We start from the raw sequence: 72,089 nt of genomic DNA, 5'->3' as shown, positions 1-72,089 counted from the left end.
GTGGGAGATGGAAAGTATTCCAGGGGAGGAGGAGGATGGGGGAGGACAGAAGAGGAGAGAGAGGGAGATTGGTTGAGGACATGGAGAGGGCGGAGGATGTAGTTTATCTTGTCTGTCATCTTATGCACCTGTTCGCTGTTTGCAGCATCTATAGAGGAATACTGATCTCCCACTGCCCCCTATGGTGGTACCGTGAGGGGGAGGGCATGGACAGATTGGGTGTCAGAGGGGTGCGTGTGTGTGTGTCTGTTGGAGGTGGGAATGAGGGTCTTCAAGGAAACAGAAGATAAAGGTAATTAGTAGCATCCTAGCAGAATGCTAATGTTCACTGACCCCTGACCCCTCTCTAGCCTGGTATGACCATCCTGTTCTTGCGAGCTCACATTCTGTTTCGCTAACGCAGAACGGTCTGGCCTTCACCTCCTCCAGAGCGATTATGCCAAAATCCAGACCATACCGGGCCAATCAGGAACTGCGTTTTAATTGTTGTCCCGCCCCACAGTGGAAAGAAGCCCCTGATTGGTTTGTGTCCCTGCAGCTCGCTAAATAAACATGGCGGCTCCCGAAGCAACGAGTGGTAACGTTAACGTTAGAAGAATAAACGCAGCTATAAATGAAGTCTCCGACGTAACTTCAGACGAAACTTAATCGGCAGAGGCTAATCAGTCACACCCTGTATGACTCAACCCACCAGCTGACTGTCAGCTGTCATAGCATTGGTTTAGCTCGCTAGAGCGCATGTATTTAAGCTGTCAAAACATGTCTTTGTTCGCTCTTGCCATTACTGCTGATCGCTGTATCTGCATGCTCGCCCCACCTCCTCCCCTGCTCCACCTGTGTTCAGTCGATGTCGTCTCTGTTGTCATCGTTGCTCTGTACCGGGGGTATTGCTGCTTTCTTCTGGTATTCCACTATGCGTCGGCTAGTGGAAGCCGGGGAATTTCACTAGCTTAGTCTCTGTGGCTCTCCATGGTGATCGTGGGCCGAAACATCTCCGAAGGGCCATCCCGCGGTCCCTCCGGTCACCATGGAGGCAGAGACACTAGGCTGTATCTCCTTCAGAACTCCACGAAGCGTCGGCCCGTGGAGGCCAGGGACTATAATGTACAGCAGTCCCCCTGTGGCTCTCTTTGACGGTCTTAGTGGGCTGAGTTACCTCCGAGCGTCTTCCCGATCGCGGCCCACTCTGATCGTCATAGAGGCAGGGGGCTAGATGCCGTTCCCTCTTCCGGCATTCTGGGCCAAGCGGCCCAGAAGGGGGGGGGACATCTAGATTGCCTCCCCCTACTAACGCGCTTTCCACATGCGTGAAAGGCAGGGGGCCCCCCGAACAGAGCACACCGCCATAAATTCATATGCTGTATATATTGTTGCATGCTAATAAATGGGTCAATTTTGTTTGTTTTATTGATCATTTATTGATCCCCTCCCAGAGTTAATACTTGGTAGAAGCACCTTTGGCAGAAATTACAGGAGTCTGGTTGCAGCAATTGTCACCCATTCTTCAATTCTGCAAAATGTTTTGGATGCAGAAAAAGTATTGCCACAGATTCTCATTTGGATTGAGGTCTGGGCTTTGATTGAGTCATTCCCGGATATTTACTCTTTGTTGGTTTACTCTGTATAAGCCACCTCAGCATTTATAAAATCCACCAATTACCATCACAACACTAGAAATGTCTCTTCTTCCGAGGATTCAGAGAAGAGGAAGAGGGAGAAGATGGTGGGTTCATCCCTTGAACCAGAGGAGCAGAGAGCAGGGAGCTTTCTATAATCTGGTGAACAGAGGAACCCGGAGTACTTTGGGATGACCCCTACCCAGATGTTCCCCATAGTTGGCCCTACACTTCTAAGAATGAACCATGTACAGATAAGTATGAAAAACACTGTTGATCAACAGGTATAAGAATCAGAGGTGGATTTGCCAGGCAATCTGTGCAGGCGTCTGCATGCAGCGTGTTGGGAATGTGCAGGGACCAACCAAGGGCTCCTGTCCATCTTTGTCAGAGACGGACAGCGTCAGCGATCTGTTCTGCATGTTTTTCATATTGGGAGGAAACCCTTGTGAACATGGAGAAACTCCCCACAGAAAGGCCTGGGACCTTCTTTTTTTAAAGATATTTTTAGGGCATTTCTGCTTTATTGGGAGTGCAAGTACAGACAGGAAAGGTGGGAGAGCGAGAGGGGAAGACATGCAGCAAAGGGCATGGGCAGGATTCGAACCCACACTGCTGCAGCAAGGACTAGCCTTTATAAGGTACGCGCCCCAACCCATTGAGCCACGCACGGCTTGGGACCATCTTTCTGTTAGGCGACAGTACTAGGTACTGTGCCACCTTGCTGCACATGAGCAATGAGCATGAGCAATTTTAGGGTTCAGTGTCTTGCTCAAGGACACTTTGGCACACTCCGGGAGCTGGGATCAAATCTTGCGATCCCCAGCTGGCCAGTCTACCTCCTGAGCTACGTGCGGCCAATGTCTCCTGTCCTTGTCCGTGATTCCGGGTCAGAGGGGAGGCTAAAACAGGTGTGAAGGCCAGTCTGCCAGTTGAACTGGGCAGGAGTTGTTCTCTAGTTTCTGGTCCTTCATTCCTTGCCGAAAAAATCATTACCACAGGAAGGAGATAAGCAATGCTGCCATGTTTCTGTCTTCCTTGTACTGGTTCACTGCCATGTTCACTGGAATTAAAGTTGCTCGTTGAACAAATGGGGGGGGGGGGTGGTCATGTATTGTGTTATACATTAGCCAGCATTGAAGTTGAATGTATCAAACACATATTTGTATCAATAAGATTTAATTTTGACTAATATCTCATGTGCGAGTTTGTTGATGAGGCGTTATCTTTCATAGTTCCACTCCGTCTGTGTAGTTACAGCCGAGCCAATGGAGAGACTGTTTGTGCTTGGCTAAGTTTGGTCCCTCAGTGATCACCATTTTTCCATGCATTCAACACCTGTTTGAAATAAACACTTGAAATATAATATAGGTTAGATGCTCATTAATTTGAGATAAAGAATGTACTAATATCCTGTCTTTGCACTGAGCAACTGGTGAGAGCGCCTGGGAAGGAAGACAGTGGCAGAGCGTTTCGTCGTGTCGTGGGACACCATTTTCACTTTCATCTGATGATGGAGACACAGATGCCCACTCCAACAGAGGATGGCACCTTTTTTTTTTGGAGCAAATGGAATTTTCCAGAATTGCACAGGGGCCATCGGTGGAAAGCATGTGCTTATACAGGCACTTCCAAACACAGGATGCCTTTTCTTTAACTGCAACAAAACTTCAGGAGGGACACACACACAGGAGGGACACACACAAGGGCAGGAAGTGCAGCCTCAAGGAGCAGGGCGGGATCTGTCAATGCCCCCTGTGCCAATATGCTCACCGTGGCATTCTGCCAAGTCATCACATACGTTGGACCCTGTGGGGCTTTGAGCAAAACTCCTTATCGTGTCCTTGCTTCCTTCGTCCTGTCGCTTTCAAGACTTAGGTGCAGGGGGGAAGGGTGGGGGTACATGCTTTCCTCCTGTCTGGAACAAATGTATTCATGTTTTATAGGAGTAATTCAGAGGTTAGAGACACGCCTTGTCTCAGGGACTCTAAAATGTAACCTCACCTCATGCTAAACATTTATTCTAATGTTTTAAATCGCTAGACCACTAGAATCGATACTGCTTATGTAACTGTCAGAAATCCAAATATAAATTTAAGAATAGCATGCTTTGTCTCGGGATAATGCTATTGTATGGGTTTGAGCATGGCTGGTTTATTAGCGGCTAACTTAATGTTCCTGACCCCATCTCCTCTGCTGTCTCTCTCACTCCATAAATAAAACTGTAATTCAATAAAGGGGTGAAGGTATCCCATGTCGTACACGACCCTCCTCCCCTGTCTGCCTTGCTCTCCTCAACTACAACCTTCATTCACATTTCTCATCTATGAAATAAAATATAATGCCTGAACCGGTGTGAAATTAAATGGTTTATAGGATTGGAGTTTTCTGAGCCCTGTGTTCAGGTTGTTTTGCATCATTCATCATTCCCATGCAATTTATTGAGCTTCTGATTAGAATGTTAAATATGTGTTAAATGAATGTGTTAATTCATTCAAAGCCAATCTAACAAAAAGCATATGTTCACCTTTAACTAAACTGCTGGTGCTTGTCGTTACAACTTTCCCTTTCCAAACGTCTCCCTTTACCACCAGGAGGGTAGTACATGTCTATGGCACGAGTTAGATTATTATTATTATTATTATTATTATTATTAGCTTATGCTTCTGGGCATGAGTTTTCGTTCACGTGTTCTCCATGTTCCCGTCCTTCTGGAGGTGTTAGGGGGGACCTTCGCTCATCTCTTACAGTATTGGGACAGCAGGTGCTATGAACATGTTTCCCTAATGCATATTCATATTGAATGAGTCAGTAGTGATGGAGTGGAGGTGGTACTGTTGGACTCTTGAATAGGATGCACCCAGTCTTACTCTCTCTCTCTCAATTCAAAGCGCTTTATTGGCATGAGAAACCTATGTTTCCATTTCCAAAACAAAAATAAGGGTTAGGGTTAATGGTAAATGGACTGCACTTATATAGCGTTTTTATCCAAAGCGCTTTACAATGAAGGTCTCTCATTCACCCACCAGTGGTGGCAGCTGGCAGGCAAGATGCTAGCCTGCTCATTGGGAACAATTTGGGGCTCAGTGTCTTGCCCAAGGACACTTCGACATGTGGACAGGAGGAGCCGTGATTTGAAATGCCGACCCTGCGGTCATTGGACGACCCGTTCTACCTGCTGAGCCACAGCCGTTGATAAGGGTTAGGCTCTCTCTCTCTGTCACACGTACGCACACACACACACACACACACACACACACACACACACACACACACACACACACACACACACACACACACACACACAATGATAATAGTCATTACATAATGAGAGCAACTCTGGTATTTTCTTGTTATTCAGTTCTTTCTTCAGTAGGCATTCTGCCTGCCTGTGGGGTTTCACTAATGACCAGTACTTCATCTCCCCTGCCCTCCCTCTCTTTGCGTCTGGAAGAACCAGTCTGGGTTGGAAAACCCAGTGGAGCAGAGATATTTTTCTGTAATGTGTGTGTACGTGTGTGAGTGCGTGTGTGTCCTTTTGGGTCCCTCCAGCTTTCTTCTGCAAAAAGAGGGTGAGATTGTGGAGGGGAAAATAGGGTAGTAGAAAGATGGATGAATGGTGTGCCCATCACAGTTCTGTTTATTAAGACAGAAAGATAGATACAGAGAGAGAGAGAGAGAAAATGTGTCTGGGTGTGTGTATGCATGCTTACATGTGTGTGTCTGCGCATGCTTACGTGTGTGTGTGTGTGTGTGTGTGTGTGTGTGTGTGTGTGTGTGTGTGTGTGTGTGTAAGCTCCTGTGGACGAGCTGTAAGTGGCCTCTTTCTCTGTTCCGTCAGCTGATTGGATGTGTGTTGAAAGTCTTCGTGGAGAGGCAGATGAAAGACCGACTGTGTTTCTGCTGATTCCAGGGAATCTGTCTGGCCTCAAACAGGGTGGTAAAGAGGGCATTAGGGATGGAGAGGGGAGCTGGGGAGTCATATCTTGGACAGGCTGTGTGGTTGGCTAATGCTACTGAGAAATAGTCTATTTTACAGATGTAGAAATAGCAGTCTGCCAGCATGTTCAAAATGGGAATCAAAGTTTACATTAACCGGGCCATTGAATCAGAAGTTATTATGCAAATATATTTGAAAATATTCATTAAGACTTCTGATAAAAGTCCAGCTGAGTACAGAGTACAGCTGCTAATCCTGTCTTCCTTTCTCCTCCCTAGTGTCTCCCCCTCTTGTACTTTTCCCAGTCAAGGTCATCGTAATGACTCCCCATGGCTCCTGGTGACGCCCCCTGCCATCCACGTGTCCAGCTCCATCCCACTATGTGTCACCAGCTCTCCCTATCAAGTCACCTAATAGTATGGGAAATGTTTTGCTCGATAGATTTATCATGGGAGTAGAGGGAAATTAGGTGATTCATGTACCCTCACCCTGTGGCACATTCTCATACTCTTTCTCTCACACACATACGCACTCAAATAACCATGCATTTACAACTATCAGTGCAACTTAACAAAAGGAACAGCACTAAGACAGACAAACTGGTATTTGAGTATTTCATTGACCATGGCACCTGTCAATAAACATCCTTGAATATTAAACATAGATAGACAGACAGACAGACAGACAGACAGACAGACAGACTGCATTGGGGTAATTTCACTACACCTTAAGTCAGTGGTTCTTAACCTTGTTGGAGGTACTGAACCCCACCAGTTCCATATGCGCATTCACCGAACCCTTCTTAATTGGAAAAATAAAATATGATTTTTTCAAATTCAAAACATAGGCTACTGTAGGTATATATTTTACTGGTGCACAAAATGAACCGTGCATCAACATCACTGTGTTCAAAGAACAAAACCATCAAAACATGATTTTCACACAAAAACAAAAGCATAATAATGAATATTTACTGCAAATCAGTGTGACTTCTGCTGTTGCCTTTCAGAGACCAGTTCAGACCTTGGCAAGTGCCACTCTCATGTCATTTTCGCAACAAAGTCTGTTCCTTTCACAATCACACGACGTACCATCACGACAGTCACAAGTCGACTACTGAGCGAACCAAATTCCCTGCAGCACAGATAGGCCAAGCGATGTAGCGTGATCACCTGCAGCCAATGATGGCCAAGCGGGGCGTGTCATCACGAATCATATGAGTCGGGTGTGTGTCTTGACCTCCGCCGAACCCCTGAGACTGACTCACCGAACCCCTGGGGTTCGATCGAACCCAGGTTAAGAACCACTGCCTTAAGTGAATGAAAGAGCGTTAGATACTGGTGTGTAAATACTCATTACTGGTGTGTAATGATTCATTAGTGGTGTGTAATTACTATGTGTGATCAAAAATGAGCATGGACAAATACTCAGGGTCAAACACACAATGCAACAGGTTTTCTCTGGTGATGATTGTTTAATACTGAAATCCCAACGCACCATTACTGTTATTCAATGGCCAAAGGTTTTTTCACACTTGATTAGAGTTTGCTAATGAACTAAAGGACATTTGCTCAAGGTTAAACTGTCCTTCCCCTAAAAGGCTTCCCTGTTTTGTAGTCCATGCACACACACAATTTTCTCCTGCCTCTATCTTCTCCCTCTCTCTTCTCCCTCTCTCTTCTCTACTGCCTCTCTCTCTATTCTCTTCTCCCTCTTGTAGTGGAATTAAATCTGATCGAAAGTAAAAAGATTTGCCAAGCTTCGCTCAAAGAGGTTAAGTCTGATTTATAAAGTAAGTAACTAAGTAAGTAAAATTGTATTTATAAAGCACCCTTCATAGCACGAGTGCAGAGTGCTTTACAGTGGGAACATGACGACAAAAATGACATAATCCAATCAGATACATACAAGTGCACTGAATACATTCAAGAGAGAGTGCACGTAAACATAGTGACATAAAAGAGGTCAGTGTCTACTGATTTAACACTGTTCTCACATACCGACGAACAAACACATATCACAAACAGAACGAGTAACCAGCTCTAACCCAGCATAGGCGCGGCCATCTTGCTCTGACGTCCCGTAATTGAGAAAACATACGAGCGCAAGAACTTCAGGATAACGCACGTGAGTGGTATCCAACAGAAGTGCCCTAGTCCAGATGTTCCAGAGATGTGATTGGCTAACCCATCTGTACACGTCATAATAAATGGCAGACATCATCAACAACGGTCAAGAGTTGAGACACGTGATATGAGAAAGGGCGGTAAATCTTGCAGGGACAATGGAACAAAGAATGGTTATTCTAAGGCAGACAAAATCTGAGGTGTGTCGACCTCCTGGAGAGGTCATCCTGTTATAAATGAGGTTAGCACAGCTATGTGAAAGGTTGAGGGAGGTAGAGTGAAATTACAATTTCTATGACACTCTTCTCTTCTCCCTCTCTCCTGCCTCTCATCTCTTCTCCCTCTATTCTCTTCTGCCACTCTATCTCTCCTCTCTCTACTGCCTCTCTTCTCTTTCTCTCTGCCTCTCTCTTCTTCCTCTCTGTCTCCGTCCCTCTTGCCTAATTGAAACGTCCATTGTTTTTCCTTTGAAATGTGGTCTTGAGTGTTAGTCAGGGCTAACCCTACCCCTAACCCTTCCTCTCCACTTCATAAGCTCTCTGTCTCTCTCTCCTCCCATCTCCTCCACCCACTTTATCTCTCCTCCTCCCCCATAACAGCCCCATTGCCGTCTCTAAATCCCCACTCCCTGTTAGAGGTATCTGGCTACTGATCAATAGGGTATGCTAACTGCCAACAGGCAATGATTAATAGAGCGCTAGGCTAATCACTGGGCTCAGCTTGTGTACACACAGGGATCACTCACAATGCTAATTCAGGCATGGACAGAAAGCAGAGCAGACCTACTCAGAAACCAATGAAGCCTTTCTCCTCTCTCTCTCTCCCACCCTCCTCTATCTCTCTCTCTCCTCCTGCTCTCCCAACCAGAGCTCACCTCAGTGACGCTTCTAATTGACCAGCCTGGCAGAGAAGCCATGCTCACCGGTAGCTTAACAGACACATCTGTCAGGAAACCCGGCCCGTCTGTGTCTGTCCTTCTATTCTCCTCCCTCTCTCTCCTCCTTCCTCTTGCTTTCCTTTCCTCTCTTCCTCTCCTCCTCCCCCGTTTCTTTCTTCCGTCTCTCTCTGCAGCTCATTATCGTGAAGTCACTGGGTCACCGTTGCTGATCTCCGTCTCTCTCTCTCTCTCCTTCCTGTCAACTGACTCAGACATGGGCTGCACAACCTCCACTCAAGTCACAGAGAATGATTGAAAGTCCTACTTTCTCCTTTTCCATAAATAAAGAAGCTGAAATATATTATTGGAGAAAGAGAGTATGTATGTGTGTGTGTGTGTGCATGTGTGTTTGTGTGTGTGAGAGAGAGAGAGAGAGAGAGGATTGAGCAGATTGCTCATTCAGTGTGTCAGTCCTGAATTTCACTCCAGCGAAATTGGTCTTGTCTCTCAGGACAAGGGCAGAGTAAGTGGTTGCCCCCCATTCCTCTCAAACACAACACACACGCACACACGCACACACACACACACACACACACACACACACACACACACACACACACAAAGAAAACATGTATCTCTGACCCCTACTCACTGGTGTCAGCAGGCCTATGATATACTGTTGATCCAACCAGATCACATAGGGAAAAACAACCATACTATGAATGTTTTGAGGCTGCAATGAGGTAGGCAATACTTTCTGTCTGGACTTGCCCCCTCTTAAACTCCCATGGTTTGAATTCTGGATGAAGGGTTAGTTGACAGGTGGCCCCATCACCTGTGGCCCGCCGTTTCTGCCTCAGATTGCACTGGACAAAAGCCTCTGGATCTGAAGGGAGGAGAGTCATTAGTATTTTATTGATACCGGTATTGATGCCAATACTGCTTATAGATACCAATACTTGGCCAGCACTCTCAATTCAAAAGGTTTAAGCTAAATGACCGTAATGTAATGTAATTCCTCTGTTCATGGTCATAGCAGCTTGATTGCTAAAAGCATAGCAAATGTTAGCCGACGTCATTACATATGACTTCCTTAAAACTATCCAGTCAGAGGCAGAGTAGGGCGGGTCATCCTATGGTGACGTGTTTTCCGCCGAATTCGCAGGACTCATGAACGCGCGCCCAGCGTCCCCGAGGCTCGTTCACAGCATGTTTCTCAAATGGGCTCGATACAGGTATTGGTGGCCTCAAAAACAAAAAAAACGAATTGAAATAAAAGTTTATATTGATTAGATTGGTCTCTGATGCTGAATGATAGCCAGAAAAATGTTGTTTTCATTTTCTAGCCAATATCTATCATAATCCACAAACCATGGGAAATAAGGGTCTTGGGCCGCATGCCGTCACGTGACTTGCAATACCGAGCTTGGCCTGAAAGCCCATGGTGGCTTCAGTGCGCCAAGCAGATCCTGGGGGCTTGGTTTCGGCAGGTCAGTCAGGTGGGCTGGTCACGGGTGCAACCATTTTTTTCTTTATTTAGGAGGGGGGGGGGGGGGTTAATTCTAAACTGGTGAGTAAAACGTTTACACGAACTACGGAGAAATATCACCAACATTTATAATCAACATAAAAAAATATTATTAATAGATTCATGGCAACTGGGGTGGCAAGGCATTTTTCTGAGGTGGCGGATGCCACCCCGTAGAACCGCCACTGCGTGAATTATGCCATATAACATCTATGGATCACACTGTATCGCTGCCATTGTTTTGCAGACTGCTCCTGACGAATGCTCACTGTATGTACAATTATCCCAATCACAACATGCAATACAAAGTTGGAAATGCATTGTAATGTTCTGCCCCAAATTAAATAATTGGTATTCAAATATCTGACATGTTGATCCGGATAGCTAGTGACAAAATTAGCCTACAAGAGGACCTCGGAGTTCGCTGGAAAAAAGTAATTTCAGCCGGAATTAGGCTATCACGTCCCCGGTGTAAATCACTGACATAGGTACATGGGAAATACATATTTTTTAGGCTCGCCATATAGCCTACTGTCAGGTCTCTGGGACATAGGCGACTCAGTTTTCGGAATAGTGGACCCTTTCCAATAAAGAGAAAGGGCCGCCATTCTGATGAATTGAGGTCTTATTTTCGGAGTAGCGGACCCTTTCCAAAAAAGAGAAGAGGCCGCCATTCCGATGAATGGAGGTCAATCTTCGGAATGGGGAACCTTCGGAAAGGCAGTCGGTCCCCACAGGTGGGTCTCGCAGGGCCCTAAACTACACCCAACATCGGTTCCTCGACTGCCTGGATGAATCACAATAATCAAACATTTCACAGCACTCCTAAGGACAGCACACGTGGGCAGACACTGGAAACAATATACACGGCACTCTGAACTCGGCACACTTAGGTTGCATTAAGTTGGACTCTCAGAATGAGGCAGCGAAATAAAATAAAAAACACGCTAGGGTAGTTTGGCCACCCACAATGACCCTCCCCGTTTTCCCCCTTAGACCGTCGGGACTAAAACCTATCAAGGACAGACAGGAGCAGAAAAGGGACACAACGGTAAACACAAATGAAATAATAAAGGTTAAAACTTAACTCGCTCGGCTGGCGAGACCCTCCCCCGGGGTCTGAGCGTTTGGCACTGTCCGACTCCTCGGGGAATAGCTTTGGTCGGCAGCACACGTTAACAGGTCAAGCGCTGGAACAAGGCTGGAGAACGGGGGCGAGCACACACTCTCTAAAGTCCCCGGCCTATTCTACATAAAGGAGGCAACTAGGCTCCCCTCCTAACTCAGGAAGCAGCTACCCTACCTCTCTGTCTTCGTCGCCGGCAACATTATAAGTTGCGAACGACACCCTCCCTCTCCCAGAGCCTCTCGAAGTTGCACTCACTGGCACACCCTCCCATTGCTCTCTGTAAAGTGAGTAGCATTTAGTTAACACACACACGTACACACAGACATACACCAGCCCACTTCCAGTTTTAGACCTGGACCTGGGCCCAGTCCCCCTTCCCCTCACCCTAACCTGGGTCCGTATCCTTTTCCAACCCCGACCCGACCCCTGCCTCTACCTGGACCCAGGAACACTCACGCACACACAGACATACACCAGTCCTGGGCTCAGATCCCCTCACCATAACCCGGGTCCGTATCTTTTTCCTACCCCCACCCTACCCCAACCCCTGCCTCTATCTGGACCCAGGCACACTCATGCACACACAGACATACACCAGTGTTTTCCATGTCTCTCCTAAGATGTTTTTAGCCCATTTTGCTCTGAGAATGTAATTTAATGTAATTTATTGATCTATAAATGTTCTTAGCCGTTGGACAAACATACTCCAGGAGCTTGCTCAATCGTCTCGTTAAGAGGGATCAGGGAAGAATTTTCACAGCTCACTTTTCTGGCCCCTGGGTGATACTGTTTTTTTTACTTCCCTCTGGAATATGTAGGGGTGGGACGTCTGCCCACCTCCCTTGTTCTCTGTAAAGCGCATTGTGTTGCCTCTGTGTATGAAATGTGCTATACATATAAAGCTTTGATTGATTGACTTACAGTATGAAAAAATACTAGGATAGGTGAGCAGAGGCACTGGTCAGTAATTACGCAAAGGTCATTATGCATACAGTATATGTAAAGATATGTTATAGCTAATCTGTGATTGGACAATGAAGGGACGTTTTTGGTTTGGAAAATGTATAGAACCTTGAGAAATCTGTGAGATGGTCAGAGCTGTCCAATACTGTACTGAAATGTTGTGCATCTTTAAATCTTTAAGAATCACTTGAACTTTTGTGTGAGAGTAATTTTCTTCAAACTAGTATTGTTACTTTTCTATCTGAGAATCAAGACATCAACCAGTTGGGGCAAAAATCACACAATACGCGCTTACCTGAGAGACAGCTGGCAAGATACTGTAGATCAAAGAGGGTTTGAGCACGACTCAAAAACTTCAAAAAATAAAACACAGTCTCTCACCGAGTGCAGGGTCTAGAAAGGTTCTGAACAGTGGCAAAGATACCAGCACTCACAGGAATGTCAAATTCAGGATAATTTAATATATGTCAGACAAGACAATGGACGTTTCAGCCACAAGGTTTTCTTCAGCATTGTGAAGGTATAGTGTTCCATATCAGCTGTCAGAAGCAGCTGGGCTGTGTGGAGGAGATAGTGTGTTCTGTACCCATGATAGTGTCCTAATATTGGTTAAATCACTGATATACTTGAATCCCATTAAATGTGAATATAATTATATTGTGGATTTAAATAAAGCATTTTAAATGTGTGTGTTAGTCTCCCATAAAGAGCCCAATACGAAAAGCATGCAGAAGAACAGATTGCTAACGCTGTCCATCCCTGGTGAAGTTGGACAGGAGCACTTGGTTGGTCCCCGGGCGCGTCCCCTGCACTTTGCCTACTGTCTGCTCCTGGCTGCCCTTGGAGTAAGGACAACGGGATGGTTAAGAGCAGATTTAATCAGTGGACTCGCCTGTCACTCTGTGTGTGTGTGTTTCGGCGTTGACGCCCCACCACCGTGTGCTGTGCAACCACTGTATGACAATAAAAGTTGTTTGTTTCTTTGTTTCAGACACACACACATTCAGGATATCGCCAGTGTTTCCCCCCCAGATGTAACGAAGGGTCGGTATCTCTACTATGCTACTGATAACACTATCTTTCTCTCTATTTTTCTCCTCCCTCAGGTGATGGAAGAGAGGGATGAACCTCATTTCAGCAGAAGCGAGAAGAGTCTTAGAGGGCGTAGAGATCTTCCTAGTATTAAGGCTGAATTGATTGGATACTTGGTTGGGGAGCCAGGCAGGGGGTGAGACTGGTTAATTAGAGGGCTATGGGTCTGGCTCTATAACCCTACTGGCTGGCAGCCTTGATGGTGTGTGTGTGCATCCATGCGTGTGTGTATGTGTGTGTAGCCCGGCTCCATGGGGAGCCCTGTGGTGGGGTGTGGTGGCGTTTGTTAATTTGCTGAGATAACCGGAGCCAGAGCACCTCAGGTGCTGTCACCTTGGAAGGACAAAGAGACAGGTGACAGTGTGTGTATTACATCCTCTTTAACACAACGTCAACAATCAGACACTGTAAACTCACCAGTCATCACACTTCTTACTATGCAATCGATAGATACTTTAAGATCGTACATTTTCGGGCAATAATATTTCAATTTATTTACGAATCATTGACTAAGCAGAGAGGAGAGCAGGGGCTGGTTGTTCCTCTGTGTTGTGTTTCAGCACTGGTGTGCCCGCCCCCCCCCTCCCCCCCCCACACTACAGATGATGTATAGCCAGGTACACGCCACGGTATGGAACCACACAGAGCAATGCTGGAATTGTTCCCCAAAACCCATCCAGAAACCGGTCCGCCACAGAATTGGGTCCCTTGGTCTAATAGGTCATTGTTGACAGTCTGGAAGAAATGAAATATCATAGGCTGCTGCTGGTTATGTGCCTAAAAAGCATCAGATTACAGCTAACATGCAGCATTATAATCAGACTGCCTCATCTACATTGTGCAAATGGGAATGGCTTATATTTGTACCATTCTGTTTTAGTAATAAAGATAAAATAAAATCTGTTGGCAAATAAAAATCTGCCTCTTTTTCCAACGCCAAGCAATGCGGATTCAGATCATCTGTTTTATTATGAAAAATACTTTTTGGGTTTGCTCTAGACTACACCAAACTTTGTTTGAGTAGGGGGTTTTCAATCGTTTCTTGGTTCACAGAGTCTGAGCAGGTTTCTACATCAGCAAGGCTTAAGAAAATGTTTCATGTGAGAAGGCTGCTATGTAGATCCAAGCTATCGTTGAACCTGTTCGATTTCCCTGTCCTCTTTTTAGGCAGAAATACATTTGGATCATAGGCTCTGAATCTTCACGTGGGAACGCTGAACTCATTCCTGTTCCTGTGAATTGTGGGAAGAAAGCCTGGAGTTTGCCAGGATAATTAGCATCCCCACTGACTGACACATCTAGATAGAAGAGACAGATTGTATTTGACTGTACTTGATTGTTTTCTACAATGTATTCTCAAATTCAAATTACAGTAGGTTTGTCGTGGAGTACGGTGGAATACTTTTATGCCTGCACAAACACCTGTCATGCTGTACTTGTTTGCAGTCACTATAGTCTTGGATAACCAAGTTAACAATCTCTTATTTGTATGATCTTTGGATTGCTGTTATTTTCACTCAAAATACAGTAGATTCAGTTAAGTATTTTTACACAGTATTTGACATGATAGAAGTAAGGTTTATCAGTTGTATGTGTATATGACACAGATCTTCCTCCTCATCTATCCTCCTGTCCTCACTCAGTCCCACAGAGCCTGATCCTCTTTCTCCTCATCCCCCTTCATATCTCCATATCCTCTCCATCTCTCCTCCTCCTTCATATCCTCTCCATCTCTCCTCCTCCTTCATATCTCCATATCCTCTCTATCTCTCCTCCTCCTTCATATCTCCATATCCTCTCCATCTCTCCTCCTCCTTCATATCTCCATATCCTCTCTATCTCTCCTCCTCCCCCTCATATCTCCATATCCTCTCTATCTCTTCTCCTCCCCATTCATACTTCCATATCTTCTCCATCTCTCCTCCTCCCCCCTCATATCCTCTCCATCTCTCCTCCTCCCTCCATCTCCATAACTTATCAATCTCTCCTCCTCCCCTCTATCTCCATATCCTCTCTATCTCCCCTCCTCCCCCCTCATATCTCCATATCCTCTCCATCTCTCCTCCTCCCTCATACCTCATAACCTCCCCATCTTTCCTCCTTCTTCATATCCTCTCCATCTCTCCTCCTCCCCCCTCATATCTCCATATCCTCTCCATCTCTCCTCCTCCCCCCTCATATCTCCATATCCTCTCCATCTCTCCTCCTCCCCCCTCATATCTCCATATCCTCTCCATCTCTCCTCCTCCCCCCTCATATCTCCATACCCTCTCACAGTCATGTATTTCTTCCCCCACCTCCGACATGCCCCCCTCTCAAACCTCTCTACCCCAATCCCTTCCCCCTCTCCTCTCCATCTCCTCCAATCCCTTCCCCCTCTCCTCTCCATCTCCTCCAATCCCTTCCCCATCTCCTCTTCCCACCCTTCACCCTCACCTGTCTCTAAAGGCCATTCTTAGCATCTTGAGCAGTTTGCTACATGTGCAGCAATTCCTTCACAGACAGGAATATAAGGGGATGAGACTCTACCACTGAAGTGACAAATGTGTATGTGTGTTTGTGTCCAGTGAAGGTCAGTGTCCCCGTTTCTACTGGGTTTGGATAATTTGTGTGTGTGCAGGGGGCTGCCCATAATTCCGACATCCCATTATTCCGACCATTCAATGTTCCGAAAATTACCCATTAGTCTCATTGTTTTGACGTCCCGTTGTTCCGACCATATTAAATCCCATTACTCCGACCAACCTGGTCTTACTTGGCAGACTTCATAATTCGACGTTTGTCCATCGCCTCCAAACGTCATTTCTAGACGGCATCATACAGTAGGCTATGATGAAAATAACGTATATGCATGGAGGTGCTCGGGCAGCGAGCATTGAGCAATTCCCTTGCGCGCCCGCACGCCTGTAGGCATAGCTCCACTCGAGTAGCTCCACTCCTGGGTCCAGTTTCGTTAATTAGCCTGATCCCTGTGTCCACATCTATCCCCTTCTGCCAAGTGGTAGATTGATATTGGTCGGAATAATGGGACGTCAGACGAATGGGTTTAATATGGTCGGAACAACGGGACGTCGAAACAATGAGACGTCGGAATAATGGGTAATTTTCGGAACATTGAGTGGTCGGAATAATGGGATGTCGGAATTAGGGCATGGCACCTGTGTGCATGCTTGTGTGCATGGAGGTTTTTTTTATTTAATTTTTTTATTTTACTCAACAATCGTAAAGACATTTTACAAGGAATTTTGTGCAATTTTTGTTTCTAATGGCTGCCGTGTCTGTTCTGTGACCCTGCCAGCTAAACGTTTCAAACTTATGCCAAGCCACCTGCCTTTTATAGGCTAGTTTCTTCAGATTTCATGTGAAGGATACATTTTTTTGATTCCACTTCAGGTCAGAGGACCTGAGTTACTGTTGCCAGGGTTAGCGACAGAGACTAGCGCAGTGACTGTGACATACTGTACTTGTGAGTGTCCCTAGTGGATGTGGGACCTGAATGCCGTCTCCCGACAGGATCCCCTCTGGGAAGAGAGCCTTTCAAGGGGGGGGGGGGGGGGGGTACATGGTCCACTAGCTCTTCTTTCTTTCTGTCTCTAGCCTGCTATCCATGTTCGCATCCCTTCTTCTTTCCCTCCTCCTTCTCTCCTCTCTCCTTCCTTTCTTCTCTCCCCCTCCCCTCCCTTCTCTCACTCTATCCATCACTCCTCCTTCTTCATGACCAGCTGTCATGACAAAGTGCGCAAAGACAATTTAAAAATTAAAAAGCCCAATTAAGATAGACTAGTGCAGTGCCGGTCGAGTGCGTGTCCGTTTGCCGAGCGTGCCTGTTCAGAACACTATAGGCCTTAGCAATGGGGTGAGGTGCAAGTATAAAAATTAATTATTAATAAGGTAACCGTTGACACACAAGACACACACGGCTGTTGCTTGTAACTAGAGTACTTTTATGAAAAAAGACAAAATGTAAACACGACACATTACACTGCATTACACATCATTTCAATTTCCCATTCATATTACATAATCACTTTAATCTAACTGGCAATTCAACAAAGGCATGACTATTATAAACAACTCTTTCATGAAAAACACATTGCCATTCACAGAGCTCAGCATGTTGGCTACCCAGGTCTCCAAATAGCCATAGCTGCCCTTTTCAGTGTGAATTAACTACTCCTGGCATTGCCATGGCAACTCCTCATTCTCAACTTATTAATGAAAATAAATATTCATACCAAGTTAATATCTCTTAATTATATGTGTGTTATAATTTTGCATGTTTACTAGTGGACTCTGAGTGACAATACAGTTGATTGATTGATATAATATCTATATGTCAGTTACCCCCACAATATATCATATACACATACTGTATAAACATGTCTTTGTAACCGGCGCTGGCGCCTAGCTGTGGCAACCACTCCAAAGCAGCTTTGTCGAGAACAGCTCTGGGTCCTAGTGCCGTGTTCAGAACGGGCTGAAAAGGGCAGATTTTTTGCAACCGCTGATCGAAACAACTTCACAGGTGACAGTGCACCGCCTTGGGTCCTGAGCAATACACCTGCTGGATATCAACTTCATACAGTGCAGGGTTCTCAAGATAATCATGATGCAGACATACAGAGATGTCTTCCATTTTAGTTAAAGATCACTACTGCAAGGGGACATACTTAGAGAGAGCTGGGGACAGGGGCACACACATCCCTACACTCATTCCTATTCAAGTCCCTGCACTCATCCCTATTCAAATCCCTACACTCATCCCACACATCCCTACACTCATCCCTGCACTCATCCCTATTCAAGATGGCTCCTGTATGCATGTTGGCTGCTATGTTGTGAGCTCCTGACCTCTTGATTTGACACACACACACTCGCACGCAAACAAACACACATGCAAACAAACACACACACACACCCCGACACGTGCGCGTTCATTCCATCCTGAAGGCTCTTTAATTAGCCTAAGTGATTAATTACAGAGTGGAGGAACCAGGTAATACAGGTACTAGAATAGCTTCCAATTACATCCTTTAAAATCCAATCATTAAACACACGAGGGGGGCAGAGGGTAGGAGAGATGGAAGATAACAGTAAAAGAGACAGATAGAAGGGGAAGGAAGGAAGAGAGAGGAAAGAGTAGTAGTAGTAGTAGTAGTATTGGCAGTGGTAGTAGCAGTAGTAGTAGTAGTAGGTACTTTATTGACCCCTAGTACGAATGACAGAAGCATCCTTTCAGAGCAGATGCCTCCTTACATCTGTCAGTCAGGCTGTTGAAGGGTGTGCCTGAAGAGAATAGTGATTATAATTACAGAACATGAATATAAGTACATGGATATGAGATTAAAATCAACTTCAAATAACACACAGTTTATATTTTATCTCTAAATAGTATTTATAGAATACACAGAAATCTGTGAAGCCCTATTTGACACTGTGCTGCTGTTGATAAATTGTTACCTCCTAGCCAGCCACCCAGTAAGAAATGAGAGTCCATTTGTCAAGTTCTAGGTAACCTACCTCTAACCTCTTGGCATCCTTTTGTCTTCACAAAGACTGTTTTTATGTAGCCTGCATTCATGTCCACTGTGTTCATATAGACTGTTCATGTCCACTGTGTTCATGTTGACTGCGTTCATGTAGATTACTGAGTTTACTGTGTTTCATAGAAGTACAGTATCAGATGTCCACGCTGTGAAGACACACTGTACTGTACCTGCCCACAGACACAGTTGTACTCCCACAACAATGACTATGTTTACATGGACAGCACTATTCCGATATGAATCCACAGAGGGTAAGTTTAAAATGACCAAACTGCTGAAGAGCTGAACTAGCACTTGTGACCTCTAGAGGAGTAGAACACTGCTACAGTGCCCCTAGGCTTCTCTGACAAGCTGACTGGTTGATGTCGCTCGTAACGTTTCTTAGTTTGGAATAAGGACTGAATTGTAGCCTACTTTTATAGACTACAGCAGAGACAGTAGCCTACAGTACATAGAACTGGGGGTGATTTATTAGACTGATCGAACCTTCATTCATTCATTCATTAATTCATTCATTCATTCAAACCTTTATTTAAAACTTGGAAATCCATTGAGGGGGACTCATTTTCAATGATGACAAGCATACAAAGACATTAATATAATCAATAAATAAACCGGTCAGAATAGAATACAAGAGGTAGGACTAGTTCATTTTCTAATACCATTTCCTAAGTACCTTACCCTGAAGTAAGCGATAATCAAATGAAGACATGTGGACATTAGTTGCACTATTGAAGTGCATTATAGATAATACCTTAATCACACCATACATATTGGAGTTTTCAGCATTTTGCACACATACTGTACGGCGGTCAAACTGATTGATGACATGCCCTAGTTTCCACCGAATGTTCTCTTATTAACAGCTAAACGTTTTTGCAAAATTAGAAAACAAACACACAAAAGGGTATACAGTAGCAACATTTTGTTTCAGGCATAGAACCTTCAGGTAATGTAATGTAGGCGTGCGTCTCATCAGTCATTAATCAGACTATATGCTCTGTAACACGTAAACGGGAATATGAAAGGAATATTCTTCAAAGAACTCATGTACATATTGTCTTACTGTATATAGAATAAGGTCAATAGTCAGATTATTGCGGTCCATGTAAACGTAGTTGATGTTGTCTGCAGTTCATTCTGCAGGAAAAGACTAATGTTCACTCTCCTGGTGTCCACGGCTTCAGAGTGGAGAGGAAATCTGCTCAGCACCCCAGAGCCTAAAGCCTAGACTGAACAGACTGGCTCTAACTCTCACACACACTGAAATACAGTCTGCATGGCTCTACGACCATCTGACGTATTTCAATGACTCATCCCCATATGGTAATATCATTAAAGGTATAATATGTAATATGTGGATTAAAATAAAATAAAATTCTAAAATAATACATCCAAAGGGCTTTGCGAAGGCTGCAGAGTAAAAGTATTGCTTTTCCATAAAAAATTTTTTATTTTGTCTGAAATTATTACATTATGAAATGTTGACGGCCCGACAATGACACTGTTGATATCATACTAGCCAATAGTATTACAGTGTTGGTACTGTAATACTGTAATATGTGGGTTGCCAGGTACTATTCTAGCTTCACCACTGTGAGATTAGCAGTAGCCAGCAAATGTTATACTTCCATGAATTAGCAGCATTATAGATGTTGGTTAGCATCAAGTGTGTGTGTGACTATAAAACGGCAGCTTTTCCATCCACTTCCGCACACTCTTTTCATCTAAACGTTTGGTAAAATGGTCGAGTTTTGTCGTCCTGTTTCTCCGCCTGAGCCCCGGCAAACCTAGCGATACGAATCTCAAAAGCTCAGTGACCGAAGAAGGAGCAAAAGTCGGATAAATATCGGGTCAGTCTTTGCTCGTTGGACGGAGTTTATGGAGTTTCGTGGGATAAAGTCTCATGGTGACATGGCTACTTTTCTACTAGACCGGTAAGCTAGCTAACTAGCTATCGTTATCTTTCTTGGAATCTGCATAGCCACACCTAACATTATCTCCACACTACAGCATCTAACATAACTTATTACATGGCACTCTGAAATACTTGATTGTGATTACTGATTAGTGTAACGTTATGTTCCTCTCGGAGTGAAGATCGTATCACAGTATGACTGAAACAGTGCATTCTCTGGCATTTTGGCAACCAATACGTTGTGTTGTTGCAGTTCTTATCTTTAGACACTAGATGGGGGAAATAATCCACATACTACATATTATACCTTTAACTTTGTAAATCGTGCACCTTCGTGGACACAAATCACATCCTCCCACCCTCTTCTCCAGACCACCAATATGCAACAATACAATCTACTCTACAATCTCTTCACAAGTGGTATCAGTAGGGAGTTTAATGTATACCAACCTTACCTGGTTTAAATACTACTGTAGTAGGTCCCATCAGAATTAATCAGTTCTTAAGCAATGCCCGTGCTCTGTGACAGATATATCACGTGTCTGTTCTGGGTCAGTATAGTGAGGTCCAACTACACGCTACCAGCCTTTGCCCTAAATATTTGTAAAAAATGTCCCAGTGTCAGCCCACAGTCCCAACGCCCTCCCTGTCAGACCTTCTGCATACATTAGCCCGTGAGGAGGTCACAAGATCACAAGGTCCTGTCAGACGTCAGACTCCAGGCTGGAGACCCGGTCCCAAGGTCTGGCCATGCAGGGGCTGCTGTTTTCCGACCTCCCGACAGACCCCTGCCCCGGCTGGGCCTCCGATCCCGGCCGGAAGCCCCTGTATGCCCCGTAGGCTCCGTACAGGTCGTCCTTGTACGGAAACTCCCTTTGGCTGGCGCAGCCCCCGTCTCCGCAGGCCAGGAGCTGGCACACCAGACCGGGGTGGGGGCTAGTCGCCTGGGCATGGTGCTGGAGGTCCAGGGGGCCGTGGTAGAGGGGTAACCCAGGGTAGGAGCTCAGGTAGTGGGAGTACTGTCTGCTCAGCAGGCTGGTGGCCCGACGGACCACCCCCACGCCTGGCCCCACCCCGGCCCCCTGCCGCACCACCTCCCCGTAGGTCGGGAGGTGGGCGGAGTGGGAGTAACGCAATCTCTGGCCCTTCCGGCCCCGCCCCCCGCCCTGCCGCTGGTCCTGCCTGATGTGGAGGTAGGCGTGGTCCCGTCGGTAGCAGCGGTGGTTCCGGCCAGGGGGGTCGGGGCCGGGCTCTTCGGTCGGTGAGCTTTGCTCCGGCGGCACACCAGGATATAGGTCTGGCAGGGCAGAGGGCGAAAAGCTGGAGTTGGAGGGGACGGCGGGAGGAGATTCGTCGATTTGGCAAAACCGCTCGCTGCCCCACGTGGCTCTGAGGAATGAGGGCCGGCGGTGGAGCCTGCGTCTGCCCGCCGCCAGCACCAGCTCCTCCAGGGGGGGCCAGTAGCCGCAGCTCTTGCCCGCGGGACAGATCACTCCCCCTGGGTAGATGCCATCGGAGCAGGGTCCCGAGATGTGGTTCTCCAGGAGGTGGTTGGCTCTGAGCTCAGCCAGACTCAAGGTGGGTTTGGCGGAGTTCTCCCTGTCCCTGCGCCTCCTCCTCTCCCACCGTACGCCGCCGCCTGACTCCTCGGACTGGAAGCTCTTGGACCTCCGCTTCTTCCTGGAGGAGGGGCCATCCGGAGGGGGCTGGCGCAGGGGTGAGAGCTGGGAGGGGTGAGAGGCGTATATGTCGGGCAGCTGCAGCTCGCCGTAGGGGACGAAGGGGAACCGGGGGTGGGCTAGGGGTGGGGTGTCCACGCAGAGCCTGCTGGCGGCCCGGTAGAGGTGGGGATCGGGCCGGGGTGGGTCTTCCCCTCCTTCCCTGGAGAGGCGGGGGATGTCGAGGCACGAGACGGGGAGCGGCCGTTCGTACATCAGGCATGAGGCGGAGCGGACAGGGAGGGTGTAGCGCAGCGGCGTGGGCCTCGCCAGCGCCCTCTGCTGTTTCACTGACGCCGCCACCGCCGTTGTCGCCATCAGCACCTGGGGTTCGGAGTAGGGCGGGGCGAGGATGGGGAGGCGGGGGGCGAAGGACGAGGGGTCCTCCGTCACGTAGGCGAACCCTCCCGGCACGGTCTCCGTGGTGACCTGGGGGACGGGGACGGGGAGGCCGCCGGTGCCGTGGCGACCCCAGTGTTCTATGGTCTTGGCGGCACTGTCCAGGGAGTTCTCGACGTTGGTGGTGGAGACCAGCTCTTTGGCAGTGCGCAACATCTTCATCATGTTGGCCTGGGCGTAGTTGGCAGTCAGGTCGGGCAGGCTGGCGGAGTGACCAGGGTCCTCCACCCCGTTAAAACAGCTGTACATACCCTATAGAGGGGAGAGAGATAGATAGATAGACTTTAATTCAGACTCAGGTCCATATAAAATACATAAATACAATACAAATACAAGGACAACAACATATTAAAATACATAAATGCATCGATTCCAGTGTTTCCATAAACAAGAGGAGTACCTTGTATCACTCTGTTTAGTCTCAGTGAGTGCAATTATTATCTTGTTTTTTGACTATAGAAGTCATATAACTTACACTTGTCCATCTTGGAAGCTTAAGCAGGATCCTGAACGCATCGTTATATGCTACCTGTAGTTTTTTCAGTTTTGCAGTGCTATAGTTACACCAGAGGTGGGCTGTGTAAAGTGGAGTACAGTAGGCTCTGAACAGGCTTATTTTAATATCATCTGTACACATATGACACTTGCGAGCCAGCATATTGGCCTGTGCATAAAGTTTGCAGCACTGGCGCTGCACATCATCATCATCACACCCAAATAACGTACTCTCTTCACCACATCTAGAGCGCGATCAGACAATAAAAAAGAGGGAAACTTTTGCTTCTGATCCTCCTTGGTTTTAGCGATCATCAGAGAGAGAGGGCTATTGATACCCTGAGAGGGGAGAGAGAGAGGGTTATTGATACCCTGAGAGGGGAGAGAGAGATGGGGTTATTGAGTGATCCCAATCTGACCTTCACTTACATAACGTAGAAGTTTCAGGAGGACAATTCTAACGTAACATTACAACTGAAGAAAACACACCTACTGTACATCTCAACAAAGAACCAATTTGACTCAATGTGCACTTAGAAATTCATTACATCAATCTCCCTCTTAAGGAAGACCATCTGTAGCTAAGCAGAAATCTCATACACACCCACAGACACACAAACAAAAACAAACATACAACAGACGCCCCTGCTACAGTACATGCCCACACAGACCCCCTCCCACCGCCCCCACAAACACAGATGCCCACACAGACCCTCCTCCCACCGCCCCCCAACCCCCCATACACACACATGCCCACACAGACCCTCCTCCCACCGCCCCCCAACCCCCCATACACACACATGCCCACACAGACCCCCTCCCACCGCCCCCCAACCCCCCATACACACACATGCCAACACAGACCCCCTCCCACCGCCCCCCAACCCCCCATACACACACATGCCCACACACTAAAACTTAACTGCAAACATACAAACAAAGCATTGTCCCCTGACTGCATCGCTCACGGTCGGCTGAAAACCTGACAGAGACAAATTTATATTAGTCCCCGGGACCCCCCCCCCCCCTCCCTTGGTACTTACTTGGTACTACTAGTCATTTAGCTGCTAATCTGATAAATGCAGATACAGGCACAGTGGAGTAATTAGGATGAGGTGGGTTGGTAAACTCCATGAGAGTAGTGTTGACAGGAATTAAAATCCTGGCTCACACTCATTAAATGGGTGTTTTTTCAGAATTTAATTCAGTTATCTAAATTGAGCTGTATAAACAGCAGTAGCTGCCTGTGCTTTCTTTAATTGTCTGCATTTATTTTAACTTTTGCCTCATTTGTCTCTGTCTCCATCTTTCCTACTCTCTCCTTCTACATGTGTCTATCCTTCTCTATCTCTCTGTCTCTGTCTGTCTGTCTGTCTCCATCTTCTCTCTCTCTATTTTGTTCTCTATGTATCCTTCGCTATCTCTCTCACCTCCCTTTTTGTGGTGATGATGGACTAAGGGAGATGATGGTGGGTTAGGATTAGATATGTTAGGATTAGGGTTAGATATGTAAGGATTAGGATTCAATGTATAAGGATTAGAGTTAGATATATGGTTAGGGTTAGATATGTTAGGATTAGGGTTAGACATGTTAGGATTAGGATTAAATATGTTATGGTTAAATGTGCTCTGTTCGATTTACTGCACTTTTTGTAAAAAAAAAAAATCCAATATATGCAATAAATAGGTCCAGGGGAGTCATAACTTCTGTACAGAAAATATAGCCAACAGTGTAGTGCCTGTGGAGCGAATGCAGAATTTATTTTTATTATGAGCGAAGCCGGCCCGGCGCTGAGCCCTACCCCCTGAACTGCACCGTATATAAGAGAGAGGGGCAGCGTCATCTTGATTAACGTTTGAGACACGTCCATTGCTGAATATGGCTGAGAGAATTTATACTCCGGGAGCAAAGACACCACGGTCTTCGGCTAAAAAAGAGTCAGACAAAAGAAGATCACATACACAAATCAATATTGGGCTGGCTTTTACTATCTGGAGAGAGGTTGGAGCTACTTTGGGCATCAAAAGCGACTCGGATCTCTTCTCTTTAGTAGCTAAATTCAGGTTAAGCAACGTTAGCCAGCCTAGTCCCCCTAAAATGTTAGCTACCATGTATTTCTGTATTATACCGACTAACATGGTATAGGCATACACTAACATACATGGATACAGTTCCAGCAAGCTAACTAGATACCAAACGTTTGCTCCCACTCAGGTGAGTGGTCAGTCTGAATGTAATCGGCTGATTTAGCCATGTGTTTGTGTAACGTTAGCCATGTATTTAGCTGATAAATCAGTAATTGATCGATGTCGGACCTGTTTTTCAATTGTAGTTGCAATGCTGGGCCCATGCAGTCACGATAGAAAGCCTGTTTCAAGCTGTTTTCCTTTTTACAGCTACAGAGACGGCCCTTCCTGTTTCAACTGACTAGCCAATATGCAGCTGAGGGGGTGGGAGTGTGAGGGTGCATATCCATATATGGAGTGAAAACGCCCAATTGTTTATATCTAAAACGCTGCACCACTGCCCCATCTAGTGGCCGAAAAAAAACGTACTGAGCACCTTTAAGGTTAGATATATTAGGATTAGGGTTAGATAATTGGGATTAGGGCCAGATATGTTAGGGTTAGATATGTTAGGGTTAGATATATTTTGATACTGTATGTCAACATTAACATTCATACACATTCATCACATTCAAGAGAGAAACTGAAGATGGATGAAAAAGACAGAGATAAAAACAACCACCAACCAACAAATCAAACCAGCCAACCAGCCCATCCAACTGATCGACCAATCAACCAGCATTCCCTCTGCCAGCTCACCCTGCTGATAGCCAATAGGAAGTCCAGCCTGGGGGACTTGTGGAGGGATCGTCGCAGCTTCCAGTAGAGCAGGTGTTCCCAGGCAAAGACCAGCAGACTGAGGCCCATGGCCACCAGCAGCATATAGAAGACACCCGCCATGTTGTCGATGTCCAGCTTACTGCTCATCACCTCGTTCTTCTCGTTCTGACAGATACCCGACAGCCACACCGTCTCCAGGCGCTGGGTGTCTCCTGTGTGGAGGAGGGGGAGAGAAAGGGAGGTCAGATAGACAGAGAGCTACTTTCACATTGGGGTTGGGCCGTTTGACAGAAAAGATTAACAGGGCTCTCTTCATGTGAGCATGGAACAATGGTAGTACATTAGTAGTACATTGGCTTTTCCTATGTTGAATGCAATTATTGTTAGTCGCTTTGGATAAAAGCGTCTGCTAAATGACTGTAATGTAATGTATCTGTCTATTCTGTAATGTTGATGATCTGAATGATGATTAGGAAAACATTCAATACTAACGTAACATACTGACATGAGGGTACATGTTGGGGGAGTGCAGGGGGTATAACTCTGCATTCCTGCTGTGGAGGAGGATATTAACTCCATATTGACTGTGTGTGTGCGTGTGTGTGTGTGTTTGTGTGTGTGTGTGTGTGTGTTAATTATTCCCACCACCCCATGCTGTACGGCAGGATATGAACTGTTCTCTAAGCTCCCTCCCTGGTGTTGCTCTCCACTAGGAGCTGGACCAGGTCCAGGTCATTCATGTTGTGTGTGCGTGTCGCCCCTACCCACCGTCTCCTAGGAACTGCAGCAGAGCCAGGTCTATGGGTCGTTTCCAGCGCGAGGTCTTCTGCAGGGCGATGCCGTAACCGGTGGTGGCAAACACCTTCCCGCTGCCGATGGTCACCAGCTTACAGCCCTCGTCCTTGCCGGCCATGTAGTTTAACACCGCCGCGTCATAGATGAACGCATCCAGCTTCCTGGAGCCATGTGGGGGGGGGGGAGGGGGGGAGTTATACAATGCTGTTGCTCAATGGTGACACTTATTTGGTGAGTTAAGCCCTGGTTATACAGTACTTTCTGCGTACGCGAGGGTCCACGTGATGTAAATTCCGCCATCTGAGGGTGTACGCATCGGTACCGTGCAGACATCCGTGTGCATCCCATTTTTTGTGACCACGCGTACTAGTCTCCCACGTGCCCTGTATGCTATGAAAGCACCAACTGCCCTGTCCTCCAAGCAGAACACAAGTAGGATAAACAGAACCCCTGTGCATCCACAGCTGTCTGTGTACACATCCGTTTGAGAGTATACAGTAACCAAGGCTTAAAGGAACACGCAAACCTTTGTGGAAATTAGCTTATTTGCCATCTTCCCCAGAGTCAAATGAGAAGATACATACCCTTCTCTTCTCTACGTGCAGTAGGAAGCATTGAGACCAGTTAGAGCCGTTAGCCTAGCTTAGAAGTGGATTTCAAACATTAGCATAGGCTTACGGCTCTAAAAGGTCTCAATGCTGCCTACTGCACGCACAGAGAGGAGAAGGGTATGTATCTTCTTATTTGACTCTGGAGAAGATGGCAAATACATGTAAGCTTATTTCTCCAAAAGTTGGCGTGTCCCTTTAAGATATATAGTGAGTGCGGTACCCTGTTTTGAGGCTGTTGAGGGCCTCTTCTACGCCCTTCTGGTTGTACTTGATCATGTGCGTGTGCATGTCTGGGTAGTTACTGCGGATGTTCCGCTCCGTGCTGCCATTCGGCACTGTACCGAACCGGAATGGTGGGTAATGTTCCTGAGGCTTCTGGAACTGGAGGACAGAGGAGAGGGGAGGGAAGGAGAGGAGGGGATAGGAGAGGGGAGGAGACAGGAGATGGGAGTGGGAGGGAAAGAGAGAGGGGGGGAGAAGAGAGGAGAGGAGAAGACAAAAGGGGAGGAGAGGAGAAGAGGGGGGAGGGGCAGAGTGGAGTTCAGTTCAATGAGAATCAATTCAGACACAACCCATAGTGATCTAATTGATTCAGCTCCAATCAATACTGTTTGATTCAATTGAATGCCGTTCTACTCAGTTAAATTCGATTACATTTGGTATTGGTCAAAGCAGATCAATTTGAATCCATCCAGTGGCCATTAGTAAGTTCAGCTTAGCTCCTCACACTCCTAGATTTCAATAAACTGTAAATACAAACAATCCATTTTTCTTTCTGACAGTATTGACCTTTAGAGCCCAGATGAATGGACTTCTCCATGCAGTCCTCTTACTGGAAAAGTGTGTGTGTTGTGTGTGTGTGTGTGTGTGTGTGTGTGTGTGTGTGTGTGTGTGTGTGTGTGTGTGTGTGTGCTCGTGCGTGTGTGTGCATGCATGTGTGTTGTTCAGTCCACACATATCCAAATACTCTGTAAGACAATATAAAAGCCCTGTACTCTGTTGCCTGTTTACATTACAGCCCACACAGACCAGATTAGTAGAGGCTTACACAGTCCACAACAGTCAGCCCCCCATTGCCCATTGCCAAAACATATTGCTTTGTACACAAACAAGCATGAATACGTTGAAGCCCACAACGTTAGCTAACTTAGCTAGATAGAATAACATAGTGTTAAAGTTAGCTAGCTAGCTAGTTAACAGCATTCTGTTTTGTTCATAGCTAGAGCAAGCTATGAACAGATTCAAGATTCCTTTATTTGTCACATGTAATGTATGGTGTACAGTCACAGTGAAATGCTGCTGCCGGCTCCAAGATTATACTTGACACAGATAAACTCTAGCAATATGATGCAATATGATGCAATACATCAAACAAATAGCATAATCTAGATGGAGCTGGCAAGACCGCTGCAGAGTAGGTGCGCGCCATCTTGCCTAACAGCGCAGATTTGCGTGCTGTGACATCCTCCCAGGGAACAGACGGCGACAAGGGCGCGGGACACAAACCTAACCATACGCAAACCTGGCCGTACCATGTGCAGGAGGCCAGTTCAGCACCACGGACAGCACCACAGGGGTGAAGAGGCTGCGACCAGACAGCTCAGGCCCCGCCAGCCCCTTGGACAGCATGGCCAGGTCGAAGATGGCATATACAGGCGGTTCCTGGTTGCCCGGGCAACGCTGCTCCCAAGCTGCTCTTCATTCCCCAATCAGGCCAGGAAGGAATGCGCATCAGATGCACCCACTTGGCTAACGAGCCTGCAAGCAGCTAAAGGCCAGACTGGGGAAACACTGTGGCTGCGTTCCGAATCGCCTACTACATAGTATGCCAAAACAGAAAGTAGTATGTCCCAATACATAGTATGCCACATGCAGTACGGCAAAAATACCAGGATGACCTACTACATCCGGTGGAATTTTGCAGTATGCAAGCCAGCAGGCTTTTCTGGCTATTCTGACCCACAATCCTGTGCGCAGCGGAAATGTGTGTCACATGTGTGAGTCGTGACAGCTGTAGACGAATGTCGCGTTATGGACAGCGACGGATGTGGGCTAATTTCAAGGCGCAATGTTATGACAAGGTAGTATGTCCCAATTGGATGCCTACTGCTTGCGAAGTACGTACTTTCTAAGGGCAGCTGTAGTAGGTACTGGTAGTAAGAAGTAGAAGTATGCGATTCGCAACGCAGCCTCAGTAGTCTTTGGACTCAGTGAGTAGTTGTTTGTTTCAGTGGCGTTGCGCAATTTTTCGGGGCTCCCCCGCAGGTCGGGCCATGGGGCCCCTCCCACAGAGTGACATGGGATAGACATCACGGCCACTTAATGCTTTAAAAAAAAAAAGGTTTATTGTTTCAGGCATCATTGACAAATACAAAAACAAGTGGCTCTGTATTAGGCTATTATAAGGTATCAATTTGGTTCGGATCAAACTGGAAAGTCTGAAAGTCCGGACTAAACAACGTAGGTGTGAAAGGGTCCAGTCATATCAGTATCAACTATATCAGTATCAGATCATATCAGTATCATATATATTAGTATATATCAGTATCATATACATTCATTTCAAATAAGAGTTATAAGAGTTTACTTTTTACCCGGCTGCACCGTGGAGTCTAGGTGCATGCCTCTGCCCTCTGTGGCCATCTACAAATGCTTATTGTAGTTGTAAGTGCAATGCCTTGCTGCCTGTAGCACCATCCTTGATGGAGCATATGTGTGGGCTGGACCAGTTTAATTTACAGGAAAGGAGTGAGCAGAGGGTAGAGTTGTCCATTCTTGTAAATGTAAACTCTACTTTCCACTGAGGCTGCAATTTACATGAGTATGTATTTTTCTTTGAAGAGCTCATTCTCTCTTCTGTCAGTCAAGAGACGGTAGATGCTAGATCCTCAGGGAGAAAGTCCTGTAGCGCACGCGCGGACTACACGGCTACCATGGAAACCAAACAACGGTGTAGCTGTATTGAAGTCAGAGTGGAAACAGTGACATTTGTAGCGTTATGTTAGAATGAAACGGGTCGTGACTCGTGAGTAAATCAGATTGTCAGAAATGTGGGAGAAATATGACCCCGGGAGAAAACCGGGAGAGGGCACTGAAAATCGGGAGGGTTGGCAAGTATGCGCACAGTCGACCCCTGCCTGGCCGCCTCAGCCACACTGCTGAACGCTGGCACTCGCAGCGACATTGACGATTTGCCCAGCTTCACCCTCACCACCGGTAACGGACAGCGAAGCAGGTTGTGACGCGTTAAGAACGGCATCCCCCAGGGATCTGTCCTGGCCCCCCTCCTTTATGACATCTCCACCTATGACCTGCCGACCACAGTCTCCAGGAACTATGCCTACGCAGACGACCTTGCGCTGGTGTACTCAGCAGGAGACTGGCAGGCCGTGGAGGAGACCTTGAGTCAGGACATGCAGACACTAGCGGCATACCTCCGGAAATGGAGATTGAAGCTCAGCGAGGCAAAGACGGTGTGGTCGGCCTTCCACCTTAACAACAAGGAAGTCAGACGTGAGCCCCGAGTGCACATTGATGGAACACTGCTGTCATACAGCACCGAACCAACCTACCTCGGCTTGACACTGGACAGGTCGCTCACGTTCCGCCGACACCTCGAGTCACTGCGCAAGAAGTTAACAGTTCGTCTGGCATTGATGAGGCGACTGGTCCGATGAGGCTGGGGTGCCGGCGCAAAAAAACAGTGTACCGCAGCCCTAGCCCTGGTCTACTTGACCAGTCAATATTGCGCACCGGTCTGGTGTCGCAGCGCTCACACCCGCCTCATCGACCTGCCTATCAACAAAGCCTTGTGCATCGTGACAGGATGCCTGCATGCCACTCCTGTGGACAACCTTCCCATCCTTGCAGGCATCCAGCCCGCTGGCCTCCGCCGCACAGGAACCACAGCACGTCTCGCCTTCCGGGCCGTGGAGCCTCACCACCTGCTCCACGTTAGACTCACTGCAACAGTGGAGCCTCCCCGGCGTCTCAGGTCGAGCCCTTTTGCGCCGCACGGGATCTCCTGCAGCAATGAGATATTGACATCAGCGAGGCAGGATGGGCGGACCACATCTGGCGTGCAGAGTGAGACGCAAACACCTACAGACTCCGTGATTTCATCCCGACCGCCGGTCCTTCCCCTCCCGGGATAGACCTAACCAGACCGGCGTGGGTGAGGCTTAATCACCTCCGGACCGGCGTCGGACGCTTCCGCTCTTCTGTCCGACATACCGGACACCCAACGGAATGCATTGCCTGACGGTTTTGGATGACATAACGGTGACATGGTTCCTGGAGGTGTGCCCGGATATATAGCCCGGGTGACCCCTCACCCAGGCTCGGGGTGGTAAAAGGATAACCCCTCGGTCCCTGAGCCTGGGGAGGAGAGGAGAACAAAACATCTAACCCGCTCAAAGCAGAAGAAGAAGGTGAATGAGAGGCCATTGTAAAACGCTTTGAATAAGCGCTACAGTATATAATTGCAGTTAATTTACCGTCCATTTATTTATCCGCTGCGTCACCGACAGATGGAAACAGAAACAGTAACCATTCTCACTGCTCAGCCTTGCCTCTGGGGGGGATATCTGCACAGATGACTCACCCATTGATTATTCATCTAATCCACTGTGTTCCCCGCTGGACAGAAACAACTCGCCAGGACTCAGATTACCGGTATCTGGAGACAAGCATCTTAGCACGGCTAAACGGTTCACTGTGGGGCCTGTATCACATATCAACATAAATGTTATAGAATGTGATATTATTGCGGTAAATAATGAGTCTCTTACCTTCTTGTCGGAGAGCCCTGAGACAGTGTCTATGTACTGTTCCTGGATCATGAAGGCGGCCAGGTTGGCCGTGTAGGAGGCCAGGAAGATGACGGCGAAGAAGGCCCACACCAGCACCATGATCTTGCTGGTGGTGCCCTTGGGGTTCTCGATGGGCACAGAGTTGTTGAACACGATGCCCCACAGCAGCCAGACCGACTTGCCAATGGTGAAGGTGGGGCCACCGGGCGCTGAAGGCAGAGGAGGGGGAAGGGGGTTGTTCACTAGGGATGAGACGGTATGGATTTTTGCATTACGGTACGGTACAGTATCTAGTTACACGGTTTACGGTATTTCACGGTATATGGCATTTCACCTCCCCAACACACATAAAAAAACAAGTATTTTACTTTGAAGGAACTACAGTGCAACACATGATGGAAAATACACACTATTGTAATTAAGCTCAGTTTATTAATAGCAAGCTTATATTAAATTACAAAATTAACTGTTGCAAGCAACTTGAAATGTGAAGTTTCAGCAGCGCATTATTGTGTAATACCGTAAACACAGAGAATGTCACAGTTCTAATACCGTGGACATTTTATACCGCGGTTCACGGTTTTACGGTATACCGTCTCATCCCTATTGATCACATTGATCACCAGCTCTGTGGCCTAGTGGTAGAGTGTCTGCCCAGAGACTGGGAGGTTGTGGGTTCAATCCCCGGCCGGGTCATACCAAAGACTATAAATATGGGACCCTCCCTGCTTGGCACTCAGCATCAAGGGTTGGAATTGAGGGGTTAGATCACCAAATGATTCCCGAGTGCGGCACCGCTGCTGCTCACTGTTCCCCCAGGGGATGGGTCAAATGCGGAGAACAAATTTCACGCACTCAGGTGTGTGACAATCAGTGGGACTTCAACCTTTAACCTAGTTTATAACACCGATACCTAGTTTATAACACCATTGATACCTAGTTTATAACACCATTAATACCAAGTTTATAACACTGATGCCTAGTTTATTGTGGCCCAGCATGTGAAGAAAGTCATGTTCTCTATCCACATGCTTGGCAAATTCTGTATTCTGGTCATATACTGTATAATAACAGGCTATCATTGTCAACATCTCTATTGGATTTTTCTCTCAAACAAGGACTCGTCTCTTTTGAATGTTGTTATTCATCAGCAAGTGTCAGCTTTCAAACTTTTAGATCAACACAGTGAGCCAACATCACAGCGTTAGGCCGTTTCTCCAGTTTTGTCGTCAGGCACAGCGACAGCGTGACGGGCCATCAATCACAGTCTGATTAGTACAGCGAACAATGTTAATTAAAACTGGGAAGTGACCTTTCAGACCCAGACACGCGGTCACTCCGTCAGTGTTGCATACTGTGATTGATTAATGTTAGTTTAGTCCAACGAAGTCTGTTAGGAAATTCTCTGAATTGAAAAGCGGCGACGGTTGTAACGGTGGCTACATTGTTGCACAAACACATTCAGCTTTGACCTTCACAGAATCATTTCAAAAACTCCTACAACCCAAAAGGTTAATATTTCTGAGCATGACTGTTTTTGAGTGTGGACAGGTCTTGTTTGTAGGATAGAGAATTTATGTCCCACTGCACTTACTCTAAACCCTGGGTTCCCAAACTCCATCAATGTGAGCCTCCTCTGAAAACAGTGACACACCCGTGCCCCCCCCCCCCAACCCCCCAAATGTGTCCATTTTGCAAGGCAGCGTTAGCTAGCCCATAACGTTACACAGCTAAGTTAGCTCAGTGGCACATGTTGCTAGTTAACGTTATGACGTTTTCGCACAATACATTCATGCCTGCAGGGGGAGGCTCTCTCTGCACTATCCACCAATTTAGTATACTGTACATCTCTCCCATTATTTATTTCGATTTTCTGACCTTTAAAATCACGTTTCGTTCATAAAAACCATAGAAAATTCAAAAATAAATTATTATTTTTTTCTTTCTAACCATCCCTCCCCTGAATTTATTTGGGGCCCCCCAGGGGAGGCCCGCCTCACAGTTTGGGAATGCCTGCTCTACACGAACCTCAACCATCTCCATGAGCAGCCTAAGCAACACTATCTAAAATAGTTCTAGTAAAATAATACCTTAGCTAAAATCAAACACACACACTGTGACAACCACGTTGCTTTCTCCACAGTGCTGTACAGCAGGCAGATGGCAAGACTCACACTTGGCGCTGACAAGGCTTCGGTTGTAGCCGACGGGACTGCAGTACTCAAACACGAACACGGTGACGGCCACCACGGTCAAACACATGACGAACATCATGACCCAGACGGCAGGGCTGTAGGGCTCTGGGAAGGAGATAAGGGAACAGAACAGACTATTCAACTCACCGGGCACCTCAGCTCACAGAGAAATAATAAAATCTAAAATCTAAAGTTGCACTGTGGGGGAAGGAGAGGCAAAGCTAAAATTTCTTTTTATAACATTGGGAAGTGTTTCCTTGCGGAAAATAATATAATAGTTGTCCCCCACCCAATTAAATCAGAACGGGAGGCTATTAAAACAGTGTCAGTCCTATCAGATGTACCAGAGCCCACCACTAGGAGTGCTAGCCACAGTTAATTTTCCTATTGTCAATACAAAATTGCTTTGCACACAAAAACATCCCTTTCCCATTCCACAAAACATCCCACAAAATAACCTACAAATGACTCCCAAACGTTCACACCGGCTTCCACTGCTTCGCTGACACAAAGGGGGGATTCATCACTGGTGGGGGACAACATGTTTACTGTGCACTTGTTCAAGTTTGCTGCTCAGGTTTTAGTGTTTTATCATTAGATTTAGTTGTTCGTGCTTTTGTAAGAGGATGTTCAGCAGTTGTACTGAGAGGGTGTTGTAGTGTCCGCTGTGGGATACAAATTTGATCAGAACTATTTGCGGACTGCAGAGACAGTGAGCTACTCAGTAAAGTGGGCAAGAGTAGAAAAGAGATCCTTGGAGGCAGCAAACTAGGGTTAGGGTTAGCTAGTTCTCCCTCTGGCCTAGGGTTAAGGCTATTTCTCTCTCTGGGCTAGGATTAGCAACTGTAGCTCTCTCTCTGGGCCTACATGGAGGTGCTACATAGCTGACAAATGAAGACACTCCAGGTAAAAGCTGCTCCCATGGGCACAGATCTCATATCTGAGCACCATCTCCAACTTCTCAGCTGAACCATCGAATCAAAGGACGAATGTGACCATAGCTCAGATGATGAAGGCAAGATGCTCTAACAGAAAAAGACACACAAAAAAGAGATTCTCTCACCGAGGAAGGCGGAAGGGGACACGGTCCCGTTGCTACGGGCAACCATGACGCTGATGCCAGTTTCAACGAAGGGCACAGAGAAGTCGATGATCTCAGAGCGCTCTTCGTTGATGGTGAGAGATCCTATGGCCATGTCTGCACGCCTGTAGAAAACCTGACACAGTGGGTTAAAGGACAGGTTCGGAATTCAGCATTGTAAGCCATGTTATAAGGTTATTTACAATCATATACAATGGCCGATATCAAAGTTTCGTCACACAGTGCACTCTCGAGATATAGTCTGTTACCGCTAACACACTCAATGGATCTATTCATACAGACAAAATCCCTAAAAAACACCATAAACTCTAGTTTTCAAAGACAGGAAACTCACCGAGTGGTCACTGGTGTCCGTTGATGTTCTGGCAAAAAAAATGCCACAAAGTATGCTTCCGGTCGGATTTTATTGATCATATTACCATTGATTTGTATTGACAACAAAGCCAGAAATGTTTAGATTCATCTGCGTCCTATATTTGTTTTGATCAACAAACACTTCTACCACCTAACACTATCAATGAAATACCAGCTGCAAAGCAATCCTAGGCTTCTCGACTTGTTGTTGTTGTTGTTGTTGTGTAGACCTGTGACCCAAAAGCGGCTCTTCTTCTTCTATGGTAGCCTCCAAACTCAGTCAAGACCTCCAAAAGTTCAGGCAGAGGTTTACAAATGTATGTACTGCGAGTGAAAATTGTTATATGCTAAATGATAAATAAAACCTGATTGGAAGCATAATTTGTGATGATTTTTTTTTGCCAGAACATCAACAGACGCCATTGACCACTCGGTGAGTCCTGCTTGCACCAACTCAAGAACCCCACAATCTGGATAAGAGCACTAGTTGTCGCGATCCCTAAGCCGAACAAGCCTGAAGGGGACCCAAAGAGTTACCGCCCATCTCTCTTATGTATCCCCTTCAAGATCCTTGAGTGTCTCATCTACGCTTGCGTCGAACCAATCATCAACCCACTGCTCTCACAGGAGCAGACTGGGTCCTGACGTGGGAGATCAACCATAGATCAAGTCACTTTGATGACTCAAGACATCGAGGACAGCTTTTCGGGACAGGATGCCTGCGCCCCACTCCTGTTGACAACCTTCCCATCCTTGCAGGCATCCAGCTCGCAGGACTCCGCTGCACAGGAACCACAGCACGTCTTGCTTGCCGGGCCGTGGAGCCTAACCACCTGCTCCACGACAGGCTCACTGCAACAGCGGAGCCTCCCCGGCGTCTCAAGTCAAGACACTCTTTTGTGCCTGCCACAGGATGGCCGGACTACATCTAGCTAATGCTAACTCTAATGCTAACGCTAATGCTAAAGCTAGCAGTAGCGTTAGCTAGCTAGCATTAGCGTTAGGATTAGCGAGCTAGCGTTAGCGTTCAAAAGTGCCTTTTGTGATGTCCCGGTGACCTTGACCTTTGACATTTGAATACCAAAATCTAATCCAATTAATCTAATTAAGTCCAACTGGATATTTTGGCCAAATATGTACAAATTCTGTCAAGCCGTTCTTGAGATATTGTGTTTAGCAGGCCAAAAACACCTTTTGTGAGGTCAGTGACCCTTGACCTTTGACCCCCACAATGTAATCAGTTAATCCTTGAGTCCAACTGGACATTTTACCCAAATATGAACAAATTCCATTAAGCCTTTCTTGAGATATTCATCAGGCGAAAAATACATTTAGTGACGTCACAGTGACCTTGAACTTTGACCTTTGACCCCCACGATCTAAGCAGTTCATCCTTGAGTGCCAGTGAACATTTGTACCAAAGGTGAAGAAATTCCATAAATGCGTTCCCGAGATATTGCATTAACAAACATCGGACGGACAGACGGACCGACAACCCGAAACCATACTGCATCCGGTCAGGCTATCACCTGGCGGAGGCATAAAAAATAATTATTTAATCACTTTTGTCTCTAAAGGGAACACTTCTAACAACATGTGGGAATATGTTTCACACCTAAATGTTTTTCAATCTCTACAGTATGGTTTTACTTGATAAAGATTTGTTCTTCTGGTGTCTCTGGTGTTTTAGTGGAAACATCGAAACTCATCCAGCCACACACACACAAACACACGCACACACACTAGATACTTCAGCCTCTGGCCACAGAAGACAGGGATGCTCTCCTGAGGACCACCTGTGCAGAGTGTTCACGGTACAGCTGTTTGGTGTGTGTGTTTGTGTGTGGGTGGGTGTATGAGTTAGTGGACTGTTACTATTTACTGTTACGGTAATGTCCCAGTGCTACTGTGATAGTGTTTACTGTTACCGTAATGTCCTAGTGCTACTGTAATACTGTTTACTATTACAGTAATGTCTTAGTGCTACTGTGATAGTGTTTACTGTTATGGTAATGCCCTAGTGATAGTGTGATAGTGTTGGAGTTCCACTCTAACAGTAATGGCCTAGTGCTACTGTGTTAGTGTGATAGTGGGATAGTGTGATAGTGTGATAGTATGCTACTGTGATAGGGTTCTACTGTGATAGTGATAGCTCAGTGTGATAGTCTGCTACTGTGATAGAGTGCAACTGTAATAGTGTGCTGCTGTGATCGTGTGATAGTGTACTACTGTGATACTGTGATAGTGTGCTGCTGTGATCGTGTGATAGTGTGCAACTGCGATAGTATGCTACTATGATAGTGTGATAGTAATAGTGTAATAGCGATGGTTCCTGTGCTACTCACCTCTCCTATCATGCCGTTCCAGATGCCCTTCACCATCTTGCCATGCTTGCCGTTGGTGACCAGGTAGAGGTCATAGGAGAACTTGATGGTCTTGGACAGCTTCTTCAGCGTGTCGATACAGAAGCCCTTACAGCACAACTTGGTGTAGGGCTCTGAATGACCCACAATACTGAAGGGACAGACCAAACATAGATAGATACTTTAATGATCCCCCTAAGGGGAAATGTGGTACACACACACATGTGCGCGCGTGCACGCACGCACACACACACATACGCACGAACACAAACACAAAATCTTAGAGAGGATTCTAAGATGATAAGATAAAAAGTTCCTGTCCAAAGTTGGAAAGGACAAGACAACAACCCATCTCCCTCCCACCCCCAACACAGTACACATAGCCGAGACCCACTAGTCTGGAAAGTCTAGTGTCCGAGTGCCTGTGACGGTCTGTAAACACAGACCATTAGGGCTTGTGGAAGAACAAACACAGTGTGATGACCCTCCCTTCGACCTCACTGTCTAATGAGGTGTGGGAGGCTGGAGAGCGATTAGACAGACGGGAAGGAACGAAGAGACAGTGGGAAACAAGTATGAGATATGAAGACAGAGAAAAGAAGGGTAGAAATAGAGAGAGCAAGAGGGGGAGAGAGAGGTGATGTTTAAATTCATATCAATAAAGCAGAGAGAGAGAGAGTTTCCAGACAGAGTAAAACTGGTCCCTCTCTCCCCCGTCTCACCAGCTGCCAGAGGGAAGTATGGAGGGTTAAGAGCTCTGAGCCATAACTGCGTGTGTGTGTGTGTGTGTGTGTGTGTGTGTGTGTGTGTGTGTGTGTGTGCGTGCGTGCGTGCGTGCGTGCGAGGGAGGGTGAGTGAGTGAAGTATTTTTAAATATGTTGCTTAGTGTGTGTCTCAAACATTGTTTTTGTTATCTTACACACACACACACACACACATTGTAGCGGTGGCTGTGTGGTACTGTGTTCCTCCAAACATCCAGAAACCGCTGTAGCATAGAAGGACTGGTCTAGAGAGAGAGAGAAGCAGCAGAGTTCTGTCAACTGTACAAACTCAAGATGGGCCCAAGATAATGAGAAATGTATGCAGGTCCTAAATTCAGCTGATCAAACAAATAACTATCTTTACTGAAAACCAATACAACACCAATATACTAGGAGGGCTGATGTTGTTTGATGTTGATAAGTCTGCGAGTGATAGAAACATCATATTTGATGACGCAGCAATAGAAGCTGGTCTTCTAAAAGTAAATAATAAATAAATAAACACGGTTTGACTATGAGCGCAAAATCATCAGAAGAGAATGGAGAAATATGTCAGATCTGAAACATTAGCCAGAGGACCCAGCTGTGTGTATGAGACTTTGTGAAACCCTCCAACGTTACAATCAGAGCATTAAAATAAAAATAAAAAAGACCACATACGCTGTACCAAACACTTAAAGGACACATAAAATGCAAAACTCCCTTTTTCAGTGTTTTTGCATATACATTTGAGTCTCTGTCCCCTACTAACACACAAACGATCAGGTAAGACAACCCATTCATTTTGTTGTGGGTGGCGAAATGCAGAAAACCCAGCTCCCAGCGGGCGACTCAATTCAATCTATGCTTCTGATGTCAGAAGCATAGACTCATTATAATAATCCCGCCCTCGTTTTAATATCTCCGCCTACCTGCCTCACCTGGCTATAAAGGTTTGCAGTGTTGCTGGCCTCACAAGCTAGCATAATGTCTGCGTACCTTAAATGCTCTCTTCTTGGGTGTAATAACCAGCATAAATCGCTACATCGTCTCCCAACCTCAGTGGACAGAAGAACTGAGTGGATTAAGTTTATTTTTGATGGCAACGTACCCGCTCAAGTTCCTAAAAGGCTGTTGGTCTGTGCTCACCATTTTCTGCCAGATTGCTTTGTCAACCTGGGTCAGTAGCCTACAACGCAGGATTTTCAAGTCATCTCAACCTGGATGATAAAGCTATACCTACTGTCTGCGGAAATCATGCAGGAAGTGTAAGTAATTGTGCTGTTTCTCTTTGTCTAGGCTATGACCTAGTACTAACGCTAGCTAGCTAACAACTACACGTTAGCCTCACCCCAGATGCATGTAACATAAGTGAAGGACATTGGTAGGCTTATCGTTGATCTAGCGGTTAGTAAAATTGATCAAATGTTTAGATGTGGACATCATCGGATTCCCCTCGGCCAACAGAATTTAGCTTTCATTGTTTGGAGTCGAACGGTGTAACGTTAGCCTGGTATCGAGCTAGCTAGGCTAACCGTTTGCAGATCATGGGAGCACACGATCGTGTCAAGTCGGAGAGAGAACAATGGAATTTAAGTGGAGATTGTCAAGACTATCCAGCTAACGTTATGTTTTTGTTAGATATTTATCATTTTAGTAGCATAGCATCGTCAACAGTCCTTGTTCTTTAGCCTGTCCACTGCAGTTGCCTGAGGTCCGATGGCTAGCTGCAATCGTTGGACTGCTGTTAGACAGCAAATGTGAAAGTCAATGTAAGGATTCGATGTTGAATGATATTGTGTTTGTGTAACCCTAGTGTAACATTTGCCATGCTCTGGCAAACTATGATTGCACCGCAAAACTGTTTCAGTATCGTAGCTACACTCACTCACGCTTTCGTTGTCAATGGAATGACATCATGGAGTGGGCGTGGAGGAGGGGCAGCTCATTAGCATAGGAAAAAAAATCAATCCTGGCGGTTTGGAGCGCAGCTCAAACTAGGCATATTGGGCTTGGTATAACACTCAATCCGAGTGGTATTTTCTGGTAAAATACTCAAAGACATGTATTGGGGAACCCAAAGACATTTTAAATTTTAAATTTGCATTTGATGTGTCCTTTAAAGAAATAGAACAATCAACTGAAATCACAATCCACTGAAATCACAATTTGACAATTAAAAAGTTAGAAACAGCCATTAAAGCCAACAAAACTCTTTTGACCCTTGTCCAATCACCGATGAGGAATTGCCAATCAAGATTTTTTTTTAAACACCAAAACAAGAAAGCTTGTGGTCCTGACGGTAGGGAGTGAGATGCTTATAAACAGCTTTCTAGAATGGAAGATAGTGGTGCTTAGGTTATTCAATATTGCATTAAAATCAGCCTGTTTTCCCTCCACTTGCAGTCAAGGACTGATATAACACTGGAGACAAATTAAACCCAGACAATTACAGAGTTGTCAGTGAGTGTCAGTCTGGTTTATTTTGCGGCATTTTAAACAACTGAATCTTAAATTTAATACAGTTTTTAATGGCTCAGTCTCTGGCTGGACAACCTATCAGCTGTCAACTGGAGAGCAGGTTTTAATGAGCACGGGTTGACAACTTTAAATGACTGTGCGCTAAACACCTGCTAGATGAAGCGGTGTATAGCTATCCTATGATTAACAGGTTAACATTCCATAGTGTGTGTGTGTGTGTGTGTGTGTGTGTGTGTGTGTGTGTGTGTGTGAGAGAGGGAGGGAGGGAGAGAGAAAGAGAGCGTGAAGGCTGGGTGAGTGAGAGAGAGAGCGCGGGGGGGATGTGAGAGAGAGGTGGGAGAGAGAGTGTGTGTGTGTGTGTGTGTGTGTGTGTGTGTGTGTGTGTGTGTGTGTGAGTGAGAGAGAGAGAGTGTGTGTGTGTGAGAGAGAGAGACAGATGCATGGTTTCTATCATGCTATGATAGATGTGCCAGCATTGGACTGATAAATCTTCTTTACAGGCAATCAATGTGCCATTGTACTCGCCACACATCTTTGTCTCCGATTAATATGCCAACCGTATAATGTGTTGCACTCACTCACACACACACACTGACCAAGCTCTGTTGGTTGTCCCTTGCACCAGGCTTAAAGCCAGAGGTGACTGAGCCTTTGAGTCTGTGGCACCTAGATTGTTGAATGCTCTTCCTCAGGATTTGAGAGCTGCGGCTTCTGTGGACATTTTTAAGAAGCTGCTAAAAACGCTTCTGCTTAGACAGGCATTTGTTGAATTAATTTGACTTTGTTTATGACTGTTGGCCTTTTTCCTGTGTTTATTTTTGTTGATTCTTTGTATGCATTTTTACCTGTGTGAAGCACTTTGAGTCCTCTCTGTGAGAGGGGCCATATAAATCACATTTACTTACTTACTTATTTACTTACTTACTTACTGTACTTACTTACACACACACACACACACACACTCAGTCACACACAAATGTGTCTTAACTCTCCATCATAACAATGTTGCTGTGCTTACAAGAGAAGTACTCTGTGTGTGTGTGTGTGTGTGTGTGTGTGTGTGTGTGTGTGTGTGTGTGTGTGTGTGTGTGTGTGTGTGTGTGAGAACGTGTGTATGTGTGTGTTTGCGTGTGTGTGTGTGTGTGTACATGTGTGAGAATAAGTGTGTTGCTGTGCGTTAGAGCTCCACTCAGCTGTGGTGCTGTGTGTAGAGAGCAGGTTCCTCTGGAGGAGGATGATCTGGAAAGAGGTGTGGGTGTATGTTTGTGTGTACATGTGTATTAGGGCTGAACGATTAATCGATTTCAAATCGAAATTGCGATTTGAAACAACGCGATTAGCAAATCGCAAAGGCTGCGATTATTTTAGGCTGCAGCGTGTCTGGGTCTGGACCAGCGTTTCCCCTTGGATGACAGTTATGCTCACCAATCATTAATACGGTGCTTGCTCAACAATCAAAAGTGGCCAATGGCAACTGCTGCAGGGTCCGCCCAACAACAACATGAGTGAAACTACGAGTGAACTGAACACATGGCTAGCCTACACCGGTAGCTCAGTAGCCAACGTCTTCGTGACCCGGAAATATCATCGGCTGAGCCAGAAGAAATGGAGCATTTAATAGCTAAGAAAAGCAGTACATCCGTAATATGGCAGTATTTCGGGTTTCAGGGGACAGATGTACAACAGAGAAAAGTGCTTTGTAAGACCTGCCGCGGAACAGTTGCTACATCCCGGGGAAACGCCACCAGCCTGTATCAACACTTGAGTAAGCACCACAAGGAGATATACGATGCCTGCAGGGCCAAAAAAGCGAGTGAAAGTAACGTTAGCAATGTACCCCAGTCTAGCAAACAATCCTCCATTTCACACTCATTTGCAAGCGTTACCCCGTATGAAAAAGGATCACGAAGGCACCGTGAGGTAACCAACGCCGTGACAAAGTACCTCGCTAAAGACATGGTGCCTGTTAACACCGTGACAAAAGACGGGTTTCGAAACCTTGTCCAAACGCTGGATAAAAGATACGTGCTTCCCTCCCGCACATATTTCAGTCAAGTCGCCCTCCCAGAACTGTATGCGGATGGATGAAGGGAGAGATTGAGGGAGAGAGGGAGGGATGGATGAAGGGAGAGATTTAGGGAGGGAGGGATGAAGGGGGAGAGAGGGAGGGAGGGATGAAGGGAGAGGGAGGGAGGAACAGAGGGAGGGGTGGATGAAGGGAGAGGGAGGGATGAAGCAAGAGATTTGAGGGAGGGATGGATGAAGGGAGAGTGGGGGAGGGAGGGATGAAGGGAGAGTGGGGGAGGGAGGGATGAAGGGAGAGATTGAGGGAGGGAGGGATGAAGGGAGAGATTGAGGGAGGGATGGATGAAGGGAGATTGAGGGAGGGATGGATGAAGGGAGAGATTGAGGGAGGGATGGAGGGAGGGAGAGAGAGATGGGGGGGCAGAGGGAGGGAGGGAGGGACAAAGGAATGGAGAGAGAGATGGAGGGAGGGGGGATTGGTCCGGGGCCACTATGCTTCTGTTTTGAATAATTGTTATGCACTTAATCCTAGAGGCCGCACATTTTTTGCATTCTGTTTAACATTGTCGTTGCTGTTCCTGTGAACGACCTACCTCTTTTGCAATGCCAGAGATTATTTACTGAAAGATCCTGTTATTTTCTTATTGTAAAGTTTTATTTATTATTATTATAAGTTTATTTAACTTGATGGCAGAATGTGCAACTTGGATGCTGCTCCTGAGCTATAAGTGATTGACTTGCCTCTTGAAAATGTCCTAGTCCTAATAGCTCATGTATGTTCCATGCCCACGGACACTGTGAAAGACGTGTATGTTGATGGATGGATGGATGCTGCTGTTATTTATCAATAAAAGGCCTACAAGTTGGAAAAGTTGGAAGCTATTTATATTTTCATCCTTGCATTAGAATATAGAACAGTTGATTTTCTCATGCAATCTCATGTGGTAGGTCTTTAAATCCATTACACAGTGAATATTGATGTTTTTAAAAAATATCGCAAATCGAATCGCAATCGCAATTTCAGTCAGAAAAATCGCAATTAGTTTTTTTCCCCAAATCGTTCAGCCCTAATGTGTATGCATGTGTGTGTGAGTGTGTGTGTACCTCTCCGTGCGGTTGGACTGGCGTCGGCAGGGCACCGTGTTGCGTACGCAGGTCCCGGTGTCCGGGTCGACGCTCTCCACGATGACGAAGGGCCGCTCCTCTAGCGTGGCCACGGTCAGGTGACGGTCATCAGACACGGGCTCCAGGAAGCTGCCGTAGCGCGGCCACACGGGGTAGCGCACCTGGAGGATCCCCCGGGCATACGTACCCACCTGGGAGAGACGGACAGACAGGGGGAGGGGGTTAGTGTGCCACCCACCATCGGAGGAATAGAAGTGACTCCAACTACCAACCTACACAGGGAGAGGGTTGATGTGTCATACTACCTATGCCTCAAAGAAAGGAGAGAGAGAGAGAGAGAGCAAAGAATAATCTACATTAATCGACATCGACAATAATCGGGTGAGAAGCATGATTAGTTAGGGAGAATGCACAGGTTAGGGATGTAAAAACGGACCTCTAGGAGTCAGGTGGGGTGGGGGGTGGATGTTAAGGTGGGAACTACAGAGACCAGACAGCTGCTTTGTCACCTCAGAGAGCTGGCTGAAGTGGATCATCCTGCAGAAGAACCTGCTCTCTGACAGGCCTAGCGGAGCTCCGCTGGACTCCCCTCTAAAGAAAAGAGCCATCACTCATGAGATAGACAGTATAGTCTTTAAAGTTTAATGGGCAAACAGGCGCGTTTTGGACTTAAGCCATCATCAGCATGAGACGCTCTAATGCTTCACTGTATCCATCCCCTCTGTCTCTCCCTGGAGCTCTCAGTCTGGGTGAAAGGTTAAATCCACACTGCTGTATATGTATCCCTTGACATCCCTGCATATTATCTCAGTACTCTATGAATCTCAGGGATAGGTACTATAAAAACCACAACTGTATACTGGAATGTTATTAAATTTCACCTCCTACATCATGGACACAAACACAGTCATCCATGATCGGATGGGATAAGTAGATGAGGGTGATACTGCTAGACGATGGATAGTATAGTAAATAAATGTAACCTTTAAATGTCTAGGACATGGAATGCGGAACTGATAAGACACTAAGGACAAGCCATGACAAGAATTCCAATGAACCTATACCCGTACTTGTTACAAATGGCAAAAAAAGTTCTACTCTATTCTATTATTTTCCTCCCTAGGTACAGTGAGACTGTAACCTTGAGATGGGTTGAGTTCGAAGCCTGCTTCATAAACAGAGAAACACAAACTGGAGAGAGGGACTGGAGGAGAGAAGACAAAGGCAGACGGCTCCACGTGACTCAAATAAAAAATAGCATGTTGAACTGCGAGAGAGAGGGGGCTGAAAAAGAGCGTCGCACAACAGAACCTCCATAATGAACGAGCTGACAACCTGATAGACAGATGGAGAGAGAGAGTATTAATACTAACAGAGAGAGAGTATTAATACTAACAGATAGAGTGTTAATACTAACATAGAGAGAATATTCATACCAACAGAGATAGTATGAATATTAACAGAGAGTATTCATACTAGCACAGAGGGATTATTAATACTAACAGCGAGAGAGTATTACTACTAACAGAGATAGAGTATTAGTACTTATAGAGAGAGAATTAATACTAACAGAGAGAGTATTAAGTGTTAATACTAACAGAGAGAGTATTAATACGAACACAGAGAGAGTAACGGAGAGAGAGTATTAATACTGGGATATGGGGCACAATGTGGCTTGACAGATAGAGAGTATTAATAATAACAGAGTAACAGAGAGAGAGTATTAATACTGGGATACGGGCACAACGTGGCTTGACAAAGAGTATTAATACTGGATATGGGAGACGACGTGGCTTGACAGAGAGCGAGAGAGTATTAATACTAACAGAGAGACTAACAGAGAGAGAGTATTAATAGTAACAGAAAGAGAGTATTAATACTAACAGAGAGAGTATTAATATTGACAGAGAGACTAACAGAGAGTGAGAGCATTAATACTAACAGAGAGAGAGAGAGAGAGAGAGTATTAATACTGGGATGTGGGAGACGACGTGGCTTGACACAGATGATCAGGGCCTTCTGGGTAAACTGTTGTAGGTCGCAAGAAATCTACAGTATATTACTGACCAAACTCCACTGACTGTGATGTCACAGTGCAAGGACTTATTCAAAACGCTACCACTGGACAGGCAGCCTGCAGTCCTCCGAGGGAATGACTCGTCCTCCGGTGAGGCGTCTTCCACCGTGTGTGGGAGCCACTTCAAATCAAATCAAACTTATAGCCACTTATAGACCACATGCCGAGTGAACTTCCAGATAATCTCTCCAGGGGTCCGATTGACATGGAATAGATGACGAATGATGATGAACTGTGATTGGCACCATTGTTGTGATTCCAGCTGCGATCTTCCGTAGCTCTGTGTGTTTGTCATCACATTGTTTTCTGTGTGTTGTAGATTGTAAGAGGGTTATGCTGTTTTGCATGCCTGGTATGTGAGTGGATGCCTGCAGGGGAGGGAGGGTGTTGGGTCGGGTGAGGGAGGAAGGATCAATGCATCAGGGACTGGACAGGTTGTGCACATTATTGTTTTGGTGAAAGATATAAGAAAAATATATGTGATAGAAAGCAAGATAGACATAAGGAATGGACAGAAAAGTGGGATTATAAAGAGTAAGTATTTATTTAGTGGGAGACTCCGTAACCAGGCGTGAAGCTGAGACAGACAGTCTCTCCCCTCCAAGCCTCAGTCACCACAGACCCCATGCTGAGAGGATGTCAGCACATCACACTGACCGGATACACTGGAACTGTAACCTTGAGATGGGTTTAGTTTTGTCTGCTTCAGAAGCAGAGAAACCCAGACAACATACACGCATGCGCGCACACACACACAAACGGGCGCACACACACGCGCACAGTGACAGTGATAAAACAGCTTGGCTGTGCCGGGGCAGGATTAAATGAGTTCAAGAGTAGCAGTGAGATATGCCCCGACCTTTCTGTATCTCACACCCATCAATATACTGTACCCTTGGGAAATGTGTGCGTGAGTGTGTGTGTGTGGGTGAGTGAGTGAGTGAGTGAGTGAGTGAGTGAGTGAGTGAGTGAGTGAGTGAGTGAGTGAGTGAGTGAGTGAGTGTGTGTGTGTGTGTGTGTGTGTGTGTGTGTGTGAGGAGCCAGTACCCTTGGTAGAAGGGAGACACAGGGGCTAGGAGACAGTGTGATGAGGAGGCCACTAGGACAGATAAACCACTTCTTACTGTCAACAAGACAGAGCCAATAGGACATCTTATAACCATTGTGCATAACGCACTTTCACTCACACACACACACACACACACACACACACACACACACACACACACACACACACACACACACACACACAGAGCCGGGTGAGGTAAACTACCTTTACACACACACACACACACACACACACACACACACACACACACACACACACACACACACACACACACACACACACACACAGAGATAAAGAGGTGAGGTACACATAGACACAGCCAGGTGAGGTGAAGTACTCTACCTTGTCCCACTGTCTCTCTCGGTCCAGGGCGATAATCACCATGGACGGGTTGAAGAGGAAGCCATGACTGTTGAACGACAGGTCCTTTCTCTCCCAAGTCACGTTCATCATGTGTCTGCAACACACACGCACACACACACACACAAACACACACACAAACACACACACTGAGTGAGCTTGAACTGAGCATCCTGTAATTAAGGTGGCAGAGCTCCCCTGTGAGAGTCTTAATAGAACCTGGAAGAGTCTAGGAAGCTCATTTGCAGATGATAGAAAGGTGGACTGGTAGGATTGTGTAGGATCATGTAGGGTTATGTAGGGTCATATAGGGTTGTGTACGGTTGTGTAGGGTCTTCTAAATTAGACGATGTAAGAATTGACTCAAATATGTGCCCAGCTTTTTTGAAATGAGCATTAAAAGCATGATATCTCCTTTTTATTAAGAGGGGGGCCAACAGCTTTCTTGCTCTGTAAGGTTTTAAAAGTTTTCCAAAACTTGGAGTGATTACTTTATCTGAGGTTAAGGTCAAATAGTAATCTGCCTTTGGTTTTTGAATGAGAGATGTGCATTTATTTCTAAGGACATGAAAGAGGAGTCAGTCGTTAGCTCAGTTAGATTTTCTGTCTAAGGCCCATTGTTTATTGCGGACAAAAAGAGCTTCAGCTAAGTCACTGGAGAACCAAGGATTAGTTCTATTTGTATTCGAACTTTTTTCATGGGCGCATGTTTATTAATAATCGCTAGAATTTTTTCCTGAAAGAACTGGAAAGCATCATCAATAGACGGGATCAAAGCAGTACGACACCAATCAACTTCAGCTAAGCCGTGGATTAAAGCCTGTTCTGAGAAATATTGAAAGCAGCGCCTGAGCACGGTTAATCCCTTGTTCTTGGGGAGCTTGATGCTCCTTACGCAGGCTATAGCACAATGGTCACTAATATCATTAGGAAAAACACCAATAGAAACATATTGCTGCATTGGTCAATACAATGTCAATCAGGGTATCCCTGGCTTAGCAGGATTAAATTAAATGTAGGGTTGTGTAAAGTTATTAAGGGTTATGTAGAGTTATGTAGGGTCATGTAGGGATATGTAGGGTCATGTAGGGTTATGTAGGCCCATGTAGGGTCATGTAGTGTGATGTAGAGTTAGGTAGCGTCCTGTAGGGTCGTGTAGGGTCATGTAGGGTCATGTAGTGTGATGTAGAGTTAGGTAGCGTCCTGTAGGGTCGTGTAGGGTCATGTAGGGTTATGTAGGCCCATGTAGGGTCATGTAGGGTTAGGTAGCGTCCTGTAGGGTCGTGTAGGGTCATGTAGTGTGATGTAGGGTCATGTAGGGTTATGGTGGACTGGTAGAGAGGAGAACGTTCCTAGAGAGAGAAAGAGATTCCACTTTATTAGGACACTTTGGAGATAGAGCGATGGATAAATATACAGTAGATCACTCACATAGGAGTTCACAACAGAGGGAATGAAATTAGGACTAAAATAAAAATTGAATAGTATACATTTACACCATGGACTGGATTAATGCTTTATTCTGATAGGTTGGCCGGGTGTGCTTTCATTTTGGATAACTGTAGTTCAGGCTATTTGCCGTGCTAACTGCATTGCCATCATCATAGAATTTCTGTGCACGTGTTCCATTTGTGGATATTTAAATGAGGTAATATGGGCGGAAAATGTGCCCATTTCTATGCAAAATGTGCTTATTTCTATGCAAATGAGCCCTGTCCAATTCACACAGATCGACCCTAATTGCCACACGCAGTTATAGTGAATATATTTGCGTCTTCAGAGAGTTGGTGGTAATTGAAGCGCATTTGTAAGGGGTGTCATGGCCAGCGTTGGCGATGATCATGGCAGCAGTTATTGTAGCCAGGCGAAGGCATCGTAATGCCAGGTGTGCTAGTGAGAGAATATTTCAAAGGAGAATATCAGCGATCTGCCCTGACGAAGGCCTCCTGGCTGAAACATGTAGGCATTTTTATATGTTCATCATGAACTAGCCCAAGAATAAAGGCTTTTTAACTTTGTACCAGAAGAGCTGGCTTAGTTTTTTCTTTTTTTTTGCAGTCCATACTAGCCTATTGCGTTTGGAAACACCAACTGCACTCACAGACTGGGATATTAAATACCATGTTTTTTAACTGTGAGTGTGATGTTTTTTGCTTGTAATTGTGAGGCAAACATGTTGACGTTGTCCGTCAGGAATTCCAGTTCACTCTGAAAATAATGTGCCTACTATGTGCCCACACACACTCACCTGAAGAGCGTGTTATTGCTGGTGTGTTTGGCTGGCGTGTTACAGTCACTGTGTCCCTCCGGCACGAACCCTCGCTGCTTCACAAAGCTCTCCGCCCCCTTTGCCACGATGGCCACGCCCTCCCGGACCCTCTGCCGCAGCGTCTTCCGCCAGTGGTCGGTGATGATGCCGATCACGCCCACGGGGAAGCTGGTCTGCGGAGGGCGCTCGGGGTTGCCCACGGCCAGGCTGGGCAGGATCCAGATGTAGCCGGGCCCCAGCAGGCCCACCTCCCTGGCCTGGGAGAACAGGTACTGGGCCTCCTCGTGGGAGCAGTAGGCCAGCAGCACCTGGGAGTCCACCTGCACAGAGACACACGCCACAGGAATCACCATGTGATAGGCTCTGACAACTACAACTACACTGAGACACACCACCGGAATCACCATGTGATAGGCTCTGACAACTACAACTACACTGAGACACACCACAGGAATCACCATGTGATAGGCTCTGACAACTACAACTACACTGAGACACACCACAGGAATCACCATGTGATAGGCTCTGACAACTACAACTACACTGAGACACACCACCAGAATCACCATGTGATAGGCTGTGACACCGGCAGCACACTGCTGATATCATAATAGACGATGCTCTGACACAAACAGCATACTGCTGATATCATAACTTAAAGGGGCACAGTCACGTTTCAGGGGCGAACCAGTCCATGACGTCCTTTAATCCAAATAATATCAACTGAAATAAGTGTGACTGTGTCCCTTTAACATACAGTAGAAGATGGAACAGTGATGCTGGGGGTCTGGAGAGGATAGGCTAGCATGTCCACCAGAGTGAGGAACAACCACTAACCCACACCCTAAATATGAACCCTGACCCTAAATATGAACCCTGACCCTCTAACCTTCACACTGATAATAACAGAAAGTCAAGAGTTATTAAGGAGCCCCTATAGAGTTAAACAGTTTGTGAGTTCCAGCAGCTCCCACCTGCTGCAGCATGCGTTTGGTCCGCACGTCGTTGGCGCCGACCGACATTTCCAGGGTCAGGACGTCCTGTAGCTCCCACTGGAAGTAGGACGTGTCCGTGTAGGACAGCACGTAGTCCACGAAGGTGTCGTATCCTGGCAACAGGCTGGTGATCACAACAAACTCCCCCCAGTCGTACTCCTCCATGATCTTGAACAGACACAGGATGATGTCATTGTGACGCTGGGCTGTGCAGCGTGAACGTGGTCATACAGTCGGGTCAGGTTTATTCGTCACAGACTACCTCATACAATTACAAAAAAGAGCAGTGAAATGTTTTTACGTTAGCTCTTAGATTGTGCCACACTAAGCAACATAGAGAGGTAGGTAGCAGCAATATATAGTTAAATGCAAGGTATGATTTTATATATATATATATATATATATATATGAGAGAGCCACAGAGAGTGATGGAAGGAATGGGGATGTGTTGGGGGGTAGGTCTAGTTGAGTCAAATAGACATGTGTACGTATTGGTTTAGTGGAAGTATGGTGTAAATATTTAGGATAGGTTTTGATATGTATACTTACAGAATGTGGATATACTATATACACACACATTCTACTGAGTATAGATACAGTCAAGGCGGAAAGTCTGCACACCCCTTTCACCTTCTCCACGTTTTATTACGTTACAGACTTATTGTACACTAGGGTCGTTGGGTCACCTTTCCCTCTATCAGGACTAGTCGCCCTGTTCCCGTTGCTGAAAAATATCCCCACATCATAATGCTGCTACCGCCATGCTTCACTGTACGGATGGTATTAGCCTGGTGATGAGCGGTGCCTACAGTACTGTAGTTTCCTCCAGATGTGATGCTTGGTATTCAGGCCAAGAAATTCAGTTGTGGTTTCATCAGACCAGAGAATCTTGATTCCTATGGATTGAGAGTCCTCCATGTGCCTTTCGGCAAACTCCAAGCGGGCTATCATGTGCCTTTTACTAAGGAATGGCTTCCGTCTGGCCACTCTACCAGAAAGACCTGATTGGTGGAGTGCTGCAGAGATGGTTGTCCTTCTGAAAGGTTCTCCTTGGGAATCTCCCATCTCCACAAGGATACGCTGGAGCTCTGTCAGAGTGACCCTCGGGTTCCTGCTCACCTCCCTCACCAAGGCCCGTCTTCCTCCATTGCTCAGTTTGGTCGAGCGGCCAGGTCTAGCTAGATTCTTGGTGGTTCCAAACTTCTTCCATTTACGAATGATGATGGCCACTGTGCTCTTTGGGACCTGTAAAGCTGCAGAAAATTGTCCATACCCTTCTCCAGATCTATTGCCGCGTTCCAGATAGGATTTTGAACTCGTAAGTTACGACTTCAAGTCACGACTCACGACTTCATAGCGTTCCAGGCAAACTGTCTGAATGCGTGGCTTTCTGGATAAATGTAAACAAGCCGATATGGTAAAAACTTGAGATTTGGCACATTGTCAGAGCTGGCAAGCTAAACATTGTATGCTTAATTTCGCTATGCTAAGAAATCGTACGTTACATTTTATTTATTGACATCATCGACATTTCGCCGTTTGCATGGTCACGTTCAGGTTTACCTTAATGTTAGCTAGCTAGCACTAGCTATCTCTTGTCAACATATTTGGGCATCATTACATACACATAGCAGGTTGTAGTGCATAATCGTTTGTATTATTTTGATTACAACGTACACATTTACTTTACGTTGCCCATAAGTTATCTTTATCGCCATACCCATGGGGGCTGCCATCTTGCTTAGAGGGCTGTGTGACGTCAGAGAGCGCAACTGGGAGTACATCGATCTGGTACGAGTTCACGGGTGGGAAGTTACGGGTTCGACTGCCATTCCAGAGCATTTTCACGTGTAGGAGGTCGGAAAAACACGAGTTACGGGTTGCCTGGAACGCGCCATATGCCTTGACACAATCCTATTTCTGAGGTCTGCAGATGATTCCTTTGACCCCAAGGCAGGTGTTAGCAATCCCCAAACATGTCCAATCAATTGAATTTACCACAGGTGTACTCTGTAGAAACATCTCAAGCACTATCAGTGAAAACAAAATGCATCTCAGCTCACTTTTGGGTGACATATCGAAGGGTGTGCACACTTGTCTACATATGATGTTTACATTTTGATTTTGAATAAATCAACACAAATGTCTAAAAGCCCGTTTTCACTTTGTCATTATGGGCTATGTTGTGTAGAATTTTGAGACAAAAATGTACTCAATCTATTGTACAATAAGTCTCTGACTTATGAAAATGTGGAAAAGGTGAAAGGGGTGTTCAGACCTTCCAACTTGACTGTATATAAAGTGTTGTGCTGAGTGTAACTACTGAGTTTAGTCCAGAGTTCAGTCTGATGGAGGAGTGTCCATCACCATCGTTCACAATCACACTGATTCAAATGAGCGTAATGACAGAAGGCATGGAGAGAGGAGAGCCGTGCTGAGAGTGTCGCTGCACCTTGAACATGCAGACGATCTGCTGCTCCAGAGAGGCTCCCATTTGCAGGAACGTTGATCCCTCGTCCTGGAGAGAGAGGAGGAGAGAGGTGAGTGAGGAGAGGAGGAAGAGAGAGGAGGAGAGAGGCAAGGGAGCAGAGGAGAGGAAGAGAGAGGTGAGGGAGAAGAGGAGAGGGTCAGAGGGTTGAGGACCATCATCTCACCTTAAAGAGCACCACACATGCTAAATCACTTTTGTAATGTGTTTATCATATACATGTTGGTCTCTGATGGTCCTACCAATGTACAAAAGTTGATATCAAACAACCCGGGAAGCTCCACCCTTCAACAAGCCATTCAGAGTTTTCCGAGTTGTTACTGACGTTTTGATGACGTAGATCGAGGAACATTATCATAGTCCCGCCCAGGTCCCGCCCTAGCGCCCAGGTTTGCTTCCGCTCTGAACTCCGCCATTTTTTTCCAGCTGAGTCGAGCGCGTCACATCAGGAATTATGCCGCATCGCTGTTCTGTTTCCGGCTGCAAAAATCCACACGTATCGCTACATCTTGTCCTAACTCTTCGTGAAGAAATTGGCACCCCTTCCCCGCCCCTCCCCCTCCATCTCATTGGTCAACGGGGCTTTCACAGGAGTCCATTCAGACAGATGTAATAAGATGCTCAGGGGAGAAATGTGAGAGTTTTTCTACATAGAACATTAAAATTCACTTTTCTGAGACCCCAGAAACCGATTTTAGGTAGGTAAAAACAGCATATGCAGTGCCCTTTGTCAGGATTTTTATATTTAGGAGAGGTTGTGTTTACACTCAACAAGACACTTATCGCAAACACACTAAAGAGTCTGCTACACACACACACACACACATACATACACACACTATACAGTACCACCATTTTTCACACTCTGTCCTAACCTTAACTCTGTCCTAATCCTAAAATTAACTCTGTCCTAATCCTAACCTTAACTCTGTCCTAACCCAGTCCTACTGCTCCTCTTCTATCAGTTTCCTCTCAGAATGACAGGACTCTTCAGTTCCTGTATTCATGAACTGAGACTGAAAACATATATGCCGTTGAGATTCTCAAAGCTTATGCATCTATTATTGTTTGTGTTCAAGAATTTCTTGTCAAATGTGAACACAAATAAAGATATTAAAATGTGTGTGTGCATGTCTGTGTGTGTGTGTGTGTGTGTGTGTATGTGTGTGCATACAGTATGTCTGTGTATCTGTGTGTGTGTGTGTGTGTGTGTGTGTGTGCGTGCGCGCGTGTGCATGCGTGTGTATGTGAGTGCTTCTTGAGTTGACAGATGAGAGAGAGAGCTCTTCCAGAGCAGAGTTAACCTGTGTCCTTCAAATAACTTCTACCAGACGTATCAAAGTAGGTTAGGGAAAAGCATGGAGAGAATATAAAAGGAGAAAAATACAGAGGGAGAAAGAGGGCAAGAGAGATCGATGAATAGTAAGTGATGGAAAAGAAGACAGAAAAACAAGATGTCAGAGAAGAAGAGCGATATTCAGGCACTTTGGCTTCAACACTAGATTATACTCTTAGTCACTAGTTTAGAAAGGAGATGCACTTGTTGCACTAGATCAGGCGAATAGAATAGAAACTAGAATGTTTATTATTGCCATATACAGTATAACCAGTACAGGTACAGGTACATTGGAATTCTTGTCATCACTTGTCATCGCTTGTCCTTACAGTATCTCATGTCTAGGTACACTGACTACCAACGTTAAATACAACTATTGTAAGTCACTTTGGAGAAATGACTAAATTGGCTAAATGACTGTAATACAATGTACTGTAATGGAATGTAATTGAGATAGGGGCTGAAAGTGTCAGGGTCCTTTGTGATCCCCCACACAGCATAGTCTAACCCACAGACCCAGAGACCTACCCTAGCCAACCCTAACCCTAACCAACCTCAACCCTAACCAACCATAGTCCTAACCCTAACCTGCCCAACCACAAAACAACTGTCACAGACCCCAGAGAACCTGCCTTAACCAACTCTAACCCTAAACTGCCCGACCACAACACCCCGTCTCTCTTCCTCGTACAAACTCCTCCTTTCGGGCGTCAGCTCTCTCTCAGATCAGGTCTCTCGCCTGTTTTTCTCTCATACATGACGACAAGCCTTATTTCTTTCAGACTCCTAAGCTGAAACCCCAGAGGACTCAGACTGACTGCTCTACATCCCCTCCCTCTCTCTCCCTATCTCTCTCTCTATATATATATATAGATTTCACCTCTCTCTCCCTTTCTCTCTCTCTCTCTCTCTCTCTCTCCCTCTCTCTCTCTCTCTCTCTCTAGCCTTTGACGTGTGACTGTCACACACAGACATAATTAGCCGTCGTGGTACAGGAGGCTGTGTGGTAATGTGACAGGAGATGTGGAGATGGTTACAGCTCACATGCTCCTCTGTTCCCTATGGAGGCTCTCAGCTCTGTGCGTCCCACCACAGAAAGACACACTTGGCAAAGGTCAAGGCAGAAAGTGGTCACACACACGCACACATGCGCACATACATGCCTCCACCTACTGTATCATATCTGTCTCTCTCTCTCTCTCTCTCTCTCACACACACACACACACACACACACATGCCTCCACCTACTATATCTGTCTGTCAGTCTGTCTCTCTGTCAGTCTGTCTCTGTCTCTCTCTCTCTCTCTCTCTCTCTCACACACACACACACACACACACACACACATTCACACATCAGTGGCGGCAGCTGCCATGCAAGATGCTAGCCTGCTCAGCAATTTGGAGCAATTTGGGGTTCAGTGTCTTGCCCAAGGACACTTTGACATGTGGACAGGAGGAGCCAGGATTCGAACCGCCGACCCTATGATCATTGGACGACTAGCTCTACCTCTTGAGCCACAGCCGCCCCCCGTAACTAATTAACTAACACAGCACCGAAAACATAAACCCTGATGTTTCAAGGGTCTGTCGGTCGGATGATCAGTCCCTAACAATGTCCCTGTGTCGCTCACAAGCGCATCACATATTGAAATAGGTCAGTCTCTGGGATCATCTGAGATTGCCTCCTTGCTACAATCACCCTGGGTCCTGGCAGAGATCTTCTCTGAGGTTTTGTGTAGCTTTCAAATGGGAATTTTCTAGCAGGTGGCTGTGGGCTACCAATGACCTGGTTATGGCAGGATTTAATTCTGAGCGGTGATTTCTGGACCATGGAGAGCGGAGCGATGGAGGAGGAGAAAATCCGGGTCAGTCTGGTCAGAGAAAGAGACCCAGATACGAGACGCCGTAAGATCCGTGACAGAACCAGACCCAGATAAAACGCCGCAAGATCCGTGACAGAACCAGACCCAGATATAACGCCACAAGATCTGTGACAGAACCAGACACAGATATAACGCCATATGATCCGTAGAGGACTGTCTGGCTCGTTACATCACACACCTCCTCGGGGCCACTTAAACCATTAAAAAAAAACATCATTACACAAACTACAGTATAAAATAATAATGTTTATGACTTACTCAAACGACATCATTACACAAACTATAAAACAGTAAAATGTTTTGTGACTACACAAATGACATCATTACACAAACTATAAAATAATAAAATGTTTTGTGACTAACTTCTAATTTCGCAGATTTCCATTTTGGATACAGAGAGTGTGCTTGTGTGGGCATGACAACGGAGCACTGCTTCTCTCTTTCCCCTCCCCTTCCCTCTTCAAGATCTTTTATCCCCTCTATGCTTAGCTTACTTTCACCTGCTGGATATGTGCACAAAAGACAGAATCCTCTTTTGAACCTATTCATCTCCATGGCATCCTCACATCCTTGTTTTCCGGCGATGGATAGATAGATCACTGACACGGGAAACAGAAATAGATGCCTCAGATGTGTCTGGAGCTTGCTTTTAAAAAAAGACCCATCAAAGATCCTCATCACCATTGTCATCCTATTGATAATCAAGCAATATCAAGGCCTTTCATCCGTTAATAGAAACTCACGCGCACACACACGCACACACACACACATTTCACACTGCACCCCACTTGCTCTATAGTGCTGGAGCCCTCTGTCAAGCTTTCTTCCCAACATAAGAGCATTGAGGCGGAAGATGAGCCCAGATGAGGCGAGGGGTGTGTGTGTGGGGGGGGGGGGTATAGCGGGTTGGGGTGGGGCCTTTGCCAGACTGTTCTCTGAGGAGACTCATTATTTAGAGACACCCTTGATCACATGACAAATATGGCTCTGTGGCTAAAATAGAAGTTATCTAACAAGTCTAGCTAGAGCTAGCCACAGGCAGACTTGTTCATCTTCACGCCATGCAAGTGTAATGTGAATCTATCACCAGTAGTACCCATCCTCCGCATCGCAGAAACTGTAGGAATATGTACGTACACGCATGTGCAAGAGAGAGGTGTTGTCGTGGGGGGGGGGTGTTACGTGTCTGAGTGATAGGTGCAGTGGGGAGCCTCCCTCCTGAAGGCTCTAATTAACAGGTTATGGAGTCGTGGAGCTGAGAGAGAACCGCAGACCTCTCCTAGACACACACACATACACACACAACCCCACGACAAATGTATTCACCCCTCACACAGCAGGACACAACAGGACATGAAACTGCTCTGGATGTGTTCAACAGAGGAGGGAGATGGAGAGGGGTGAGGAGGGCGGGTGCTTGGGTGAAAAAGACAAAACAAAGTGTTGTTGAAAAAGAAAAAAGGAGATGAAGCAGTGGGGATGGGAGAGAGAGAGAGAGAGAGATTCGGGGGGAGATAGATGTTGAAAACGCACAATAGGGAACAGAAGACCGAGCAGCCAGCGGCCAAATGAAAAGAGCAAAATGATGATCTTTCTGCTTCTGAGGAGGTAACATTAAAACACAGCCTCCGGCGTTATGTCAGCGTACAGCTTCATCTTCATCTGTCTCTCCATCCTCTCTCTCGCTCTGTCTCTCTCGCTGTCTTTCTTTCTCTCTCTATCTTTCAATTTTACACTGACAGGCAAGTCAATCGTCACCTGTGGCGGTATCCTGCCCTTGATTTCCCTCTTTAAACAACAAGAAGTTTCCCCCAAGCAATCTGATTGGCTGACTTCAGCCATGCAGCATTTCTGATACATCACAGCAGACGCCTCTTTGCTCTTTTTATTGCTGGTTTAATCCCCTGCATCTCTACAGGAAAACAAGTATCCAGCTCGTATTGTGGTGCTGCTAGCCAAGGAGAGGGGTCGCTCATGGATCGTTCAGGGGTCGCTCACGGCTCAAGCGTCTTTGAGTTCCTGGAGCCGTCCGAGAGCCAACGCTCCTGTACGTTCTGCCAGAGGGGGAGGGGGGAGCCTGAGCGTGCAGAGTGGTTGTCATCCACCACGATGCCACGCACCTCGTTCAGGCAGTGCTTGAGAGTAGAGCCGGCCCCCTGAAATGGACTGGGCTGTTTTCAACACCCTCTTTAGTGCTTGGCGGTGTCATAGAAATTGTAGTTTCACCACCTCCTTTGTAATTCACCACCTCCCTCAACCTTTCACATGGCTGTGCTAATCTAATTTATGACAGGATGACCTCCAGGAGGTCAACACACCTAGACGTTGTCTGCCCCAGAATAACCATCCTTTGTCCCATTGTCCCTGCAAGAATTACCGCCTTTTCTCATGTCACGTGTCTGTATTCTCGACCACTGTTGATGATGCCTGCCATTTAATATGACGTGTACAGATGGGTTAGCCAATCACATCCCTGGAAGCGTCATACCTGTGTATTGCTTTGAATATAAGGCTGCACAAGACCAGACTGCGGGACTTCTGTTGGATGAACTGTTGTCCTGAAGTCCTTGCGCTCGTATGTTTTCTCAATAAACCAGACTAAACCTCTTTGAGCGAACCTTGGTAAATCTTTTTACTTTAGATCAGATATAATTCCATTACAGCGGTCACGGATGGAGCTGTTACCTACGGGTCCTAACCCTAGCCTACCATAAGGCACCCTAGCGTATGGCCAAATAAGAGTCCGACAGTGCATTCGGAACGCAGGTTTTGTAGGGCACTGAAGGGTTCTTTTTTTTTCAATAATGACCGGCAGGCCATATGTTATCTCTCGTGACAGGACAGTAAAGACATGTATGCCCAGTGGATGACCTGAGAGGGGAGAGAAACTGGCATGAAGAGTCTGTTAGGGGGACAATCACTGATACTGTAAAGTCCTCTAAGGCTTGCTTAACCTTGCTCTCTATGTTCTAGGTCACCGCCCCCACCAGGGCAGAAGAACAGGAGTCGGGGCCTTAGGGGCAGAGTCAGCGACAAATAGTCTAGACAGGGCATCAGGCTTAACATTCTTAGAACCAGGGCGGTATGGCAGTGTAAAATTACATCTGTTAAAGAATAATGTCTACCATGCTTGTCTTGGATTCAGCCTTTTGGCCTGACAGATGTATTCCAGGTTCTTGTGATCAGTCTAAACCAAGAAAGGATGCTCTGCCCCCTCCAACCAATGGCGCCACTCCTCCAAAGCTGCCTTAACAGCCAGTAACTAACAGTCTCCGATGTTGTAGTTCCTTTCCGCTGGTGAGAGTCTTTTAGAGAGGAAAGCACAGGGATGTAACTTGTGCATAAAAGCTCGACCAGAAAACATGACAGACAAATGACAGACATCACATTAGCAGCGGTGAATATTGCATGTTTGACCATGACGTCGGTCAATTATCAAGTAATAATTGACTGGTAGAATGTGCAATGTCCAATCCGAATTTCAGAGAGCCGTGTAATAAGATAATCATAATAATAGAAAACTTTGGCTTGCTTATTGCAGCTTTAAGTACAACTATATTTATTATTTATTTATTTATTGTAGGTTTAAATACCACAGCAGTGGAAATTTAAACTTGTGACACAATATCAATTATAACATACAAGCCCCAACACCCCACTCTCTACTGATGGTTTGGATCACAACGTGACAAACTAAATGTAGGCACGCATGTGTCAATGTGGCAATGTGTGTATGTGTGACAGAGAAAGCCTTCTGCAGCCTCTATAAATACCATGTTGATGATGGGAGTTACCACCTAACATCCTCTAACGAGGGAGGGTGGGGGGGGCAGAGATAGGGTGAGGAGAAAAGAGGAGATGCTCTCAGTAGGGGTGGCTGACATCGCACTTGGTGTTCTTAAGCTCTGTCTGTCTGTCTGTCTGTCTGTCTGTCTGTCTGTCTGTCTGTCTGTCTGTCTGTCTGTCTGTCTGTCTGTCTGTCTGTCTGTCTGTCTGTCTGTCTGTCCAAATGATACAGTTGATAGCTAAACCTTCGAAACCTAACCTCATTAAAGGTTACAATGTCATGTTTTGTTAATTAGAAACCAACCTTTTCTGAATTGCAACGTTCTGTGTTTTGGGTATACTTGAGGAAAGCGAGAGGGGCTTAGGCTAATGAGTAGCTTTCTCTTCTGTTTTGATCTCACCCTTTCTCAGGGTCCTCCGACTCTCAACGACAGAAGGAAGATGGAGTATACATGTAGGAGACAGAAGACTTCTGCAGAACAATGTGAGAGAGGTGTGGGCTGGTCAGAGGGTCAGGACTGGCTACAAGCAGACCAACCAGTCGACGGAGGGGCCAGCGAGGACGAACGAGCGGAATATGTTCTTCAACAGGTTTGACACAGGGGTCCTTGCCCTCCCCTGGACCCTGCAGCTACGGACTGTTTCTGAAATGTGTGATGCTGAGCTGACAACAACAGGACCCAGTGAGCTGTGGAGCCAGGCAGGACTTGGGAGTGGAGAGGAGGGGAGGCCTGTGAGGGGAGCAGGGGAGGCCAGGCAGGAGGGCAGGTGAGGACATGGAGGATACAGTGGTGATCAGAATACACCAGCCAAAGGTTTGTAGAGAACTGTAGAGCCTTCACTCATCACTGTATATTGTATTCCAAAATCAATTGGCCTGCTCGGTCAATACGTCGGCTAAGTCATTGGTATGATTTTATCTATATTTATCTACATCCAGTATAAGGCCATTCTGGGTAGACTCCCCTGTTATTTATCTGTCTTTCTAACCAGAAAACATTTATGGGTTACACTCTGATAATGAATTTAAAGGCATGGTGAAATCTATACTGTAGAAATGGACCCTAGTCTGAACAAGACAATAAAGAATGAAATATCAAACAATTACACAGTAAAAGCAATTCAGGGGAAATGCATTGGCCAATATTGCCATTTCAACAACAACAACAAAAAAATCCAAATGGGAAACTACTTTTTTTCTATTATTTCCCGATAACGTAAGATAATACTTTAAATGTGTTACAGCAGCAGAGAGTGATAAGAAGGTAGAATACAAAAGAATCAAAATAATAATAAGAAAAAGATATACATCATATAATAATTAAAATAAATAATTTCCTACCATGTTTTCAAGAGTCACACAATTTAACAGTAAGGCTAAGGTGTAAACATGTTACATTTTCATAAGTGAGGACCAGACAAGCTGCCCTGTCTCCGGTCACTAGGGGTGTAACGGTAAATGTATTTGGACTAAACCATTCGGTACAGGAGGCTTGGTTCAGTCCAAATACGTCTGCTCCCCTAGTAGCTACTGTACTTGCTGCACTCAATTAAGGTATCTACTTTGATTCCATCTACTATCAACGACTCTGAGGTCTCCAGTTTCATTTCAAACCTTTATTTATACTCGTAAAGCACAGTATCAGGTAAGTATCATACAATGAGTATTACCATTTTCTCTGTAAATCCCCAACTATAGTTTTTTTTTTCAGGTACTGTAACTATGTTTCTTTTTTCAGGTTGAATTTAAGGTAAGTATACTTAGTGATTTTCTGGAGCCATCATCAATTACTAATTTTATCTCAAACAGTCTCCCATTGTAGGTTTCACCATCCACGATTAGGGTCTCCGGTGGACATCATCCCTATCCTAGGATCCAGGAGAAGGTAAGTACTCAGGTGACAATAGAGTTTTCCATACAGGTACAGTAAGGGTCCTGGGAAGAACAGGGGGCAGCCAATGCCAAGTGCTAAAATAAGTGCTGAAAGGTGCTCCATTACAAAGTGCTGGATGTCTGAGGGGGCCTCAAAGCATGCATAGCTGGTTAGGGTTGAGGTGGTGACTGACCTTGTGTAGATGTTGGGGTTAGGGTTGAGGTGGTAACTGACCTTGTGTAGATGTTGGGGTTAGGGTTGAGGTGGTAACTGACCTTGTGTAGATGTTGGGGTTAGGGTTAGGGTTGAGGTGGTGACTAACCTTGTGTGGTATGACCACGGCGGAGCCTCCACTAATGCCCACGATAGGCAGAGCCGTCTGGGTGGACAGGAAGTCCAGGATCTGTGCCACTTCCGCCACCTGAAAGAGGACAGGTTCATTTGATTATCACCAAAACATAAGGTCAAACACTAGTAACCACCTCAAGGTAATGCATGATAACAGAGGGGGAAATGCTTTCTGTAGCCTTTAGCCCTATCCTCTGCAGGTACATATGTCTCCTGTCATTTTTTGAGCTTGACTCCACTGGCAGCAGAATCAGCTGCACCACCATGTGCTATCTCAAGAGGCAGTAGAACATTCACATTTTGCCTAATTGCTCATGCGGGCTTGGTGCAGTGAATGCAAATCTGTTCACCGAGTGTAGGACTGGTAGGAAGCCCAAACTGTTATTGATACAGTAGCCTATATAACAGTTTGACTGTGACTGTATATATCTGTTACTGCTGCTTAGCACTGCTTCATGTTTAGAAGCCAACTTTTTATTGTGAACATTTTATTTGCTTACAAATGTCAGGGTTTTATTTGATTATTTTATGTGAGAGTTTTCTGCTTATATTTTCCCACGGCCTCACTTGGGTTGGGCTGGAACAGAGGACGGGAGCTGGTGTTTTCAAACAACAATACGTCTCTGTTAAAGATCAATCAATCAATCAATCAAAGCTTTATTTGTATAGCGCATTTCATACCCAGAGGCAACACAATGCGCTTTACAGAGAACAAGGGAGGTGGGCATACGACCCACTCTCTACATATTCCAGAGGGAAGCAAAAAAACAGTAATCACCCGGGGGCCAGATAAGTGAGCTGTAAAAATTCTGGGTCTCCAAACCCAGGAAATCTGGTGAGCTGCACAAAATGTCAGCAACTGCATGAGAGGATATCACAGCTTGAGAAGAAGATTGAAACATTGCTCCAAATACTACTATTGTACAAGGTGCACAAGGTGCTGAGCCACCAAATGCTAATGGTCAGACAGATTTTTATATGAAATGTAGAGCATCTCAACACACATTTGGCTGAGATGCTCCCCTGGATATGTGCAACCCTAGATAAAGACGCTGGTCTAGCTGCGTAGGCTCCCAAAACAGTCCCTAAGGATGCTTCTTACTGGAACAGCAGTAAGAGTGAAAGAAACATCAACTAACACCCGCCCCACCACCTCAACTCTCATTGCAAAACAGATACTATCCTCTGAATAACGTAATGTGTAACAATATTAACTACGCTGAACCCATGGTTAATCACGCCACCACAAGCCTAGCCCAAACCCAAGAAATAGAACAAACAGTGCTAACCCCACATAATAGCCAGTCACTATTCTGATCGGGGACTCTATTACCAAGCAGGTAAGCATGGCAGATGCTGAAAATCTATCCATGGCTGACACATCTGTCAGGGAGCTAAAAGAGCTGCTACCAGTTATCTGCTCTACACGTCCAAGTGATATGAGAATCATCATCCACGCTGGGTCTTATGACATTCTTCACAGGAAAACTGGCTCTGACATCCTGATAGGAGACCTCTCCCTGCTGGAGAAACTGCGTGACTGTCAATCGCAAAATATATTAATTTCAGGCCCATCTCAACTTTTTGGGAGAGGAAGCGAATCTTTCAGCAGACTCCTTGACCTGAATACATGGCTGACATCGGCATGCCTCACCCATGGAATAAAGAAAAGACAATTTCAATATCTTTTGGAACTTCAGAGACCGCTTCAGACCCGATGGCGTTCACCTTAACATCAACGGAGCACCCAAACATCAACATAGCTCCTTTTGCACTTGCGGGCTACTACACTTTTCTTTCTTTTTAAATGTATGTCTCCAGTACAATATTTTATGAAATTGTCATTTTTACACTGTATTTTATTTGTTTTCTTATCTTTTTCTCTTATTGTGTTTTCTCTTATTTTCCTGCTTTTTGTTCATTTTATGTCTATTTTTATGTGAAGCACTCCATGCATGCACATTCTGTTGTAAAGCACTTTGAGCTGCATTTATTTGTATGAAAGGTGCTATACAAATAAAGTTTATTTATTATTATTATTATTATTATTATTATAGATGGCAGAAAATGTTTCCACTTATAAGCGAAATCTAATTAAAACTATTTTCATAATGATATTGACCCATATATCGATCATCTAGAAAACTGGGTTGGTCTCTCAGAATGTACATGTGGATACTTTTTGTGCTTGGCTGTAAGCCAGCGCACCACTGATAGCAAATGTCCGGTTGTCACTCCCTCCTTCCCTCCTTCCCTGGCTTCCTCCTTCATGTTGTTGACCTGTTCTATGTTGCTACCACAAGAGTCAGTGGTCCCAGAACCTGCCGTTCTATGTTGCTACCACAAGAGGCAGTGGTCCCAGAACATCAAAACAAAAACACTATGACGCCGCACATTTCCCAGATCCTCGGTGGTCTAGTGGATAGGGTGTCCGCCTCCCATGCTCCAATGCCGAAGGTCGCGGGTTCGGTGTGGATAATATTTTGTCACTGGATGTAATAGAAGCTATGTAAAAATGTGGTTATCTGGTGGTGCTATGTCAGTTATTGAATGTATGTACAGTAATTGAACATTTGAAATACTCCTGTTTTGAAATGATATCTACAGTATAGGTGTCTCAGTAATTACCCATTATATATTAGGCTATACTTTGCATGTATTTACCAGGTAAGAGACGGGAGAGATCCCATAGGAACAAAACCTGTTTCTTTTTTTCTTTAAAGGAAATGTAGTCTGTTTTGCAGATAAATTAACTGTGTCAAACTGATTGTGCCACCACAAGACGCAGTGGTCCCAGAACATCAAAACAAAAACACTATAGCTGTCTTTCCACTGTCGGGCCGAATGGTTACTAGGCAGTTTCATTCGGCTCCGTTCTGTCCCGGACTCATGAGAACCGTTACCATCTGTTTTTCCACTGTCGGGCCGCTAACAGTATGGAGGAGGATTTGGTTTATTTTGGACTATTTCTGTTTTTTCTTTTTATGCGCCTACATGAGCGCACAAACCTGGCGTGATGGTGTTGAAAGAAGCAGACAGAGAAGAAAGAGAGAGGAATATGCCTACAAGTCCTTGTTGGCAGAATATACTGTAGTAGGCCCAGGAGGAGGACACAAATCAAAGTACTGTAGGTAACAACTAACATTACACACTAACTACAAAAAGTAAACCTGTTGCATTCTTGTGATTGAAACAACTTTAGGTCGGCTACAGTAACGTTATATTACACAGGCTAGCAACAGTGTTTCCCCTACGATACAGTTGCAGAATAAGCAACAGCTACAACCACTGGCGGACTGGCAATCTGACCGCGCTGGCAAATGCCAGGAGGGCCACGGTACTCAGGGCCGCCTGAGGGGAAGAAAAAAAAAGAAGCCATTATTCGTTATTATACAACTGCTATAATAGCCCTCATAAGCACCGAAGGCGAAGCGCCATAAGGCTCGGGCACCCACGGAAAAGTAAATAGAGAGAGTAAGTAAATAAATAGAGAAAAAATATCTCAAGTCTTAACCGGTAGAGTTCGTCATCCATCTTTTGTTGTTCATGTTTTCGTTCATAAACGAGTACCTATGTGTTTGGATGTAAATTACGTGATGCCTTTGAGTTATAGTTGAACTGTTATGTTTGCTAGCCCTTGAGAATAGCGACCGCAGCTGATAACGTTACTAGCCAAGAAATGGATATTCAGCAATCCATTTTTTCTCTGATCTTTCAAACAAAAAAAAGGAATTACGGAACGAGAGAGACCAAGATCTAAGATGGAGGGCTAACACAAGGGATTTGTGAGGCACTATCAAGAAGCTAACTTTGGCCAATACGACTGGCTAACGGCTAGCAAAACCTAATGAAATGGTGAGTCCTGCCTTGCAGCTTTATGCATTTCCGATTGATCATGTTGGCAATGTGTGTGAATTTGCTGCTATGTGAAAGATAAGGATTTGTTGTTGCATGTCGTTGAGAAAAGCTTCCCCTGATTATGGTGTCAGAACGATGGCTTATGAATTAGAGATGAGATTTATGTCTGCCGCTGGATTTTGAGGATCCGTTCCTTTGAAAGAGCCGTTCAAAAGACTGGCACATTTTTATATTTATTTATTTTTAAGAAGCCAGCCTTGGGATGACCTATTTTATCTGGGAAATAATCACTAGGAGAAATGATAGGGTAATATTTGGATCAGAATCATTCAAACTTAGACCTCCAATATATATTCTATTGGTGGGATATTCTGAAATAATGATTAGGTTATAATTTCATTTGGTAATGGCTTGTGTGGACGTTTGTGGTAAACATTCCACAGGGTGGCGGCACATGCCATGTTACACATGTTTGTGTGTAAATAAACCTGACTTATGTCATTCATATTACAAGTTTGTTATAAAAATAACACTTCAAGATTCGAAATAGTCAGAAATAACATTCAGAATACACTACTGGAATTACAAACGAATGATTAACGGACTCTGATTGTTTTTTACAGAGGTTTCACTACCGCGGTGAAAAACAATCAGTCCAGTAATCATGAGTTTGTAATTCCAGTAGTGTATTCTGGATGTTATTTTTGACTATTTCGAATGTTGAAGTGTTATTTTTATAACCAACTTGTACTATATGGTCTATGGATACTTCCACATTCTCCCACCCGGAGCGTGACGTAAGAGCGAAATGGCCGCCATGTGAATAAGGTCAATGTATTGATGCTTTTTTGTGCGTGGCTGTAAGCCAGCGCACCTAGTATAGCGTTCGTCCGATTATCACTCCGTTACTGCGGACAATGTTGGCCTGCATTTCTCTGTTGGCACCAGAAGAGGCAGTGGTACCAGCACTCCAAAATCGAGAAGGACACCAAAATCAACCCGCCGATCTCCACTGCACAAGTAGAGTAGTGGTGAGAGCATTGGACTCCCACCCTGGAGACTGGGGTTGAAGACCCGGTGGGGATGACTTTATGGGACTATACCCCAAACCTCCACATGTTCATCCTTTCACTCCAACTTTACCCCTTGCCTTATAGATCAGATCCTGTCCCAACCCCAACCCATATTCTAACCCCAACCCACACTAGGGACTGGAAGGACACCAAAACCAACCCGCCGATCTCCACTGCACAAGTAGAGTAGTGGTGAGAGCATTGGACTCCCACCCAGGAGACTGGGGTTCCCGGTGGGGATGACTTTATGTTATCATCAGTTTAACTGCTTTAGCCACTGACCGCTACCATTAATGTTATAGAAGCTGCTGCTAGTTGTTGTGAGCTCATGAGCTAACTGGCTATCCTGCTCTTATTGTGCTGGATTAGCATTGGAAGCATTGGAACTGATGTGTCCAGTGGACAAGACCTATCTTAATTTATCAGACATTATTTCATGTCATTTCAATTCACAGCGATTTCAGTGGCATGACTAGCTTCTGTCCTACCAGTCCTGAACAGAAACAAGCCAGCCACGCACATAAGCCAGGCTGGTCCTGGCCTGGTTCAATCTAGATCACATTCAAGAGTTTAGGATAATGAACACAATGAAACAAGGCTTGCTTGCTCAGGAATAATTGCTTAGACAAAGATTTTCAGAGATCAAGATCAACATGTTGGATACATGTAAATCTTGATCACCGTAAAATTGTGTTTAGGATAATGAACACATACTGTAGGTTAACTAACTAGGCGTGTTCAGGGATAATTATGGACCACCACAGGGCATTGATAAAATAAATGAAAACATGTCCTTCAAGTTTTATACATTTATGCTATCATCAAGCATCATCTGTTTGGGCAATATGCAAACTAGAGGGGGTTGTATGCTTGAATGTGTGAGTCCTAAATAAGCTGCCCATTGCTCCTGGCTGCCCCTGGAGGAGGACAGCTTGGATAGGAGAAATGCAGAGGATAAATTCCACCAGCGACCACTGAAGATGTGTGTGTGTTGTGTGTGCTGTGTCACCGCTCACTCATGTGTGGTGTGTGTGTGTCAAGTGTGGCTCGGTAATACACAGACCCTCGAGGTCCAGTAATTATATTGGCATTTGTGGTCCTGCTTGAGGGGCAGCAGCGCCAACAGCAGGGGGGTATTTCACAAAGCTGGGTAACTGAGTAAGCCTGACTTTTGCGATGAGCAAAACTTGGAAACTGGAACAAATCTGGAAAAGGGACTGAATAATTTATTTATTTATTTTTATTTTGTGCAGAGGTCAGGCCTAGTCAGTCAGCCAGCTTTGTGAAACACCCCCCCAGGTGTGTGTATCTGGGAATCACCTGAGCCCCGGCGCCCGAGCCCACATCGTCCTCAAACACCACGCCGTGAAGCCTCTCCGTCGCCATGGTTTCGCAGAGGCGGGTGAGCAGGTCGCGGGGGTTGGTGTCGTTGACAAGCACGGTGACGGGGTTGACCTCCAGGGGCAGGTCGGCAAAGTTCTCCCGGCTCAGCCGACCTCTGACCTCACTCTGGTAGGTGGAGCCGCTGAACACCACGGCCACGTTGATGGAGGGGTGGAGGGTCAGGGGGCGGGCCGGGGCGGGGAGGGGGAAGGAGAGGAGGAGAAGGAGGAGGAGGAGAGGGACAGCCATGTCAGCACCCTACTTCCTGTAAGGAGGAGAGATGGATAGGTGGAGGAGAGGTGAGTTAGTCCCTGTGTACTGTAGTCTCTCTATGGAGTGGTGAGGTGATGTCATTTTGTAGGCTGAAAAGTTAGCATCGCTGTCATTTGATGTCACTGGACTGGTTTGCCCTGTTACGTTTTTCCGCAATGCCCACTTTTCGTAGAGAAACAGTTACTGTATACTGACGGTGATTTTAAAAAGGCCTACACATATAATTTAAGCACACACACACACAAGGCACGGGGAAAACAACCAAATACTCTGTTCTGAGGCTCCAAAGTGACTGTGTAGGCTGTAGACATAGCCTACACCCATGTAACAGAGCCTAGTACCATGTGACAGCGTCTACTAACATGTGACATAGACTACGACCATGTGACATAGACTATGACCATGTGACAGAGCCTACGACCATGTGACAGTCTACTATCATGTGACAGTCTACTATCATGTGACTGTCTACTACCATGTGACAAAGCCTACCATGTGACTGAAGCTGTGTTCGAAACTGTTCCCTATTCCCTATATAGTACACTATATAGTGCGTCCACCATTTTTTTGTAGTTTTCAAATTCTCAACAGTTAATTTCATTCACTATTTAGTCTTAATGTGCAACTTTACAGCTTGCTATTAGCAGACAGCACCATAGTTGACAAAACCACACATTAGAATGTCAACCCATCATTAGAATGTCAACAATTTATTTGGGATTTAGCATTCAAAACTGAACATGGAAATTGAATACTACCTGAGTACATTTCAAACTGCTGCCATCAGTGCCCGGCTGTTTCATGTAGTGTCCGAAAACCATTTAATCGTTTCCTATGTTGTTTACTATATGGGGAAGACTACATAAGGAATAGGGAGTGAGTGAACGATTTCGAACACAGCAATAGTCTACTACCATGTGACATAGACTACGCCATGTGACAGAGCCTACTAGCATGTGACAGAGCCTACTAGCATGTGACAGAGCATATGTGACATAGCCTATTCTACTACCATGTGACAGAGCCTACTAGCATGTGACAGAGCCTACTACCATGTGACAGAGCATATGTGACATAGCCTACGACCATATGACAAAGCCTACTACCATGTGACATATTCTACTACCATGTGACATATTCTACTACTATGTGACATATTCTACTACTATGTGACATATTCTACTACCATGTGACATATTCTACTACTATGTGACATATTCTACTACCATGTGACATATTCTACTACCATGTGACATATTCTACTACCATGTGACATATTCTACTACTATGTGACATATTCTACTACTATGTGACATATTCTACTACTATGTGACATATTCTACTACTATGTGACATATTCTACTACCATGTGACATATTCTACTACTATGTGACATATTCTACTACTATGTGACATATTCTACTACTATGTGACATAGCCTACTACCATGTGACATATTCTACTACTATGTGACATAGCCTACTACCATGTGCCAGAGCCTACAACCATGTGACATAGCCTACTACCATGTGACAAAGCCTACAACCATGTGACATGGCCTACTACAATGTGACAGAGCCTTCTACCATGTGACATAGCCTACTACCATGTGACATAGCCTACTACCATGTGACAGAGCCTACTACCATGTGACAGAGCCTACTACCATGTGACAGAGCCTACTACCATGTGACAGAGCCTTCTACCATGTGACAGAGCTACTGTATATGTGAGTCAACCAATGACATAACCATTTGATTTTCATATCTAAACCTAACCTAATCATTAATTTTTTCATTTCTAAACCTAAACTAAACATTCAATCTCAATGCCTAAACCTGACCTGGTCAATCGTATTTCATACCTAAACCTAACCTAATAATTTAGTATGCATGTCTAAAGAGATAGACATTCAGCATTTTGCTTAACATGCTATATTGTCTACTGCTGCATGAGGTGCTAGCTCTATGAAAAGGATTTGAGGCTTCATGGAAGGGAGTTTTTTGGTCGTTTTCCCAGTGGGATCAGGTTGGACAGACTGCATGTATACGGTTGTGAATAAGTTATATTCTCTAGTTGATAGCCACGCTCTGCTAATGGGCATCTACTCACCATTACCATTAGATAACAGACATGCCATCAATCACAAAGACGCAGTTTGACAAACGCTATAGTCAAACGCTATCAGAAAGCCCCAGGCACAATGATCAGTGGAGGT

At 45.6% G+C, this 72,089-nt stretch overlaps 1 protein-coding gene across 1 annotated transcript; it reads right to left on the bottom strand.

Moving 5' to 3' along the window:
• Positions 1–21,439: 21,439 nt before the first annotated feature.
• LOC311323831 (glutamate receptor ionotropic, NMDA 2C-like) lies at positions 21,440–69,847 on the bottom strand (the record flags this gene model as incomplete). The annotated part of the gene is made up of 15 exons (XM_084456131.1): positions 21,440–23,104; positions 26,174–26,406; positions 26,963–27,150; positions 27,821–27,981; positions 32,391–32,620; positions 34,586–34,711; positions 35,670–35,823; positions 38,408–38,576; positions 44,779–44,990; positions 48,288–48,402; positions 50,554–50,894; positions 51,549–51,737; positions 54,022–54,087; positions 63,259–63,357; positions 69,536–69,847. The coding sequence occupies 15 exons, from the start codon at positions 69,845–69,847 to the stop codon at positions 21,440–21,442; spliced, it is 4,260 nt and encodes a 1,419-aa protein (XP_084312257.1).
• Between the last annotated feature and the right edge of the window lie 2,242 nt (positions 69,848–72,089).

Source organism: Borostomias antarcticus (assembly GCF_949987555.1).
Source record: "Borostomias antarcticus genome assembly, chromosome: 22".
NCBI lineage: Eukaryota > Metazoa > Chordata > Actinopteri > Stomiiformes > Stomiidae > Borostomias > Borostomias antarcticus.
Note: the sequence above shows the minus strand (reverse complement) of the source record. Positions and strands in the feature narration are given on the sequence as shown.